General features: G+C 40.6%; 1 long non-coding RNA gene across 1 annotated transcript; it reads left to right on the top strand.

The window, feature by feature from the left end:
• The first annotated feature begins 24,089 nt into the window (after nt 1-24,089).
• Nucleotides 24,090-53,688, top strand: LOC138989904 (uncharacterized). Its single transcript, XR_011466082.1, has 3 exons — nt 24,090-24,214; nt 25,549-26,000; nt 53,384-53,688. It is a non-coding gene; the product is annotated as an uncharacterized lncRNA (long non-coding RNA).
• Nucleotides 53,689-72,089: the final 18,401 nt, after the last annotated feature.

Raw genomic sequence — 72,089 nt, 5'->3', positions numbered from 1 at the left:
CTGGAACTTTTTAATTATCTGCAATATCCAACTATTCTATAATGTGTGATATTGACTATCCTTTTGGGTTAAGAAACATTGCTTTTGACCTTTTAGCTCATTGATTTGGTCTTCAACTGAGTCCAATTCATATTTATCCCACCTTTTGAACTTAATTTCAGAGATACTTGTTATTCATTTATAAGATACAGAATTTTTTTAAAATATAAATTTATTTATTTTAATTGGAGATTAATTACTTTACAATATTGTATTGGTTTTGCTGTATATCAACATGAATCCACCACAGATATACACGTGTTAAGATACAGATTTTGTTTTTAATAAATGAACTTTTTTTAGAGGTATAATGTACTTACCATAAAGTAGTCATATTTTAAGTAAGATGTTTGTTATTGTTTTAGTTGTTGTCGTGTCTGACTCCTCTGTGACTCCATATACTGTAGCGCACCAGGCTCCTCTGTCCATGGGATTTCCTAGGCAAGAATACTGGAAGTGGGTTGCCATTTTCTTCTCCAAGAGGATCTTCCTGACCCAGGGATAGAACCCATGTTTCCTGCATTGTCAGGTGGATTCTCTACTAGTGAGCCACCCTTTACCACTGATGCCCTAAGTAGTTAGATAGATTTTGATAAATGCATATACTCATGTGTATAGAAAAGAAAGTAAAGTCACTCAGTCGTGTCCGACTCTTTGTGACCCCATGGACTGTAGCCTACCAGGATTCTCCGTCCACGGGATTTTCCAGGCAAGAGCACCGGAGTGGGTTGCCATTTCCTTGTATAAGCTAAGTCACTTCAGTCGTGTCCGACTCTGTGCGACCCCATAGACGGCAGCCCACCAGGCTTCCCCATCCCTGGGATTCTCCAGGCAAGAACACTGGAGTGGGTTGCCATTTCCTTCTCCAATGCATGAAAGTGAAAAGTGAAAGTGAAGTCGCTCAGTCGTGTCCGACCTCAGCAACCCCATGGACTGCAGCCCACCAGGCTCGACCATCCCTGGGATTCTCCAGGCAAGAACACTGGAGTGGGTTGCCATTTCCTTCTCCTATTCCAATCAAGATATAGCTCATTTTCATCACCTCCAAATTTTCTTGTGTCTTGGTGCCATCAATAACCCCATTTTCTGCATTGTTTCCACCTTTCTTTTGTACTCTGCTCTGCAGTTTTCAGTCACCTTGGCCTTCCCTCAATTTTACTTCTGTCTAGTCAGCTCATCAACATCATTTGCTCTACTTAGGTTTTCTCTCCTCAAACTGATGTCTGGGAAGTGCCTCTAGGCAGCAAACCAGTGACTGTTGGGGCCACTTCATTTATTTCTCTTTTCTCAGAGATCATATTCTTTTATGCTTTTTATCCAGTGTCTGAAGACAGCTGTTTCATACATTTTCCCAGTTTACTGCAAGAGGATTTTTCCAGTAATAGTTATTCCAATGTGGTCATCGGTGAAAACTATCCATCTCTGGTAGATTCAAGGTGATCAGAATTTTTTTGCTATTCCTCCCATTGAGAAAAGAGAAAGTGTTAGTCACTCAGTCGAGTCTGATTCTTTTTGATCCCATGGAATGTGACCCCAGGCTGCCTCTGTTCATGGAATTCTCCAGGCAGAATTCTGGAGTGAGTTGCCATTTTCTTCTCCAGGGGATCTTCCCAACCCAGGGATCAAACATTAGTCTTCTGCATTGTAGGCAGATTCTTTACCATTTGAGCCACCAGGGAGCCCATTCCTCCCATTGAGAGACAGAATCTAATTCTCTACCTGTGAGTTTGGTTTTGCCTTAGTTTTTCTCGATCATTAAAATGTGGGCAGAAATGATATTTGTCGAATTTCCAAGAATTAGGTCCTGAGATTCCTTGCAGCTTCCATCTGGGTTTATTGGAATGTTTGCTCTGGGGAAGACAGCCACAGTGTAAGAAGTTTGAATACCCTGAGACTGTCGTGTTTACAGGCAACTTACAGGTTCTCTGGCAGTTCCAACTAAGTCCATTCTTCTAGCTTTCCCACCAAGGCAGTGAGCATGTGGATAAACCTGTCTTGCAAACTGTAGATGAGTTGATCTGTCAGCTGTGTATAACCAAGTGACATCAGTCAATGGCATAAGGAATAAAAAGTCACCCAACTGAGACCTACCCGATCCCCTGACCCCCAAATGGTGAAATATGGTAAAAATAGTTCTGTTTAGCTACAAGGTAGGTAGTTCATTATATAGCAATAGATATCTGGAATGTTGGGGGAGACATAATATAAACTACAAGATTGCTTATTTGAACAGTAATTTCCCTTAGATTGATTTTTGCTAGTTATCTTCACAAATGTTTAGTGATTCTCAATATTCTTTCAGGATTGAATAGGATATGTATCTAGGTAGAGTCTGTGAACAGCTTGATTTTGGATGTGGGGGCAGGGTTCCCTATCATTCATTTGGATCTTAAATGATCCAGTATTCTTCATTGCTTTTCTGGTCTCAGATTTTCTTGTGTCAGAAAACTCACCTTAGAGAACAATTATCTTAACAATTTGTCCTGGAGACAAGTACTTGATTCATCTCTTTTTTTCCCCCCTCTCCTATCAATATGGAGGTTTGCAGTTACCTCACTGCTCTTCTTTCTCCAGTTCCAACACTCATCACACTCCTACTCCAGGTGAATTGTTTGCTTTTGGGGGGAAACAGCGTTAGCACCCTTTACTACTTCAAAAGAAGAGGAAAAGTTCTGACTTACGTTGCTTATCTAAGGGCTACTTCTTAATGAATTGCTCTGACAATTGTGCCTAGGCTACTCATCATTTTTGTTGCCTGTAAAGTGGGCTTCCTAGGTGATGCAGTGGTAAAGAGTCTGCCTGCCAATGAAGGAAACAAAGGAGAATTGGGTTGGATTCCTGGGTGGGGAACATGCCTTAGAGAAAGAAATGGCAACCCACTCCAGTATTCTTGCCTGGAGAATCCCCATGGACAGAGGAGCCTGGCAGGCTGCAGTCCAGAGGCTTGCGAAGAGTTGGATATGACTGAGCATGTAGCTCGCACACAAACCTAAAGTATATCTGACAGGACTCTTACTTTTATGGTAGAATTATAGTCATATGTAACTTTCCATAATTAAATTACATTATAAGGAAAACATAACGAAAAACAAGAATTTAAATATGGTGGTTGATTTTTGCCTGTCATTCTATTGAATCACTTTTGTCCCAGAAGGAACAAATCTCAGATGGGAGATGTCAAACTGCTGTTCTTTCCATCACATTTAGCATCCAGGTGCCTCTTGTAGTAAAAGCATTCACCACATTTAGTATGACCGTATGATTAAAGCTATAGATTTGTACCTTCATAGCATGGTTTTTAAATGTAAGCCAAGCCTTTTTTCAGTGTTTAACCAACGAAATATGTCTGTTCCAATGTTGAGGAAAATCACTTGTGCTGGATGCTTAAGAGATACTTTGGTTGCTCTGTGGACTTTTCTCAAGGACTTCTCAAAGATAATTTTTATTTATTCATTTTTTAAAGAAATAGATACTAATACAGTTTTTATAAAGATGCTTGTGTTGACTGGAAGAGAGTAAAGCTTCAGGTATATAATGCAACTTCCTTAAACGGAAATAGAAAAGATATAAGTTGCTACCACCGAACCGCTCTGCAGGGCGCAATCACCATCTCCCTGTGGGAGGGAAGACTTACCTGGCTGTCATCTCCCACTGGGGTGTCTTACCTGGTAGCATCATCTGTTGACAGAGAGAACACTTAAAGGTTTTTAAGGAATCTTTCTTGCCATCGCTCAGAGGTTTTTACTCCCTCTTGATCACTCTTCACTGTTATGGAGACTTTGATTATCTTTCTAACGTTCACCAGATGCAAACTAACTCGTGACCACCCTGGCACATTCCTGAGTACTGACTGTAAGAATGGATGAATCGGAGATCAATTGCCCAGGACTGTTTTTCCAGGTGTCTTACCTACTCTCCTGACAGAGCCTGGCCTCCTGAAACTATTCAACTAATGCGCACACAAGGCACCATATTATAAGTATATTAGAAAACTGCAGTGAAAATAAAACCCTCATTAATGGGACTTTTCACTATAAACAATTATTATAAAATACACATTCACTCAAGTACTTTTGTCTTATTTGTGTTTTAGGCTGGGTGGGGTTTTTGTTTGTTTGTTCTTGTTTTATTGGTTCTTATTTCCCTTCAGTTTCCCATCCACTTTGTCCCTTCCTCAAACTTCTGGTCAGGTGATGGTACATTTTTTTTTTTCAGCACAATTATCCTTTATAACTAAAAACCGGGGAAAAAAATGTAAGCTATGAAATTTGGGAGAGAAACGATAGGTGAATGTCTGCGTTCCATCTGACTTCTTTCTTTACATGTCCTCTTTGATGTTGATAAACTGGTGTCTGGACTCCTAATTATTGGCTTTCCCATAGAATTTTGGTTTGGGTTCCTCTCTTCACACCTCCATGCTTTTTTTTTTTTTTTTTTACAGTTACAGGTAGACTTCCTGCACTAGCTATCCTCTCAGACCCTAATTTTTGTCCTTGGTATTTTGTTGCTAGTTGTCACTGACCTGCCCATTTCCCGAGAGGACTGGGCAAAGCCCTCTTCCTGTGTGCATTCTCAGGGCCCTGGGGTGATGGCAGCCGCCTCTAGAGTTGACTGTGGTCTCACTCTTTTTGCTAACAGCTCCAGCTGCACAGGTCTCCTTCCTGTGCTTTGAAGTGAAATTCATGCCCAGTTTTGCTTCATAGATTTTCACATGCTTTTCTCTACCTCTAGGGCAGCCTCTTCTCCTACACTAACTCCCACACTTAGTTATCATTTTGTCAATTTCAGGTGTCCATCCAAATAACCACTTCCTCCGATAGATCTCCCCTGCATAACCCCTCTGCATAGCCCATGTCCCAGAACACTTTATGCATTTTCTGCATAGCACTCACTATGGTTTGTAACCATATATTCATTTCTATTATTGTTTGATGACTGCACTTCCTTTTTGAGACTAGTAGGCTCTTGTCCCCAATATCATGACTTTTATGGGTTTTTTTGCTCATCACTGTATTCTCAGCTACCAGCCTAGCGCCTATGTGAATTGCTGAGTGAATAAACAAAGTATAGGTATCAATAACTCTTCACTAACAACCAAGCTGTTTGAATGAAGACATTGGAATGATGAATGAGACTGATATTTGTTTATTCTTAGGTTTCTGGCATTAATAGTATTATAGTACAAACATTTATAGCATAGAACAATATGAATACAGCTATATATCTATAGCATTAGATTACCAACTTATAGAGAAATTACACGATGGTAATTTTAACATGGACACTAACTTAAAGATTTCTTAAAGTATATGTTCTGTCATAGTAATGCTGCATTTAGCAACCTTGACTTGCCTGTGTCAATGAATCACTGTTTATAAAAGAATCATGACAAGATATAGGTGGCCATTTGTATTTCTTCATATCCTTGAATTCCGCATCTGGGGATCCAACCAACTGTGGATTGAAAATATTTGGAAAAAAAATTCTGGAAATTTCCAAAAAGCAAAAGTTGAATTAGCCATGTGCTATTAACTATTTCCATAGTACTTACATTGTATTAAGTATTATAAGAAGCAATCCAGCCATGATTTAAAGTATTACTATATGGGAGGATTTGCTGTTGAGTATATGCAAACACTATGCCATTTTATATGAGGGTTGTAAGCATCTGTGGATTTGGTACTCTTGGGAGTTCCTGGAACCAGTCCCTTGCAGACACCAAGGGATGACTGTACTTTGTTTCCATTCCCTAGGCTTCATTAACTACACATAACATCAGTATAACTACATATAACATCAGTTTCCATTCCCGAGGCTTCATTAACTACATATAACATCATATAACTACATATAACATTAGGCAACAAGCATATGGCTACATTGTCAACTAGTATTGATATAATAGATTCTATGAATTTGAATTAGTCAGAATTTGCTTTATAATAGAATTGTAGAAAAGACTATTCTTCTCTGTATTATAGGCACAATATAGTACACAGGGTCTACTTAAAGTGTTGACTACTTCTATAATCCTAAAAACTTAATGGTATTTTGGCTAGGGTTCTTAGTAAAGAACAAGCAAGTCTATTGTAATTTAAGCAGCAAAATGTATTAAGCTAAATTACAGTGTTAGTGTTACTATGTGTTAGAGTTACTAACTGTTCCATTCAGTTCTAGTTTATCCTTGACATTATCAATAGCATCCCCTTCTATTCCCAAATGTGTCCTAGTTCAAATGGCAAACTGTATGATCCCCTATACAGGGCAATTGGGAGAGTTGGAGAAATGGATAAAGCTTTCAGGAACAAGACCTAGACCTCTAGGTCTAATCCACAAAACTGGATTAATGAGGGAGCTGTCATTTGTCACTACCACTGACTCTAGAACCACTCCACAGATCTGCCACTCCAAAATCATATCTCATGGATGAGAGAGGAATCCTCCATCACTCCCTGTACCTCTGGGGCTATTCACACCATCAAAATATGAACTCCTCATTCAGACCCTAGTTTCCCATAAGACAGAAATCAGAAAACTGCTTGCACCAGTTGTACAAGAGTCTGCGAAGATGTAGTTTGGGGGATTCCACCTGGGGAAAACAAGGTTGAGAAAATAGAAAACAATTAAAAACAAGAAGTGTATTTAAAATATTTTGAGCAGCTGCAAAAGACAGATGTTACCCTTTATCTGGACATACATCCATTTTCCAAACTTAAAATACTAGCAATAAAAACTGTAGTCCCACTTAATGAGGTAACAATCTCTCACACAAATAAACAAACTCATTCTTTCCCTAGATGAGGAGACTATTTAGCATAATCTTTTTAATTTAGTACAATGTTTTAATTTAATACAGTCTTTTGTAGGTCTAATATATGTAGTCATCACTACATGTTTCCTTAATCCTGTCTTGGTGTTTGTAATTTTGTTGTTGTTCAGTCGCTCAGCCCTGTCCAACTCTTTGCGACCCTGTGGACTGTAGACCTCTAGGCTCCTTTGTCCATGGTATTCTCCATGCAAGAATACTGGAGTGTGTTGCCATGCCCTCCTCCAGGAGTTCTTTCCAACTAAGGGATAGAACCCACATCTCTTATATCTCCTGCATCGGCAGGTGGGTTCTTTACCACTAGCGCTACCTGGGAAGCCTCCAATATTATAAAGTAAATGGTCTTTATTTGATGTGAATAACTTTCCTCATCAACAAATAACTAGTCCATATTACTTTTATCTTTAGGTTAGTGGTGACTCAGTTAGCTGGATTTCTTACCTATTGAGTAGACCCAAATTCCATTCATTGGGAATAGAGCCCCTGATGGCTCTTGTATGAGGTTACTCTAATTTTCCATTAATTTTTACTAGTAGACATGGAAATGTTAAGGAACATCCTATTGAAATTCTTGAGTTAAAGGAACTCTTTTGTGTTTCCATTGCATAACGGTAATTATTCCTTTCTAATCTTGCTTAACCCCACAGCCAACATGGTAATCCCCCGTGTCTGCTCTGTCAAATGACTTGAGACACTGTTGTGCCCTTGGTGGAAGTATTCCTCCCTTGAGCATCAAGAGCCTTAAACCAAAGCAGTTGAAAGTGGCAAGGACGTGAACTTAAATTCATGTTAGTGAGCCATTAAGGGAAAAGTGAGAAGTACCACTCCCATTTTGTTTCCTGCTTCCTAAGCTCATATTTCTGGCCATGGCTGAAGAAACACTATGTATTGGATGCTACTTTATGGCATATGTTGTATCCTACAAGATGTCATCCTAATTTTGTGCCATATCTTCTAATACAGGAACCAAAACTAAATCTTTAATAAGTCATTTCACTTTTGTATAAAGCCATCTGCTTATAGTTGGAAATAGTAATGTCTCCTAAATACATCAATCTGAGGTTCTAATCATTCTGCTGTAAAATAAGGTCTATGGTCAGAACCAATGTTACATAAATTATAGTGACAGAGAGTGAAGCATTTGGTCAGTTCACAGATGATATTGCTGGCAGAAACTTGGTAGACAAGATGGACAAATCCATGTCTAGAATGTATCAATTTCAGACAGCAGTGATTCCACCCTCATAATGTTGGAAGAAGCCTTATATAATTAATCTGCCATCAGGTGGCTGGTTATTCCTTTTGGGGTATGGTATCATATGGCAGGACTCATGTTTGTTCACCATTGCTTTCAAACTGGGCATTCAGCAGAAGTAATATCCAGATATCTGGGGGAAAAGAAGTCTAAGTTGTTAAGCCCATACATCAACTCTCTCTGAAACCATGACCACATTTTTTCATGAGACCGCTTAATAATTACTGGGTCACTGTGGAAAGAGGTTCACAAACCCACATGGCAGGACACCTTGTTCAGTCATCCACTGAAAGCTCCGTATAGAGTCAGTCATTTTGCATATTCACATAATGTTCTCAAACTCTAGAAGAGTTTAAAAGTCTAGATTGGTCTTTGCGGTAATCTTCCTTATCACCACCTCTCCAATCTTATTCCTCCAAGTCCTTGACTATCCAGTTGAATTATTAGGTATTGCCTATAAATTAATATAGATCTGTAGCTTATCCTGCTTTCCAGATAAATGGATCATGAGATGCCCTGTTTGAAGTTCTGCCATTGGGAATATTTACTTTTCTATATGAGCAATCAGGTCACCCCAGAGTGGGGTTGACATGATGAAGTGCTCCACTTCTATAGGTGGGGTGATTGAGCTGCATTAAAGGGGACAAATAAATACTGCTGTGTGATGTGGACAAAATGAATACTTCTACACAATAGAGGTTCCTATAGGGTGCTTTTTAGTATTTTCATTTCCAGTGGAGACAACAGTAAATTGGAATTTTTTTTTTTTTTTCTCAGTCACCTGCTTAGAGTTCTCTTAACGAGGATAGTGGTGTGGTTTAAAAGAACAAAGGCACCATGGCAGGAGTAAATGTACTCAGAAAATGAGTCATCTGCCTTTAAAACTTCTGTTTTTAGGACCTACTTGAATCAGTTCAAATAGAAATTATTTCCTGGGGATGATGGATGCTGCAAGGAATATCTGGTTTTATAGCTCAGTAGTTGAGATAAAATATAGTTCATGGTGGGTTGCTCAATTTCCATAGCCACATGTGTACTGCTCTCAAACATTCAGTCTCTACCAGGATCCAACAGCAAAGTGAGACTTACCCAGAAGGAGAATGCCATAGTTATTCACTTAAAAAGATACTGTACTTTGAAATGTGAGGGTATGCACTATAGTCTGGATCTTCCAGGGAGTCGTCTATTGCTTTGTGCCACATTGAAGGCTAGAAGACTTTCTGTGACCTGTTAATTATTTGCGGAAGCAGAGCTAAACATCATATATAATTTTTACAAAATACAAAAATTGAGCAAGCATCATTCCCCTTTCCTATGACAGTGGATGCATATTGGAATTCTTTTCTTTCCTGTTGGAGGAGACATTTTGAGACACTGATCTCCAGAAATTTCAGTCAACTGACAGGCCTCTGTATTTTTCATATCTTTTATCTTTTGATGGGGCTTGCCAGTTGGCATTAGTGGCAAAGAATCCATCTGCCAATGCAGGAGATGCAAGAGACCCAAGTTCGATTCCTGGGTTGGGAAGATCCCTGGAAAAGGAAATGGCAAGCCACTCCAGTATTCTTGCCTGGGAAATTCCATGGACAGAGGAGTCTAGTGGGCTTCAGTCTGTTGGGCTACAGAGAGCCAGACACGATTGAGCAATTAAGCACACATCTTTTGATATGTATATATTTTATGAATGTATACGGGTACGGATGTGAGAGTTGAACCATAAAGAAGGCTGAGTGTCGAAGAATTGTTGCCTTCAAATTGTGCTGGAGAAGACTCTTGAGAGTCCCTTGCACTGCAAGGAGATCAGACTAGTTAATCCTAAAGGAAATTAACTCTGAATATTCATTGGAAGGACTAATGCTGAAGCTGAAGCTCCAATGCTTTGGCCATCTGATGCAAAGAGCCAACTCATTGCAAAAGACCCTTATGCTGACAAAGATTGAAGGCAAAAGGAGAAGGGGGCAGCAGAAGATGAGATGGTTAGATAGCATCATTGACTCAATGTACATGAACCTGAGCAAACTCCAGGAGTTAGTGAAGGACAGGGAAGCCTGGCATGCTATATCCATGGGGTCACGAAGAGTCAAACACAACTTAGCAAATGAACAGCAATGGTACATACTCTTTCTGTGCACTGCATTGCATTAGCATAAAATAGTTGGTTTACAGACCACTCTGATGTTCTGTGGGCTGGATTATGGCAGTCAGCGAGTTCCTGTTGTTCTTTGGCAGTGAAGCCAGTCATGGTGTGTGTCTGTCCCTGCCAGGTGGAAACCATCTGCATCCAGTGTTCTCTGTTTACTGGGACAGAGGAAGAGACATTGGTCAGACTGAAAGGTCCGTTCTAGCTACAATGAAGGGTCTGGACTGATTTTCTCTCCTGAGTGATAGCATCCTTCAGACATGACAATCCAATTAAGTGGGAAATAACCCTTGTTGTTCTGTGAGACCTCTCTTCTGCAACGGCCAAATAGGTAAATTAGATGTGAAGTGACAGTAATCACCAGTTGTGCATCTTTTGTGTGTGTGTGTGTGTGCGCGCGTGCATCTTTTAAGTCTCCATGATTACTACAGGAATATGGTTCTGCTTTTCTTTTCTTTTTTTTGTCCACACCACATGGCATGGCCCCTTGCACTAGAAGCTCGGAATCTTAACCACTGGACCACCAGGGAAATCCCAGGACATATACAGTTCCGTCACCATAACTTTATCCAGGTTGTGGTAAACTTAAACCCTATCTGTATTAGAGTTCTCCAGAGAAACAGAGCACAATAGGATGTGTATGTGCATATTTGTGTTGTATGTATACATATAATGTGTATGTATTACATTGACCAAATGTCTGGGTATCATGGCCTAGCCTAGTGAAGTCGCTCAGTCGTGTCTGACTCTTTGCTACCCCGTGGACTGTAGCCTACCAGGCTCCTCTGTCCATGGGATTTTCCAGGCAAGAATACTGGAGTGGGTTGCCATTTCCTTCTCCTAGCTGACACATAAAATTAACCATCACGTTTTCTTTTCGTTCCCATAATACTCAGAAGCATCCTGATGGACCGTCAGTCTTCTTCCACATACCTTCCTTCTCTTCCAGAACTGCAGGGACCCTGGCAGTCCTGTGTTGTTAGGCTTCTTATTCTATAGGTTGTTGTTTAGTCTCCAAGTCGTTTCTGACTCTTTTATGATCCCATGGACTGTAGCTCACCAGGCTCCTCTGTCCATAGGACTTTCCAGGCAAGAATACTGGAGTGGGTTGCCATTTCCCGCTTCAGGGGATCTTCCCGACCCAGGCATTGAACCCGAGTCTCCTGCATTGCAGGCAGATTCTTTACCGCCGAGTTACCAGGGAAGCCCCCTTATTCTATATAACCAAGTGATAATTTAAGTAGCTGTCACCACTGCTGCCATGGGCTGGATTCTCCTTGCCTTGTAACCTAACAACATTGAATAAGCAGCTACACATTCTCATTTCCTGAAAGGTTGGTTGTCCACCATCACATCTGTCATTAATTACTCTACTGGTCAGTGTTCTTGTTTGCAAATAACAACTCACTCAAGCTAGTCTTCACTGAAATAGATTAATAAAGGATCTTAGGTAGCCTGGGGGATAACTGGGAAGGCAGAAGAAAACGTCTAAGTTTCCACAATTCAAGTCCCGAGGAACACTGAAGAACTCGTCCGATGAGGGACATGCTGTAACTGCTGCAGCTCCAGAAACAGCAGCAGCACTGGCCCGAGGAGAGTGCCCCTGGTGCCAAACCCAGTGGGTGGAGGTCTGAGAGTACAGTGCTTATGGTGTAGACACAAAAGAATGGACTAGGAACACAGCCTCCTTTCATTCTAGTTTGAAGGAACATTCATCCTAACCTGTTGAATACCTAATTTCAAAACAGTGCAGTGCTGACAATGACATTTCCAGATAATTAGGTAAGAATATAAGCATTACCATCCTCTTTAGAAGAAGGAATTCCTCAGAGTTCAAGAAAGCATTGGGTCCTCCCCAGGTGGTGCTAGTGGTAAAGAATCCACTTGCCAAATCAGGAAACACAGGAGATATGGGTTCAATCCCTGGGTTGGGAAGATCCCCTGGAGTAGGAAATGGCAACCCACTCCAGTATTTTTGCCAGGAAAATGCCATGAACAGAGAGGCCTGGCAGGCTACAGTCCATGGGGTCGCAAAGAGTCAGACACAGCTGAGCGACGAAGCACAAGTAAGCGTTATAACGACTGTAACCACACCTCTAAGCAACAACATGCTCTAGGTCATTGTGATAAAAAGGATTCTGAGATGGCCCTGAGATTCTGCCTCTGCTGTCCATACCTTCTAGAGTCCCCTCCCCTGGTGTATGGGTGGAAACAGTGAGTATGCCGGGCTATCACTCCTGTGATTACGTTACTGACCTTGAGTTAACCACAAGGGAGATTATCCTGAGTGGGCCTGACTTCCTCAAACAAGCCCCTCATAAGAAGTTAAGCATTAGTAAACTGTTTTCCTGCTGATTTGAAGACAAGCAAACTGCCAAGTTGTGAGAGATGGAGGCACATGGCTAGAACCTGGAGACCTTGGCTGACAGCCAGCAAGTCATGGGGACCTACGCTGCAGAGAGCTATATCTTTCAGACAGTCCCAGCGAGCTCAGAAGAGGGTCCCAAGCTCCAGGTGAAAACCCGGCTTGACCGACACTTTGAATTTAACCTTGTGGGAGCCTGTGCTGATAACCTAGCGTGCCTTCCTGGACTTCTGACCTACTGAACATGTGAGGGGACAATGGGTATTGTGTAAGTCACTAGCGTGTACGAACTCATTGCACAGCTATAGAAAACAAAGACAGTTGTGGTTAGGAGGAGCAACCACTGAGAGAATTTTTAATCACATAAAATGCCTCTCCAAATCTCTCCTTTGTATTTGCTTTGGGAATGGAGGCTTTCTCAGAGATACGGGGCAAGAGAAAAACAAACTTAGCAGTACATCAAGGAATCCACTGACTGCCTCTCTTCTTCAGGCATAGAATCCTTATGCTCTAATGACTTAGAGAAATAAAACCTAGATTTTGAGGTTAGTCAAAAGGCCTGCCTCCAAGTCCCAAGATCTACTACAGAACTCAGCCCATTATTGGCCCATTTAAAATAGTACCTGTACGTCAACTATACTTCAATAAAATGAAAAAAAAGATAGTAGCTATGATCACTACTGTCACATATACATACGTACAGGAAAAACTCATTATTAGTAGTACTTTTCATACTTTTTTCAGTTCTATAATTTATAGGCTCCTATTGCTTCTGCTATACATATATGTATCTTCCTGAGCACAGAAATTCTTCATGTTAAAACTCCCCAAATGTTATGTACTTCTTGTCAATTTCCAAATGAAAAAAATCATTTTGCACATCTTCTTTTTATGTCCAAATTTATTTTATTGAAATAAAATAAGACTGGATGGTAGCATAAGTATTTTTGTCTTAGTAACTGGATCTTATTTTCAATGATTGATCTGATTCACCAACAGATGACTTGATTTCAAATATTGTTTGAAAATGCCTAGTGGCTGTATAACAGAATGTTTAACCATGCTTGGTAGACCTATCCCAATTTTTCAGTTTCAAGATGTTGAAAACCTTCATATCCTCTGCTACTGTTTTCTGATCACTTAGACGTTAGAAACTGTACTTGGCTGTGAGTATTGGGAACCAGAAAAATAGAAGCTTAAATAAATGAAGGCTTTTAATCTCTTCACATTACATGAGTTGGACAGTACAGGGCTGGTATTGTCGTTTCCTGCTACCAGCATAATCTAGGTTCCTTCTGTGCTTCCACTCAGCTATGCTTAATGGATGCTTGTTATCTGATGAGCCCAAACTCACAGTGTGCCTTCGGGCATCACATCTACTCTCCGGGAAGGAAAAAGGAAAGGGCATGGAAAAATATTTTTATTTGAGTCTATACTGCTTTTAAAGAGGATTTTTAAAAGTCCCAACCAATGGCATCCACTAATATCTCATTGATCAGGACACATGGCCACTTCTATGTTTAAGAAGTTTGGTTAGTTTTGCTTTTATTGGTTAGTCACTTTGTTGTCCACCCCAAAAAAGGTGAGAATGGAGAAAATTATGAATTTTTGCCACATATAGCCTAGAGGAAAATTAGTATTATTCAAGAAGAAAAGTAATTTGAACTGTCCAACTTTGAATTGGCAAGCAACAAAACTATTTCCGCATTTGCGTGGCAGAGTTGATACTGTAAAACAATGTGATGGTACAACATGATAGTATTGTCTTGAGGCTAAAAGCTTATAAAACTCTTTAATTATTCAAAGAAAACAGCGAGTTATAAATAAATTCCACTGGAAGATCTGGCTCATAACTAAAATGGTCAAAATACAATGTACTTTGTGTGGGTTCTTTGTTAACTATTGATTCTCATTAAGTACAGATTTTTTATAGATAAGCATTTTTTTTTCTAGAGCAAGCATCAATATTAGTATTCCACTTCTTATGAACATTTATATTGCAATACACATTTACACACTGTCAAGAGATAGTACACAGATGATCAACATGATGAAAATTTTCAGTATACAGATGTGTTCCTTAAATATGAAGATACCATGTTCTTGAACTTGATTCAACTGAGAATAATCTGACTTTTAGGAACAAGCCCAGAAGAATTGGATAATTTGTTTTCCCTGCTGAGGAAGCAGGTTAGTTTCTTTGGAGTGCAATTTCAGATGGGAGGGAAATGGTGAGTGAAATGTGAGTGCTCACACTTCAGCAACAACTATCATCAGTACATCACTAGTAAAAAGATTTCTAGAAGGTAGCGTTTTTTATACCTGCTAAAGTATACTTAGTTTACTAACAAGCATGTAAAATATATTTGTGTCTTTGGTTTCCTTGCCTGTAACATGGAAAAAAACAATTGTATCTACTTCATACAATTGAAATAATTAGAAATCAACATGTAAATACATAGAATGAGATTGGAACATAATAAATGCTTAATGAGTTTGCTACTATTCGTTATTAAAGCAAATCCAAAAATAGGATTAATAACATCCGTTCTTTGTATGGAGTTAGTGTAGGTTGTCAAATGATGATTTATTCTTCCTGGTGAAGATGAGGAATGGTGAGTTAAAATTAAATTTCTGCCACCCAGCTCTTCTTGTTGTTATTGTTGGCAGTGATGAGGTCATTTCACTTTTATTCACCTGTGGGGCTTAGCAGGACTGTTGGAGAAGGACTGAGCAAGGGAGTTACAATCACTGAGTCAACAGGAATCAGCTCTCATTATCTGGACCCTCCAATTCCTCTACTTATTTGTAAAGTGTATTTTATCCTTGTTGGTTCTAAGATTTCTGCCTTTAAGTCCCAAGATTGTATATTTCCTTCTGAACCTACTACAGAGAAAGAAATCACTGCTTCCAGAAAATGTATTATGCTCTTAAGATCCCAGGCAAGGTGAAGGCTGCTGTTGTGATAGAGGTTGATGACCATTGGCAGATAGCATTATCTTAACAGAGAGATAAAATTAGTAACTACTATATTCTAAACAAGGAAACCACAGAAAGACATGCAATAAAATGTCACATTTCATTCTATGACATCTCTGTTATCAAGTGTTCAAGTTTTCATAAAGACATCTTGAAGATGGACGAGGAAAGCTGCATGATTAGAGCACGAGGCCTGAGGCTCAGCTCCACTTCTCACTGATTATGTTTCCTTCAAGAAACTTGGCATCTGTGAGGATGGCCACTGTACTCAACTAAGCAATACGGAAAATACCTTGGCTTAAAGTAGATGCTTATCTCTTTCTCTGCAGAAGCCCAGAGATAGGTAGTCCCTCTCTGGATTCAAGGTGTTACTTTGTTTCCAGCCATGTTATAGCCAGCATGAAGGAAGTAAAGGGTCAGAAGCACACACTCAATCTTTTTTAGGGCAAACTCAGGAAAATGGCACAAAGCACATCTCACATTCCATTGGCCAGAACCAGAGGTCACATGGCTGCTTCTAGCTTCAGGAGTGGCTGGGTGAGGTAGTGGTCTTTAGCTAAGTGACCATGTGTCCAGCTAAAGCTCTACTACTATGGAAGGAAAGAATGGATATTGAAAGATAACAAGCAATATGCCTTATCTGTTCCTTCCACCTCTCAGTGTTTGGGAGAGGATAAAATCATAGCCAAATAGAAAAAGCACAGGACTGGTTTTATCCCATTTTTGTGGTGTCACTGATAGGCTATGTGAATAATCCACATAGCCTGACTGTTGTGGGGAAGAAGGTGTGGACTGCAACAAGGAGGATGGGCTAAAGCGGTCTATAATTCCTGTGTATAATTGTATAAAAGGGTAATATTTTTCTCTTGGGGTTGGGAAAAATTTGCAGCTTAGGTGGGAAAGAGACTTTTCGGAAAGTGACTTTGTGTTTCTTCTTGAGAATGTGTGCATATTTTAAAAGTGACCCAGAGATTCAAAAAGTTATGAATCACTGTTATACACGTGAAACCTGTGTAATATTGCTCACCAACTATACACCTCGATAAAAATAAATAAACAAGTGACGCATATAGAAACGGAAGCAGAGATGGAGAATAAAGAGGTATAGCTTCACCTTATACTTGCAGAGTAACCCTGAAATAGACAGGATATGGAACCCTGGAACCCGTCCCAAACTGTCCTCGTGTCCCCTGCTCCCCAGTGTGGGTGATACTCTCAGAGTGCTGCTACAGCCCATCTGCCCCGTGTAGGCTGTGCATGTAGGCTGTGTGAATGTGTGTGCATGTGTGTGTTTTGGGGAATAGTGTGGGTGTGATTGGGACACATTCTAGGATAAATACAATTAATCTATGGAGTGGAGGGTCCTTATTCATATGGGGAAGGATCACGGAAGGCTCTCTCTTTGAAGACCTCAATGGACAGAAGGCAGGCTAGGGATTGGAGTTTATCCACAAGGAAACTAGTATCATGTGTTTAAAATCCGCTTTCCCTTCAGTTCTTATATTTGGCATCCAGTTGTAAATCTATTCTCTCTAATTACCCCCTGATATTCACTACAGTCTGTTCATGTAGTAGCCTATGCTAATAATAATGTAGGAAATTAAGGGATGATGAGGTGCTGAGAAGCCCGATGTTCTTGCTGACCCCATCCCTTGAGGCCAGCATCACCAATGGCAGCATTATTCCAAAGGAAAAGAGTGGTCCTCCAGTTCTAAGATCAACAGAAAAGCCATCAGAGACCAAGGCAGAGGGGTTTGGAGTCAGGTCAGTGGAGAGATAGGTGACAGCCACATGGTTTCTGGAAAGAAATGAGACAAGCCCCAGATTTTGAAGGATACACATGTAAATATTTTTTCCTGAGACAAAATGGAAGTGGGGAAAATCTCAAATATAAGTGGGGAGGATAGGGTCATAAGTAAGGGTGGTACCAACTGAGTAGAGGGCTAGGATACTTCCAGGGGGAGACACCTATGTTCCACACATGTTACACAGGACATGACAGCCAGTCTAGAGTGGATGAGTGAGGGCACTGAAGGGCCAGCAGACCCTGGAGTCCAGGCCACGCTGGGAGGAACAGCATGTTGGATAAAGCACATGCTAGGGAAGGAAACAAGGACTTGCAGGAGGCCCTGTGGGCAAAGCACGAGTCACATGGGAGTGCCTGGGCAAAAGCAGACGGTCAGGAGGCAGTGGTCAGTGGGGGAGCAGAGGTCACAACCTGAGGTCTGCCTTCCTACCCAGCCAGCAAACGTGACATTACAGTGTGATGCACCTTCAAAACCTCGAAGGCCTCAAAAGTGAATGGAAAAAAAATTTTTTTTGGTTGAAGTTTTTCTTTAATGCCAGAGAACTGACATTCCTTGATTATGATGGAAAGAGAAAACTTTTCTGACAACACTGAGACTTTCTTTGGCTTTTTATGTGATGAACGGCCCACTTAAGCTTACTCTTTATTGTCTCTATGAGAGGACATCCTTGGCCCATTCTATCCAGCAAGTATTTCCCAAACTTCCCTGACAAAGAGAATTACTTTGGTTTTACCCCAAACCAACGGAATCAGAATCGCAAAGAAGGGACTCCAAGGATCTGCATTTTTTAAAACAAGGGCTTCTGTGAATTCAGGTACACTTGGGAAATATCATGTTCTCTAAGCAGTGATTAGAATGCTATGGTGGTTCTGGAGGCAGTAAGCAGGTGTAAGTCAATGGATTTATGATGGGACACAAGAGGAGGCTGGAATTCAGGTAGAAAAGAAAGTTAAACTGAGATAAGGGACATAGACATTCTAAGAGTAGCAGAACCACAAAAACAGATTTCCAAGTTCTTTGTCTTAGTTTTGCTTTCCAGGCCTCATCTCCTCACATGCAAAATGAGAGATTACCCTACTTTCAGAGCCCTGTTGGGAAGGCCCCCTCAGGCCATTCACAATCTCCTCCTCAACCTAAGCAAACCTGCATGGATTTGCTTTGCTCATCAGGGCTTCTATATTAGTGAGTGCGTGCGTGCTCAGTTGTATCTGACTCTTTGGAACCCTATGGACTCTATCCCACCAGGCTTCTCTGTCCCATGGGATTTTCCCAACAAGAATACTGGAGTGGGTTGCCCTTTCCTTCTCTAGGAGATCTTCCTGACCCAGGGATCGAACCTGCGTCTCTTTTGTCTCCTGCATTGTCAGGTGGATTCTTTACCACTGAGCTACCTGGGAAGTCCCTTCTATATTAGGGTTTATTTGAATTAAGTGTTCACTTTTCCAAAGTTTGAAAACTGCTGCACTAAGTGATTTCTAAGGTCCTTTCAGCTCTAGGATATAAAGTGTGTCTGCCGCCACAATGCCAACAACACAGATCATTAGCACAGAAAAGAGCACCAGGGGCCTTAGGAAGCAGGTCACATTTTGAGGTCCGGATTTTTTTTTTTTAATATTGACTCCTGCTGTTCAAGCCTGCTGGCTTCCTTGTGTGGGCTGACATTTAACTGGAGAGGAAATAATTGTGGTATCTCCATGAATTTAGCAGCTCAACTCAAAGACAAAAATTTACCCCAGAGGTTGTTTGTCATTGTGTGGACAAAATAATAACTGGTTAGTTGTCTGAATTTTCCCTCTTTTCACTAGTTATTTTAGTATCAAGTAGCTATAATTAAACGTAAGTTCCATCGGGTGACCTGGCATAAGAACAGCTATGCATTCAGAAGCAGATGTAGCCAGCGGCAAGCCAGGTGACTGGTGGGAGAGCTTGTCAGCAGTTTAGAGATGCCACTTCCTTTATCTGGGCACTACACACCAGGACTTCTTCAGAAACAAGCATCTGTTTAAAATGCTTATAACCTTTGCTTTCCTGCTCACCCTTTAACCCAGGAAAGACTGCTAAGTGTATGTGGTGAAACTTGGGTGCAAGTCCAGCTCTATTTACTGTCTACTTCGGACAAATCACCTCTTATCTAACGTGGGGGATAATAATATCTACTCTGCAGCACTGCTGTGAGAATTAAAGAAGATAATGCATGTGAAAGCATTTTGTAAATAGCACAAAGTCTTATGAATATAAAGCAGCATTTATCATAATGAATAATGGCACCATATTCGAGCAAACAACATTAGGAAAAAAACACTATTGCATTCACAAGCTCTACAAATGCTTTTATATATAACCAGACAGTGTGCATCTATTAACACATCCATTTATTCACTCATTCACTCAGTTTCTGCCTGTATAGCACCAGTCCCTGTGGGAGACTAGAAGCAACCGAAGGGGAATAGTTAGATGAAAAATACATTTAGGGTTTGATGATTTGTTAGATGTTTGATGACAGTTCAGTGTGTGGGGGACCACTATCACATTCCAGGTACTGGGCTTCTCCCTGTGGGGATCTAAATTGTTAAGACTCTCTTTCCCCAGTGGAGAGGCTCATAGTCACAGAATGGAGACAGAGGCTCAGGCAGTCTGAAAAATCCAGTGATTATCCAGAGCTGGCCCCTAGCTTGGCAAATAAATGCTGACTGAACACAGATTTTATCTTAAGAGATTTTAATCTTAGGGTCACGTTTCAGAATGTTCATTGCTCTCCCCATTCCCCCTGTAACCACACTCAGCCATGTCTTGCCTGGATGCCCAAGAGTCCCCCAAATGCCTCGAATAAATTTCACAGTGTCTCTTCAGGGATGAGCCCAGTTTGACCTTTCAGAGTAAAATGACTAGACTCATGGACAGTGGTGTGAGGTTTTCAGAGGCTCTTTAACTGAGTGCTAAAGGGAAAATAACCTTTTTAATAAAAAAGAAAAATTGGTGTGCCTCCCATTGAACATGTTCTTTTAAATTATAGTAGAAAACACTTAAGTGATTTATTACCTACACGTATTATTCTGCTGAGGAAATAAGCAAGATGAAATAGAAATAAATGGATCTAGGTGGTTTTTGGCGAGTTAACTGGGCCAGCATGTCCTTTGGTTTACCTGTATCACATTACACTAAGCTCATGTGGGCGTTAGTCACCCACATACTGATCACAGAGATCAGAGCTTTGCCTTACACACGGTCAATTCCAAACTTGCTTTACTTGCTGTTCATGAATGTAAATAAAAACAAATGTAAGCGTGACCATATAATCTCTGATAGGAAGGTTGAAACTGGATGGTAACTACTAGAGTTTTTCACTGGAGTGGAACTTTGTCCCTTGATCTATCTCACTTCTCCCAGAAAATGATGACAATGAATATGGAAGTTTTCCCCCTATGAAGTACGCCTCTCCTGCCCCATTTCTCTCTTTCTTAAGAGCTCTTAGGCCAGAGAGCATGGCATGTATTTCGCAATCCAAGGAGGTCAAACAAGGATAAAAGGCGGGGTTTCCTGCTGGGGGAGCCCTCCAAAGCCAGCAGCCTTTTCTCTGAGCCTCTGTAAGATGCTTCTCCATGTCCCCTGATGTTCTCTGTGCCCTTGACTTGAATTAGGTCTAGTGTTTCCTGCTGGGGAGCACCTGTGTGTATTTGTCCTCTTCACGTTAGAAAGACTCCACGCACTACGTGGTGTTGAAGTGGGTGCCTTCTGGTGTGTTATCAAATAATTCCTCTGAGAAAGGCCAGTTCCTCTTCCGCAGCCTCGGGGGCCGAGAGTCCTTTAGCTCTGGACACGATTTTGCTGTGCCTGCCTTAGTGCCGTGGTGCTTTGTAGTCTCCATTTGTTTATCTAACTTTTTTTTTACAGCTGTTGGATATAGACAAAATTTATACGTCCTTTCCTGCTCGTTAACACTGTACCATTAGTATAAATGGGGAAACAGTGGAAACAGTGTCAGACTTTATTTTTCTGGGCTCCAAAATCACTGCAGATGGTGACCGCAGCCATGAAATTAAAAGACGCTTACTCCTTGGAAGGAAAGTTATGACCAACCCAGATAGCACATTCAAAAGCAGAGACATTACTTTGCCAACAAAGGTCCGGCTAATCAAGGCTATGGTTTTTCCTGTGGTCATGTATGGATGTGAGAGTTGGACTATGAAGAAAGCTGAGCGCCGCAAGAATTGATGCTTTTGAACTGTGGTATTGGAGAAGACTCTTCAGAGTCCCTTGGACTGCAAGGAGATCCAACCAGTCCATTCTGAAGGAGATCAGCCCTGGGATTTCTTTGGAAGGAATGATGCTAAAGCTGAAACTCCAGTACTTTGGCCACCTCACGCGAAGAGTTGACTCATTGGAAAAGACTCTGATGCTGGGAGGGATTGAGGGCAGGAGGAGAAGGGGACAACAGAGGATGAGATGGCTGGATGGCATCACTGACTCGATGGACGTGAGTCTGAGTGAACTCCGGGAGTTGGTGATGGACAGGGAGGCCTGGTGTGCTGCGATTCATGGGGTCGCAAAGAGTCGGACACGACTGAGCAACTGATTTGATCTGATCTGATCTGTACCACTTTCTTTAAAGTATTTTTACTTCTAATAGGCTTGGTAATAGCCTTATAGCTACAAAAGGTTATGTGAAAAATATTGGAACTTGTTTAGGTCATGCATTTCTTATGATCAAATGTCATTACACGTTGTTGTTTTAGTTGCTAAGTCATGTCCGACTCTTTTGTGACCCCATGGACTGTAGCTCAACAGTCTCTTCTGTCTATGGGATTTCCTAGGCAAGAATACTGAAGTGGGTTGCCATTTCCTTCTCCAGGGAATCTTCTCCACCCAGGGATCGAGCCCACGTCTCTGGCATCGGCAGGCAGATTCTGAGCCACCAGGGAAGCTCCCCACTACACATTAGTGATCTTATAAGAAACCTCATAATAATTCTAAGACTGAGGTTATCCTGAACACACCGTCATCACCCTTTCTTCCATATCGTTATAATAAAGGCAGTTAACATTTGCCCAAGGTATAGCAGTTCGGGGGGCTTCCTGGGTGACTCAGCGGTTAAAAGTTCGCCTGTGCTGCAGAAGATGCAGGAGATGCCACGGGTTCAAACCCTGGGTCGGGAAGATCTCCTGGAGGAGGGCATGGCAACCCATTCCAGTACTTTTGCCTAGAGAATCCCACAGACAGAGGAGGCCGGCACACCACAGTCATAGGGTCACCAGAGTTGGCCACAACTGAAGCGACTGAGCACACACGCGTAGCAGTTTGGAAAGCACTTTCCTGTTAAGCACCCATTATGTTCTTTCCACCATCATCAATGTCATTTTACAGATAGAAACGTGAGGCGTAGAGGACAAGAGATTTGCCCCGGGTTCACTCAGTGGGGTGCACAGGGAGCCAGGATTTGAGGCCAGGCTTCTGAGCATAGGGCCACAGAGGCTGCCCAACCCATGCACGTTTTCTGTTTCTCGAGATTTGGAGGTGCTGGCCAAGACCACATAATGATAAACTTATCTGAGTAGGTGGAAGGATGAAGATTTGGTTCTCATTTTTCTGCCCCTACTTGTGTGATCCTGAGCAAATCTCTTAACTCTTGAAGGCCTCAGCTTCCTTCTTTCTAATAGGAAGGGTGGAAACAGCCCAGTGTTTGTCAGTGGGGATGGCTTCATGCATGCGTTTCTAAGGTTCTGCAAATGCCTATGTGGCTTCATGGAGGTGGAGGCTGAACTCAGACCATTCTTAACTCTTGTTTTCAAATTTTGGAATTCTTTTTTTTTGGTTGCACTGGGTCTTTGCTGCTATACACAGGCTTTCTCCAGTTGCAGCGAACAGGGACTTCTCTCTTGTGGTGGTGCAGGGGCTTCTCTTGCTGCAGAGCACAGGTTCTCAGTAGTTGCATGGGTTCAGGAGATGTGGTGCATAGGCTTAGCTGCTTACGGCATGTGGAATCTTCCTGGATCAGAAATTGAACTCGTGTTCCCAGCATTGGCAGGAGGATTCCTACCCACTGTACCACCAGGAAAGTCCTATTTAAATACTATCTTAGTTCAAATGTTATCAATGTGAACTTTAATTGTATTGTAGGAGAAATCAGTCACCATGCATGAAACCAACAGAGATGTTCAAACTTGTTTTGCAAACTTAACCCCTCCCCCAACCCACTTTGGAATACCAAAGGATTAAATGTGAAGAGATCAGGAATGAATGGAAATTGGAAAGTTTCTTTAGAGAGAGTGTCAGTATGCTGCTAATACCCTCAGCCCACGGAGACGGGGAAGGAGGTGCTTTTCCCTCACTCCATGATCCATGACCAGGGCTTCTGGGAGACTGCCTGATTTGTGCTCCTGCAGTCTGAAGTGACCCTGTGGACCTGGATCTGACTCCACCTTGAGAAATCTAGATCCAGTAGCTGGCTTCCACATTGAGTGGAAGACTGTGGCTTAGGAAGTAACTGCACTCCCTTTGAAGTGTGTGCTTTTTGTGAACTACATGCAAGAAACAGATAGAGCTAGCTTGGGGCTGCCTTAGATTCTACCTAAGAGAGCTCCCTGGGGTAGCAAGGAGACCTCAGTAGAAAAGGCAGGAGGTAGGGACTGATGACAGATGTATTAGAAACCAATTCTAAAGACATTCATACCTTTATCACAGGAACAGCAAGTATAAGTCCACAGAAGAGAGAGAATCTTCCAAGGACCTAAAATATCACCCTATGAGAGAGTCAACTTGAAACACTTACTAGGCCCAGGGAGCAGCTGTATCACCCATGACACGAGTAAGATATTTTCTGCTTCTTTGTCCTTCCTTTTTCTCCTCTGACCCTTTAATTCTGGAGGTGTCACAAACTCTATCAATTAGTTGGGGCAAAGCAGGTGGAAGAAGGAGGTGGGAAGTTAAAGAAATAGCCAGCCCAAAGCCCTTCCCCACTGCCAGGCCCAGCCTAAAGCTGTCTTCACTGGGGAGTAGAGAAGCATAAACTTTGAAAGGAGCTCAGAGTTTTGGTTAAACTGGACTCATCAGATTAATAACTGAAGCGAACTTGTTTGGAGGAGTACAGTGAGCAAAGGACTTTCTCATTTTTCTGGCTAAGTCTGAGAATGACCAGCAAAGTCTGGCACTGAATACCATCCAAAGGACAAGGAGCACCAGTATGAAAGAACGAGCTTGCAGAGGTAGTGAGGAGAAAGGCATAAGGTTATTTTCTGTTACCCTTCATGGATTCTGAACACTGGTAACAATGGCAAATACACTAAAAATAACACCATTTTTCTTTGTTCCTGATAAATTGATTTGAAAAAGAGTTCTCAATTTAAAAAGCTGGAAAGTGGCAAAAACTCAATGATAGAGAAAGACACATCCAACACAGGCATCGATGTCAGTTGGCACAGAGTGGGAAAACACTGTGGACTGTTATTTTCCCTTCCTCATTGTGTTCACATCCATTTAGATCTTATGGATGAGATTAAAGGAACTGAAATTGTTCCCTTCTCTACAAGAGGAGACGACACAACTTTGATCCTGGTCCCTCCCAGCTTCCCCCACCCCCAAACACAGAGACATTAATAAACCTTACATCTAAATTAGGGGGAGAGTGGAAGAGGAAATCAAGAAGGGGCAACAAAACTGAGGTTAAGGAACAGAAAGAGAAAGAGGAAGTTGAGGGAAAGGTTACTGTGGGCAAAGAGTCGCCTTCCAGATCAGAAAGGAGAGTTAGAGCCTCTGGAGCAAGAACAGGGGCCGCCTCTCCACTGACCAGCTCCCCCAGCACTGCTTTCCCCCTCTGCCCTTTGCTCCCACTCTCTGGGGGATGGTGGGAACACCCCACTTGAACGATCCTGCCCACAATTCCAAACACATCCTTGGCCTCTGTACAACTGCTTAGGTTCTCACCTACCTCCCCTTCCAGTGTCTCTCCTCTCTTATTTACTCCCTGAGGGTCTTACCAAAGTCCCGCCCCCAAGGCTTGTTTCTCATCTAGACGGACAATGACACAGGGTCCCCAATAGCTGCTATAACACAGTGCATCTTATAATACCAATTATATTTGCTGCCAAGCAATAAACATTTCCTTTGCTTTTCCACACAAAACGCTTTATTGTCTCCATGTAGTCCACAGCTTGGAAGAGAGCTCGAGAGCGGTTAAAACGCTGCCCACGGGCTGCAAGGAGAGGCTCAGGCCGAAGCCCTGACTCCGGATGGGTACAGAGGGCCCCCTCAGGGGCCTCTGGGCTGCCAAGGATCTAGTCCTCATCTTCTTGATGAGTTTCACGTGCTCGCGGGCGTGCGTGGAGAGCTCCAGGAAGAAGGAGCGGGCGGTCTGCACGGCAGGACGGAGGGCATGCAGGTCCAAAAGCACTCGGCTTGGTTCTTCTCCCGGGCCACGGAGGTTTCCACAGCACCCAGGGTCTTGCCTCACTCATCATGGGACAGCACCTGCGCCACACTGGTTTGGCATCTTCCGGAAATGCCGGGCGCCCTGGCACTTGTCCTCGGCCGGTTGGTGGACATCCCCACTCCTTCCAAGGCGCCGAGTCACGGTGGAAATAGAGGCACTGGGAAAGGTAAGTGTAGCAGCCCCCGCAGATGCGGGCCGACCTGGGGGTTACCGTGGCCTTGCGCTTGGTGGAATAACTCTGACGAACCTGGGAGTTCCTGGTTGATGTAAGGAGCTCAGCTCAAACAGACTAACAAACAAAACAAAAAGCCAGTGTTGGCTGGTCCCGGAGGCCGAGGATGACTAAGTGCTTTGTTCCAAAGGTTGAGGCTGGAAAGTAGGCTGGAAGTTGGAGGGTGCCGGGAGGCTGGAGCAAGGGGCGGCCTTGGGCCTGTGGGATCCAAACACTGTTGAAGCAAGAGACAGATTAGCGGGCGCAGGGCGCTTTGCCGAAAGCAGTTTTATATTAAAGCAAACTTGGGTGTATTATGGTGTAGAATATAAAATGAGCATGAATGTCGAATCCAACAGGAGACTTGATTGATCAGTGTCGAGCCTTTAGCTGTTTCGAGGTCCATTCACTCAGATCCTCAGGGCTCTCTGTTCACCCTGCTCTGCTGCTGGAGGTGTTTTCCTGGAAGTTCTTCAGGAAATCTGGCCTCCTTTGTTTCCCTTCTTAGGAGCATCTGAATTGGGAACAACAAAGAGTATTCAAGAACCAAAGAAATGGAGCTTTACAGATAAAAATTAAGGTAGTTTGATGGGAGGTGGAAGAGATCTATTGGTGGTTGTGTGAAGCAACTCTCATTTCATATATTCTGCCAACTGATGGGGCCAGCTCTGTTTAGAAATCTCTGTGTGGGCCAGGTAATACAAATAGGAAAGATTTTATGAGAGTTTATTAGATCGGCTTTCTCCAAGATACGTTTCATGAGATTCTAGTCTGGTAAAATGTCTCAAAAGGGAGATGCCATCTTGGAAATGCAACAAGTATAAAGATGTTAATGGTTACTAGAAAGCAGGTAGCAAAACAGACAAGTTTGTTTGACCCAGCATTGCCCAAATATAGTGTATATATATATATATATATATACACACACACACACACACACACATATATATATGTAACTTTTTTATAACTCCGTTGTAATACTTTAGAATTATACTGGGGGAAACATGCTTAGGGAAACACCATGCAGTCTAGAAGTTACCAATCTTTTCCTCACCCAGGACCCCTTTTTTAGTTTTCCCTATTTATTTCATGTTTTAAACATTTTTCCTAGTAAATAAACCCATACTTATCTCCTTCAAATGACGTTTGTGTAAGCAGAGGAATGTGTAAGCAATGTTCCCTGCTGCAGATTCCTTCGTTTTGGCTCTCAACCTGTCTCTGTCCCTAGGTCCACTCTGCTGTGGGTACTCAGTTTGCATATTATAACCTGGTAACAGTCTGAGCCCTCGGTTTCATCAGAGAAATGCATATGATATCATCAACAGCCAATCAGAACTTTTGAGCAACGTGATGTAGACAGTTGTCAGACTGAAATGATATAATTCTAGCCCCAAAGAAAAAAGATGTTATAGTTAACTTGTGTAAATAAATGTGCAGTGCTTATATAGTTGTCTTTAGAAGTTTAAAAATATTTAAAATAGCTCCAGGATGTCTTGCTAACTTCACAGATCCCTCATCATCCAGGTATTATATGTTTAGATGTACAATGGGCCATTTTACAGATGTTATTATTGCACTTCTATGATGTGTTACATTTGTATTCAGAGTTCTATTGCTGTAAAGATAACTTCTTATTAGATAAATCTCAGATCATAAAAAGTGATAATGTATTACAAAAAGTATGAGAAAGTAAGGAAATTGTGGAGCATGACAAACCCTTTGGTCTTAAAGCAGAAATTTTTATTCCCAGTTAGTTGAATATGAAGACTTTAGAAGAATCATATCTTTGTATTGTATATTACATGTGACAAAGTGCTTCTCCCATCAATCATCTCAATTCTCCCAGCAGTCAGGTGATGTTATCAGTAGACAATGTGGCGTTGGCCACATTATATGATTTTTAGAAGTTTTTGGTTACAGATGTTAGAAACATGAATTACCTTCTGCAAGAAAGAAAGGTTACTGGTGGGTTTTTTGTTTTTTTTTTTTAATATAGACTTCTAGGAAGCATTGAATAATCAAAACACAGGACTAACAGAGGTGCGACTGAGTTATAAATACTTCGAGCCAGGGACTAGAAAGTTGTCAAGATTTTTCTCAATCTCACATGCCTCTCTGGGCATTTACTCTCTGGGCTTTACTCTCTCTCATTTTAGACTGCCTTTCTCTACTTGGTGGAAGACTTGTTTACCAGAAGTACCTGAGTTTTATATCTTAAGTATAGAGCCACTGGAGAGAGATTAGTTCAACTCATAGCTCATTCCAAGGCTACAAGCCACAAAAAGGACTGTGGATCAGCTTAAGTCCAGTGCTTAGCTGAAAAGGAATGAACAGTAACCAAGGAGCTGGGGCCTGATGTACCCTTACAGTGGCTCCTGTGGTAAAAAAATGTAGATGGGGAGGAGTTGTGAGAGTGGAGGTGGAGAGGGAATTGATTCTTAGACAAGATGTGCTAGGCAAATAATTCTGTAGGTGTGTATCCCGTATCATGCACTAGAGGCCTGTCAGCAAAACCCCTAAGCCCACATTAACTGAATTTATGCTCAACTACATCAGGGGAAAGATCAGATAATAATAGAAATTGCACGGGTTGTTACCCTCAAGGAGGCCAAATCTTCCCCATCTCATACCAAAAGAAATTAAGCCATGTTCTGTTCGGGCCTGGGGTAAACATGGCAGAGGTTTGTTCTTGAGCTCCCATTTTAAGGGAAGGCTAGTTAGGAAAACTATGAGAAAATAACTCATGACCCAAGGAAGGGAGGACATCTCTGTGCCTGAACTATTTCCTTATATGACAACTGACAGTGAGATAAGGATGAAGGTTTTGGCTGGACTTTGAACTGTAGTTACCTAACCCATTACCTTCTCAGGAAGGTCTGTCTGTCCCCAGATAGCTCAACCTCTTTTCCAGGAGGGAGGAGGAGCAGAAAAAGATATAGGAAGAAGAGCAACCATTCTAGGAATTAAAAAGAGGAATTGTTTGGGTAGGAATTGGTTCTCAGGCAGGTGTCGGATGTATACAACTTTAACGCTGTATGTAGTTGTAGAACCAGAAATCTATTCTTTAGGAACTTGCAACTTATTTGAATTATCTATAATCATTTCCTTTTATTTACCTTGAAAGTGACTGCAAATTTCAGCTGTGCTAAGGGGAACTTACCGCCTCCCCACCCCTCCCCCTAAACTCTCTGCCTTTCTGTGCCCATATTCTGAGTAGAGTGCAATATCCTTGGAGCTGGTTTTTGTGATGACATAAAGAGGCCAAGGGCCAAGAGAAACTCCCCCTTTTGTGATTGGAAGTGGTGGTATGAAGAGGAGGCTGTGTAGAAAGGTGTGATAGTTAATTCTGTGTGACAACTTGGCTAGGCTGTGGTGCTCAGATAGTTGGTCAAACATTATTCTGGATGTTTTTGTGAAGGTTTTTTTTTTTTCTTTTGAGGAGATGAATATTTAAATTGGTGGACTTTGAGGAAAGCAGATTGGCCTCCCTGATGTGTGTAGACCTCATCCAAATAGTTGAAGGCTTGAGTATAATAAAGGCTGACCTCCCTGAGCAGGAAGGAATTCTACCAGCTTACTGTCTTGTATTCTTTCCTGGGTCTTTGGCCTGCCCTGTAGATTTTGGACTTACCAGTCCTCTGCAGTCGCATAAACACACACACACACACACACACACACACACCCTGTTGGATCTGTTTCTGTGGATAACTCTGACTAATACAAAAGTTTTTCTTACAACTAAACTTTACACAGAGATTGCCCAGTCAGAGCTCTTAAATCACAGAGGCTAATTTTGAACAATGTGGGTGGACCTGGAGAGTATTATGCTTAGTGAAATAAATCAGAGAAAGACAAATATTCTGTTATCATTTACAGGTGGACTCTAAAAAATAAAACAAATGTATGTACATAACAAAGCAGACTCGCAGATTAGATAACAAACTAGTGGTTACCAGTGGGGAGAAGGAAGGGGAGAGGGGGCAAGATAGGGGTAGAGGATGAAGAGACACAAACTACAATGTATAAAATAAGCAACAAGGATATATTATACAGCACAGGGAAATATAGCCATTATTTTGTAATAACTTTAAATGGATTGTAATCTATAAACATTGAATCATTGTGTCATATGCCTGAAAACAATATAATATTGTAAACCAACTTCAATAAAAAAAAAATTGCGGAGGCTGTACTTAGCCCTGTTCTTAAAAAATGTAATGAGAGAGAAGAAATTAATTACCAAAGTATCAGTGACTATTTATCATTTATTGAGGGCGTCTTTCTACTAGATCTTAAAGTCCAGCAAGGTGGAATTTAGCTGTGTAGGGAAAGGGGGTTCCAGATTAATAGAAAAACTTGTATGCGAGCATGTAGGTATGTGAGGAGGGAGTGGGCAAGTTTGGTAGGTACCCAGGAAATATGAAAAGATTTTAGAAATATTATACTGGAAAACATTTGTATGGCCTTAATGGCCAGGCTAAAGAAGCCTTTTCTGTATAGGCAAATAGAAGTCAATGAGGCTTTTTGAGTGAGGGAGTGAAATATTTGGAGGAGAGGAAACTGGCAGTGTGACAGTGATTTGAAAGATAAAGATTGAGAGTAAGAAGTCCATTTGGAAAATTGTTGTAATTTACTCTATATTAATACCTTTAGTCTTTTATTCACCAGACACTTAGGGAACCCCTGTTAGTGCCAGATGTGCACCTTACAGAGAAATAGGATGGTAACTGTGCCTCTGAAGACTCCACCCTTCTGGAAGGACATACGTGTGATGGAAGAAATGTGAGCCATGCTCATGGAAGCATTTCCCAGCCTCAGCCCCTAGTACCTAGGTCAGAGCCCTGACCCACAGCAGTTTTGGACATAGAACTGAGAGGTCAGAATTTTTTAGGATGCCTCATAAAGTAGTACAAAGTATTTTTGTACCTTTTGTGTTAACTGCTCAGTTGTGTCCAACTCTTTGTGATCCCATGGACTGTAGCTCAGTAGGCTCCTCTGTTCATGAAATTCTCCAGGCAAGAATACTGGAGTGGGTTGCCACTTCCTTCTGCAGAGGATCTTGCCGACCCAGGGATCAAACCCAGGTCTCCCGCATTGCAGACAGAGCCACCAGTGACTCAGCGGTATAAAGAATTCGCCTGCCAATACAGGAGATGTGGGTTCCATCCCTGGGTTGGGAAGACCCCAGAGAAAGAAATGGAAACCCACTCTAGTATTCTTGCCTGGAAAATCCCATGGACAGAGGAGTCTGGTGGGCTACAGTTGACGGGGTTGCAAAGAGTTGGACAGGACCTAGATACTAAACAACAAATACATATATTGGTAAACTTGGCGCTCCTGACTCAGATGATGGGCTCCATGAACATAAGAGATTGGACTTGGACCTGCAAGCCAGAACAGTCTTTACTTATCTTTCATCTCCACAAAGCATGTGTTTATTCTTTTTGCACAAAAGCCCAGCCTAACGTGCCCTGCCCGTTTTCTGAAGGACTGACCACTTTTGCACAGCTGTGTGTCCTGTAAGCGCCCTCCTCTGAAGGGGCAGGCGTGCAGAGCAGGGCACATGCTCCCTAAGCTGGCCCACAGAGCATCTCTGAGGCCCAGTGATAAGAGCAGAGTCACGGCCCGTGGTGCCAGGGCTCAGCGCAGGGCTGGGAGGGGTGTTCATTTCGGTCACTCATTCACCCGGAAAGACTCAGCACTATCTTACAAGCCTGGTTTCTGAGAAGTCAGGCAATCTGATTGCACTTTATGACTTGGGCAATGATATGTTCTGAGGGCTCATAAAAATTAATCCAGAAACATGCTACAAAGCTGACACCTTTGAAATGAAAGAATGAGCAGAGGCTTTCTTTCTATTTGAGGCCAGGATCGGCCGTGCTGCTTGTAGGGTCACAAGGTGCCGAGGAGGGCAAGAGGCTGCTGCTGCTGCTTTTCCTTGTGACAACTGGAGTGCCTGACTCCTCCAAAAAGGTTCCCTTCTGCCACCATAGACACAGATAACTGAATAGTTGTCGTGGGAGTGGCAAAAACTGCCTTTTGAGAGCTTTCTAGAGTGTCTCCCAATATGGTTCTTCCTCCAGTCCCTACTTTCAATGAAATAAAAATAATTGTTTTGAAAGTACTAATAGCTGTCTTTTACTTAGGACCTATTATGTACCAACTTATTTACACACGTTGTCTTTTTAGTTACTACTATCTCATATTGTGGAGAAGGCAATGGCACCCCACTCCAGTACTCTTGCCTGGAAAATCCCATGGACGGAGGAGCCTGGTGGGCTGCAGTCCATGGGGTCGCCAAGAGTCAGACACGACTGAGCGACTTCACTTTCACTTTTCACTTTCATACATTGGAGAAGGAAATGGCAACCCACTCCAGTGTTCTTGCCTGGAGAATCCCAGGGACGGGGGAGCCTGGTGGGCTGCTGTCTATGGGGTCGCACAGAGTCAGACACGACTGAAGCGACTTAGCAGCAGCAGCATCTCATATTGTGTTCAGTATTATTATCCCCTAAGAATCAGATAGAAGAACTCGTCAAGGTCCACAGCCAGAAAATGAGGGAGTCTGTGTACAAACTTAGATCTACCTACTGCCACTGCCCACACTTATGAATTCTGTCTTTCTTAGGACAGTATCTGTGTCATTTTAATTTATTTACTGTGGCGGTAAAACGCAAATCCTGCAATCATATATGTTCAGTGGAAGGTCTAATTTTCTTCCTTCTAAACATTCTCTAGCTCTCTCTGTTGAGAAAGAGTACAGGGGAAGATACAGAAAGAAGTTTGAGTCATCCTTTTAAAATACTGTGTTAGATTTTTAATAGCAAGACAATAACTATGGAGCAACTTGATAGTTTTAGAAATTGAAATTTTATATGAAAAACAAGTGAAGAATGACTGGATATATTCCCATTGTTGTCAAGATCTTTGTATATTAGTTCCTAGTATTTTTTAAAGAAAAATTGCTTTATCGTTTTAAAAATAATTCAAACTATTCAGAAAAGTAAAAATAAAAAGTAAGAGTGAGTCAACTGGAATGCCACCACCCATAAATGGCCACAGTTAGACAATGGATGGACCTGGATTTTTCTATGTGTAGTCAAGTAGATTAACTATAAAAATGGTATCATGATATAAGTGCTATTTCTCTAAGAAAATGTTTCTACTCCATTAGGAGTATTTCCTAACTATCCTTCTGAGGTTGTAAAGGGGTTGTGAAGAAGGTTTAAAGATATTTCCCCCCAGTTTTAGGTGTGTAGAATAAAGACACCAACATTATCACTTTTCCATCTCCCCTTTGCCCATCTCTCAAATGCTCTTATAGTATTATTTTTAAATTATCCAGATTGATAGTGTTTATATTCTGTAATTATAATTTCATTGTTTTAACTGTATTTAAATGGAAGTATTGTTTCCCACCTGTCTTTGTACTATAATTTCTTTGATCTTTAATTCATCTCTTATTTGTTTGGATTTCATTGTCAGATAATTTTTTCGAAAGGGGCACATTAGCATCATATTCCTGGTTCTTTCATTTTTAAAAATATGTTTTTTAAAAATCTTTATTTGTTTATTTGGCTGCAGCCGGTCTTGGTTGTGGCATGCAGGGTCTTCAGTTGCTCCAGGCGAACGCTTAGTTGCATCACGTGGGATCCAGTTCCCTGCTGCTGCTGCTAAGTCACTTCAGTCGTGTTCGATTCTGTGTGACCCCATAGATGTCAGCCCACGAGGCTCCCCCATCCCTGGGATTCTCCAGGCAAGAACACTGGAGTGGATCCAGAGATCAAACCCCAGGCCCCCCTGCATTGGGAGCATGGAGTCTAGCCACTGGACCAAACCACCAGGGAGGTCCCAAAATGTCTGTTGTTTTTACACTAGAAAGATCTGACTGAATGAATGATGCTGATTAGCTTCTTTTCACTAGAATTTTGTGGCTTCTTTTCACTAGAATATTTCTCTTGTCTTCTGCTGTTGTATGTTATTGGAAGACATATGAGATGAGGCTGGCCTGATTTTTTTTTTTCTTCCTTGTAGGTGTATTAGAGGTTTTCAGAGAAACAGAACCAAAAAGACATATAGATGGATAGATAACCTATATGTAAAATATTTATATAGAGATTTATTATAAAGAATTGACTCTGTGATTACGGAGTCTGAGAAGTTCCAAGTGGGAGACCCAGGAGAACTGAAGTGTGGTCCATTCTGAGTCCACAGGCCTGAGAAGTAGGAGAGCTGATGGTGTGGGGTCATCTGAAAGTCAGCAGGCTCAAACCCAAGAAGAGCCATTGTTTCAGTCCAAGTCCAAATGCTGGAAATGATGAATGTTCTAGCTCAAGCAGTCCGGCAGGCAGAGTTCCTTCTTACTCGGCATTTTTGTTCTATTTAGGTCTTCAGTTGACTGCACTGGAGGCACCCATCTTGGAGAAGGCAGTCTGTTTTACTCCGTCTACCTATTCAAAGGTTGATCTCATCTAGAAACAACACGCTTTTAGACATACCCAGAATAATGTTTAACCAAATGTCTGGGCAACCATGGTGTTGTTGAGTGGATACATAAATTAACCATTGTAGTAGCAATATGCTAAAACTAAAGGATTCTTCTTTCTTCTTGATGCTCAGTAGCCACCCCAGGTAGTTCTATATTGAGCCTTCTGTATCAGATTTTCTTGGAACTGATTTGCATATTCAGTTTTTTTTTTTTTTTCACTTGGGATGAGGGTATGAGGGATTTTTTTTTTTTTTGGCTATTATATCTTTCACTACAGCTTCTGCTTCATTTGTGTTGATAGTTTCTATAGCACAGAGACATCAATTACCATTATTTGGGGTTTTTATCTTTTATCTTCTCTATTAATGCTGTTTTAATTGAACTTTTATTTTGTTTTAAAATTTCATATTCAGCGGTGTCTATTCTTCCTTGTTATCTCTGGTTTATCAATTAGTTCTGTGATAATATTATTTCAGCTGAATCTTCTTTTTACATTTGTGCTGTAATCATCTTATCTTTGAGCTCATGCTTTATTGAAGGCTTATTCTTCTTAAGTTATGCTATGAAAGAAAGTGGAAGTGTGTCCGCTCAGTTGTGTCCGACTCTGCAACCACGTGGGCTGCTAGCCTGCCAGGCTCCTCTGTCCGTGAATTTCTCTAGGCAAGAATACTGGAGTGGATTGCCATTTCTTTTTTCAAGGGATTTTCCTGACCCAGGGATCAAACCTGGGTCTCCTGCATCACAGGCAGATTCTTTACCATCTGAGCCACTTATGGAGATGATGTTATGCTATAGCATGAAGCAAATGTTAATGATGTTAATGATTTCCTTCTAGATATTTTCTGTTCTTTCTTCCTCCCTTCCTTTCTTCTTCCTCTGTATTATGTTTTCAGGGTTTCCATTACATTTATTTTCAGTCTGTCTACACTTGCCTCCGTTACAGTGTGGGAGTCTTCTTTACCTGATTCCCATGTGACTTCCTCTCTGAGCAAGGATTCCTAGTGGAGTACATTTTTCTTCTATTTATTTTATGAAGCTGATGTGACTTTGAGGGTCTCATCTTTGGGTCCATAGCTGAGTTAGATCAGCTCTCTCTTGTTTCAGAATCTTCTCTTTGTTTCTCTGGCCATGAATTTTTGATATATGGCATCAGCTCACACCCCTTTCTTTGCTCAGTTGTCCTTGGTAAACGTATGCCTAGGAATGGTTTTAAATATGTATTTGCCAAAATATAATGTGTTGGGGGTGGGAAATTCTTCCATTTGTTCCCTTTTATATCTTTTTTAGAAGTCTTAACCCAGAAGTTGGAATAACATAAGAAGGAACTAAATGAAGTAATTGACTTACATTTAAGTCAGAGCAACCTTTAAATAAAAAATATTATTAAATTCAGGGAACACCATCTTAGTATGACACAGGAGACGTGTTGTACGGGAGAAAGAACTAAACTGAGTGTCAGGTAACCTTAAATTCTAGCCCTTAGCTCAAGCACATACAGTGGAAACTGGGGAAAGCCCTTGATTTCTTTGACCATATAAAATGGGATGATACCATGACTGCTTCATAGAATTACTTGAGGCTCAAAAAAGACAAAAGGGCTTTGTAAATAGTAAAGTGACACTTAATAAGACAAAGTGAAAGTGTTAGTCACTCAGTCGTGTCTGACTCTTTGCAACCCCATGGACTGTATGTAGCCTGCCAGGCTCCTTCTCTGTCCATGAAATTCTTCAGGCAAGAATACTGGGAGTGGGTAGCCATTCCCTTATCCAGAGGATCTTCCTGACCCTGGGATAGAACCCAGGTCTCCTGCATTGCAGACAGATTCTTTACCATCTGAGCCACCAGGGAAGCCCAATATAAGAATTTGTCATTATTTTATTATTATTATTATTATTGAGTCTTTATTTGTAGAGATTATCCTGAAGATAGTTAGATGAGAGTTCTTAGGAAGGTGGGTGGGGAGGGTTGGCTAAAGGTTAAGCTTGGCAGTTTGCATTTTCCTTGATAGGGAGAGGGAATGTGCATAGTTGGAAGGATATTTTCAACTTATTCCATATTCCATCTCTCATTTCCATTGAGAAGTAATAGGTTTAGACATTTACCCAACTGAAGACAGATAACTAAGTCTCTCTTGTAGCTCTGTTTTTGTGAATAGGTATAAAATGTCCTAGCAATCCTTGAATTAAAGAATTAATAGTATTAGACCTATATTAATACATTTTTATGGTTCCTTTTGGATTTTAAGAGATTTGCGCTATCATTTTTAATTTTGAATAAGATTCTTTTCAAAATATAGGCACAAAAATATATTCTCTACTGATTCAAAGGAGAACTGTGAAAGCTTTGATCACAAGTCAGACTGAGTAATAAACCTTATTTATAATAATGCTAAACCTGAGTCATATATGTCAAATAATTAATTTGCCTATGAGTGTAATTTTGAAAACTAAAATTTTATTTATTCAACTTCAACATTATTGATTTTTTAAAAAATTCATGTTTAAAAATGCACATTTAAAAAAAGCAGTTGATACACAGGACTAGGTTTCATATCCTCACACATGCTAGAAGGTAAAATAAGCTCATTGACATCACTGATCTTGCCTTCCGCTCTATTCATGCTTTCAAAATAACCTTGCTTTGGGTAGAAGCAAGATTGGATTGAAGAGTTTTAAGAGAAACCATTTATATAGTGATCACAATTTTTAATTTTATTTTGAAAAGTTGATAATATTGCTTTAACCCTCATTTAGACTGCTCTAACAAAAAAACCTATAATATAAAATATGGAGCTCAGTCGCAGCCACAGAAAGGGAGTAATAAGATACCAAGTAGGGGACCAAACATTTGTAGCTACTGGCGTGAGATGGAATGATGAAGCTGGTCAGACCTAAGCATGCTCTCATACTTGAACGGCAGCTGCACTGTTCACAGGTTTGGTGCTGCTGCCATCGTAAGTCTTACCTGTGTTAATGAATCCTCTCAACACTTGAATGTTTACCCCAGAAACAGTATTCCTACTGCTATAGTTCAGGGAACCATACACTGAAATTTATAGCTAAGTTCTGCCGTATATTTTAGCTGTGTTTGTTTTTAGGACACACATTATATCGAAATAAAAAATCACATTATTTGGAATTATCCCTTATATGTCTGTTTTCTTTACTACATATCAGCATAATCATTTCAAATCTGAGACAGAGATTGAAAATGGAGTATTTGATTTCAATTTACAGTAATGAAGGCCATTATCACAGAATTTATTTTACTATCTTTCCACTATTAAAATGAAAAGGAAAAAGGGAGAAAGAGGCCTTTTCAGAAGAATAAGATATTTCTTCAGCCTTCAGCTTATTTGGCAGGATATGCAGGGTGTGGCATTTTTAATTCACTGAAACTAATAAGTTGTTTTTATTTCAAATTCAGCACGTCCGAAGTGCATTGGGTTGTCTTCATGTATCAGAAACCCCCAAATGGCTAATACAGTTTAAGGAAAACAAATGCTAATGAATATTAATGGAAATATCAGCTCAAATACCTAATATTTACTTTCATCCTGGGTAAAAAAAAATAGATTTGTGGTTAGGTTTGTCAAGACACGCTCACTATGCTTTTTTGCCTTTCTTCACTCTTTTTTCCTGGTCGTTTTCATAAGCTTCCCATATTTTTCTATTCTCAGCAGCTTGCTGAAATTAATTGTGAGTGAAAAATCTAGAGTTCAATCACGGGTCAGTAGCTTGGTGTTATTCTCCTCCTCAGTTCTCCGTCTGGGCAGGAGGAATTCTGGGCGGGAGTGGGTTACCCAAAGTGCTGTGAGCCACTCATGCCTCAGGACCCACTGCGGGATGGCAGCGGGGGATCTAGGCTCTCCCACCCCCACTTCAACCAGAGCACTGTTACTGTTCTGTTTATTATACTCAGCTTAACCAATAAGGCTCTGGATTTAAAAGAGGTTTTGCTGAGAAAAAAATCAACAAAACCCGAAACCCATTGTTATCTGTTTTGGGTTCACTTTTTTACTATTTGTTTTTGAATTGAGTATTTTATGACAATTTCATCTTTTTTACTACCTTATTAGCCATATCTCTGTTTTATGGTATTTAAGTGGTTTCTTTATGGCTTATAATATATGTCTTTAAATTATCACCGTCTACCTTTAGGGGACACAATTCTACTTTGCATGTAGTGTACCAACCTTATTACACTATATTTTCATTTCTTTGTTCCCAGGCTTTTTAAAATGTCATACATTTAAAGTGTCAATATATTGTACTCCCACAATACATGGTTATTTTTGCTTTAAACAATCAATTGTCTATTAATGATACTTTCACAAAGCTGATGAAGAATTTTCATATTTACCAGTGTATTTTCCACTTCTGATGCTCTTCATTCCTTTGTGTAGACATAGATTTCCATATAGTATCATTTCCCTTCTTGTTAAAATGCTTTTTTTAAAAAACACTTATTGTAATGCATGTCTGTCTGCTGATGATAAAGCTGTTTTGTGTTTGAAAACCTTTGTATTTTGCCTTCATTTTTGAAAGATACTTTCAGTGGTAAAGTATTCCAGGCTGACACTTTCTTCTTCAGTGCTTTAAAGCTGATGCCCTAGTATCTTTTAGATTGTGTTGTTTCCAATGAGAAATCTTTCATATACACATACACATATATGAAAATATATATTTGTTCTGCATTTTGTCTCTGTGTTTTCTAATAATCACTGGTCTTAAGTAATTTGATTATAATGTGCTTTGGTGTAGTTTTTTCTTGCACTTGAGTTTTTTTTTTTTTTCTCAGTTTCTGAATCTGTGAGTTAATAGTTTTTATCAAATTTGGAAAGATTTTAACCATTATTTTTTGCTGCCCCACCTTTGGGGATTCGCATATTAGTCCTGTTCAAGTTATCCCACAGCTCAGTGAAAGTCTATTTATTTTTCAGACTTTTTATCTAACTGTGTTTGATTTTGGAGAGTTTCTATTGTTATGTATTCAATTCCACTAATGTTCTCTTCTGCAAAGTCTAATCTGTCATTATTTCTTTCTTGTATGTTTTTCATCTTAGATACTGCAATTTTCATCTCCAGAAACTCATTTTGAGTCTTTGTATATTCCATGTCTCTAGTTAGCATGTTTAATTGTTCCTATAGCTTCTTGAACACATAGAATACAATTATAATATTAATAACTATTATAATATCCTTATCTAGTAAATATATCATCTGTATGACTTGCTGGTCAGTTTTGATTGATTGATATTTCCAGTCTTCATGGTTCAAAGTTTTTGTTTCTTTTCTTGCTTTGTAACTTCTGGTTTGATGCCTGACATGTGATTTTTACCATGTTGGATGTTTTAATATTCCTATATTCTTAAGCTTTCTTCATGTTGTGCCTAAATTCTTTTGAGACAACAGCTGCTTTTGTGGCTGGCTTGAAAAACTTTGTTAAGCAGGACCAAAGCAATGTTTAATTTAGGACTAGTTAGTCCCCTTTTGAGTATTCTCACTGACACCCCCATGAATTACGAGGCTTTTTAATTTGGCTAATGGAAACAGGCAATTATCTCAGCCCACCTGGAATAGTACCCTATTTTATTCCCTTTCATACTTTCAGTTTCATTTTATGCTTTTATTTTATCCTCACCTGATGCAGTAATCAGTACTCAGCTGAACGTCAAGAGTTACAGCTCTGCCCATGTCCAGCTCTTTTCCCTCTGGAAATCTGTCTTGTCAGCCCTAGATGCTTTGGCTAGATTCTGTGTGTGTGTGTCACACTCACAATTCTGTCTCCTCAACTTAGGGAGACAGTCAGGCTCCACTTGGTTTCCCCTCGCTCTGCCAAGCCTGGAAATTTTTCTAGGCACAAAGCTAAGGCAATCATATAATCATAGTGCCAGTCTTATTTATTTCCCATCTTTCAAGGATCACTGTTCTTTGTTCCTGATGACCAGAGTTTTTTGAACCATTGTTCCATATGAAGAAATGTTTGTTTGTTTCAGGATAAATTCACTTATAGTCATTCCAAGGAGTGGGGAGGTGGGATTGGTTCCAAGTCCCATCCCCCCTTCCTGTGGATACCAAAGTCTGTAGATTCTCAGGTCTTATATAAAATGGTACGTCCTTCTATATATTTTAAAGCATCTGTAGATTACTTGTAATACTTAACGAAATGTAAATGTTATATAAATAGTTGACTGTGGGCAGCAAAATCAAGTTTTGAGTTTGGAATTTTCTGGAACTGTTTTCCTGAATATTTTCAACGTGCAATTGATTAAATCTTTGGATGTGGAGCTCAGAAACACTGCACCAACTATATTGTTATATCACATTGTTCAGAGTTCTTTGAGGTATTATTCTTGAGAGGAAAAGATGACCTGAATAAGACAAAGCCATTGATAATACAATACAATATATACATTTTAAAAATGTTTCATGGGCTCTCTGGAGCTTGTTACCTAATTAAGGAATAAGAGACATTATCCAGCCCTCACAATCATATGATTATTGGGTGGCAGTTGCATCTTCTGAGTTTAGGAGCCCAAAAGAAAGAAGTGGGTTGGATGTAGAGTGAGGGAAAAGAGTTTCTGTGGGTCATCGGGATGAAGATGAGCAGGAGGCTAGTAGAAATATGGATCTGAAGCTCAGGAAGGAGAGAGAATGGCTAAAACGATAGATGCTGGAGAAATCCTCATAAAGGCCAGTGCCCAACAGAAGAGAACTATTTTAAGTTTTGTGAATAGAAATTAAACGTGAACAACTTGGTAATAGATAAAATCCTTCCAGTCTAAAAGGATTTATGTATATTAACAGTGGGCTCTATTTGCTACAGTGTGTTGTGTGTGTGGGTGCATGCACTGGTGGTCATGTTTTCTTTTCCCCTATTAGACAGAAAGGAAACAAAAACTTCAACCCTAAAGAATATTTTGTAACATCCTATCATATAGACTAGCATCTCCAACTCTTCTTTAGAATTTGTAACAATAAGTAAAAAGAGTAGACTAAATGATCTGCTTTTCTCCCAGTTTCTAAAATCACCTGTTTGCAGGCCAATATAACATATATCAAGCTTCCTGTATCGTACCCGTGGCAGATGCATGTTGATGTATGGCAAAACCAATACAATATTGTAAAGTAAAAAAAAAGAAAAGAATGGAAATAACAGAGGAAAAATTCAATAAACTAAACTCAATAACTGGAGCTAAATGAATAAAAGATATACAATTAAAATAAGAGGAAAAAAAGGTTTTAAGAAATAATCAGACCTTCAAAGACTTGTGAGATAATATTCAAAGGTCTAACAATATGTTAATTGAATGTGAAAGAGAATATACTTTAAAAAGTAATGACTAAAAATTTCCTCACTTTGATGAAGACATTAGCTTACTGACTCAAGAAGGTCAGCAAACCCTACATAGGATAAATACAAAGAAAATGATCTCTAAAAACCAAAGATACAGAAAAAACTTGAATGCAACCAAAGACACATGACACATAATTGACAGAGTAACAATAATTCCAGTCAACTAACTTCTCATAGAAAACATGAAAGCCAGAAATCAACAGACCAACATCTTCAAATTACTAGGGAAATTTTCAACTCAGAATTCTCAGTATATGCTACAAAACAAACACAAAAATATTTTTCAGATAAAATAAAATCAAGAAAATGTATCACCAGCAGACCTTTACTATCAGAAATGCTAAAGGAGTTTCTTAAAGTAGCAAAAAAATAATACCAGACAGAAGGTCTTTAGGAAGGAATGAAGAGTGTTGGAAATAATAAATATGTGGGTAAATACAAAAATAAAATAATAACACGTATCAAAAATTTGTATAAGAATACTGAAAAAAAATGACAGGTACTTTGATATATCATGTAGCTTTTGAATTCGCTGGAATTAAATGAATAAACGATACTATTATTAATATAAGTCTCATGGTACTTCAAGACTTGGCTCAAGTTGAAACTTTCAGTATTATAAATTTTTGCTTTCAGTATTACAGATTTCTCCAGTCAGTGGTTTGGAACCTGTGTCAAAAGGATGAGAAAATATAGGGTAAAACCTATTCATCTAAAATAGCAGTTCAACAATTTATGTAGAAATGAGATACATTTAATTTAGATTATATGAGAACTTGGATCAGTGTATTTCTATCATTAGGAGAAAAATTCAGGACTTGGTATTGTATCATACAGCTGTCAGGCCACACTAGTCACACTTGATCATCTTATTATCAACTCTACGCCAGTCAATTGGAAAAATCAGCATTTTAAAGATAGTTTTATATTTTCAGGGACACAAAAAAACTAAATATCGGAGGAAGGTCAGTCAGTAGTCCAGTGCCACCTAATTTTTTTTTTGGTCAGCTTATGAAAATGTCTCTATGTTTCTCATATTTTGGGGGAGGAAATCAATAGCAGCTATAAATCTTCTGCTTTTACTTTAAATCATTTTTCCAGCTTCATTGAGGTATAATTGACAAATAAAATTGTATATATTTAAAGTTTGCAATGCAATGATTTGACATATGTATGCATTGTGAAATGATTACCACAATCAAGTTGATTAACACATCTGTCATATGGTTACCTTTGTGTGGGTGTGTGGTGAGAATGCTTAACATGTATTCTCTTTATGCTACCTAATATCCTTGCACTATATTTAGCAGGAAGTCCAGCTGACCTTCATTAGGCCCCAGCGCCTCTGAAATCGCAATAGTCTTGGTGCTAATTGGGCAAGTCAGTTATTTGAATGGGGACAGTAGTCTGTGTAGTGTTCCTTCAGCTCCAGGGTATCTCTGGAGCTAATTTTTAAAGGTTAATCTTGAAGCTTTAACTTTTCTTAGGGAATGCCTTCTTGTAAGCAAGTTTATATCTACCATGCAAATTTAATAATTTGGCTGAAAAGGAACCAAATCTACTCAGAGAGAGAAGCTCAACCTGATTTACAAATGGAACTGAAGTGTCAGGCTTGATGACAGAATTCTGGAGAACGTGCAATTTAGAGCATGACGTTTGATTTAGTTTACTTCATTTTTGTCTTTTTAGTACTTTAGAACCAGCAGTACATGGTACCCAGAACAATTAGATACTTAGCAACACAGTTCATAATGAAGCTTAATTGTTTCCTAATTTCATTTATTATTGTCTCTCATACTGTTGCAGTAAAGTAGTATCTCATGAAATACTACATTGTGTGTGTGTGTGTGTGCGCGCGCGCACGTTCATGCGTGCATGTTTTAGGAGAAAGGAAGAAAACTGAAGCTTCTTACTGAAAATTTAACAATTTAATTCACTTTGGATACAAATCATTCTAAAACATTCTACATAATTTCTTGTTCTTTGTAACATGATGAGAAAGAAAAAATTCCTGAATTTTTTCAGGAAAGATAAATTCCTGTATCTCCTGCCATATAAAAACGGATCCATTTTTGCATTTTCTCAAACTTTGTGCCATTTGCATGCAGAGTTGTACAGTAGGAATTATTTAAAACACATTCGATGTAAACTAATAATCTCAGGCTTGTTCAAGATGTTTAATATGAACACTATTTTCCAATAGGGCCTCTGACTTTTATTTCAATAACGTTATTACAGAGGAAACACTGTAAACACTGAATTTTAATTCCAACAAGGCATTTGATAAGTCTCTTAAGATATCATTTTGAGCAAAATGGAAAAATATTAGTAAGACCAGGGTTAATTTAGGTGTATTTTAACTGAAGAAATGACCACAAGAGTTTCTAAAAAATTAAAATAATACTGTGTGCTTTTCCCTTATTAAAAAAACTGTATGTGTTATCTGTAGACACTTTGGAAAATATAGCCAACTACAAGAAAGAAAATGAAAACCACAAACAATAGCAAATCCAAACCCACATTTAGCCACTCTCCACATTTTGGTATATATGTTAATGTAAAATGAAATGATGCCTTTCATTTCTTCTGGGAATCTTTTTTTTTTCTACTTAGTACATCATGAACATGTTTCCATGTCCCTGTTTTCTTCCAACATCATTTATAGAAATGCATGGCATTTTATCAGGTGGAGATACTTTAGTACATTTACCAAATCCTCTGTTGGTGCTTACAGTGTTTTTGTTGTTAAGGTCAGGACATTATATTGAACTTTTTAAAGACCTTTTTAACATCTATTAAGTCGATTAAATGATTTTTCTCCATTAACTTTTTGTCATGGTGAAGTATTTTAAATTTCAAATCACTTTTGCATTTCTGGAAACTCCCTTATTTGGTTATGGTGTTTATTTTTCTTTCATTTTAATTATGAAAATTTTCAAACAGACTTCAAAATGTAGGGAATAACGTAATGAACCCTTATATAATCTGTACCCAAATCCCATAATTATTAGCATTCTCGATTCAGCTCTTCTCTCCTACCCTTTTTGGTGGAATGTTTTAAAGCAAACTCTAGGACCATTTTCTGTTTTACCCCTTAATACTATGATGTGGCTTTCTAACAGATAAGGACTTTAAAAATGCAAGCACAATGGCATTATGATATCTAACAAAAAGTACCAGTTAACACTATTTTCTTAGAGACATCTAATAATTTATCCAAGCTGTTTCTCTAATTGCCACCAATATTGGGCTTTTTTGAACTGTTGGTTTAAGAAGTCTCTTAATCAGCAAGAGTCTCTTAATCAACAAGAGCACATTTCATGCTTTGTTGAAGAAATGGGGTCATTTCTTGACTCTCCTGCATTCAAGATTCAGCTGACTGCATCCTGTGGTTGTAAACAGTCTCCTTTCCCCTGCATTTCCTACAACTGGTAGTTAGACCTAGAGGCTTGATTAGATGAAAGTTCAAGTTTTAAGCAAGAATATGTCAAGAGTGAGCTGTAGCCTTGATTTTATACCACATGAGGAGGCACATGCAATTTGGTTCTTCTGTTTTTTAATGATTGATCAGTGGTTTCTGGCACTGCAGCCTGATTCCTCCATTTACGGGGTCCTCATCATTTGTGGATCCTTTCTGTCCAGTGCTAGATTTGATTGGCCACTATTTTATTTAGGTTTTTTTTTTATCTGCAGTTCATAAGTGAGCTAGTTCTCTTGATTTCTTTCTGTGCATTATCTTTGACAGGTACAGGCAACAGGATTAAAGAGTAGAGAGTCCAAAGAGGATGGTGCTTTGATGTCAGGCAACCTGGTTTCTATCTCAGAAGGCTCTAATCACCTGTCTGAGATAGGCACAGAACTCGAATGCCTGAGGGAGAAACTGGCAAGAATATGATCAGAACCAAATCAGATTCCTGTCCTGAGAAAAGGGAACATAATTTAGAGTGTTCTCCAATGTTCAGGCAACTTCAGTCTCTTGCTAGTCACTGGGGTCTTGATTTCCAGGTCTATTTAGTGTTAAGAGACTCTGAGGTAGGGGGAACCATGCAGAAGAGCCCCCTCCAGTCTGGCTAGGATACACTTTCTCATATCCGGAAATATAAAAGGGCATTTCATTCTTTTTAAAAAAATTTACTTATTTTAATTGGAAGATAATTACTTTACAATACTGTGATGGTTTTTGCCATACGTCAACGTGAATCAGCCATAGATATACATGTATCCCCACATCCTGAGCCCCCCTCCCACCTCAGGATAGGACACCCTATCCCTCCAGGTTGTCCCAGAGCATCAGCTTTGAGTGCCCTGCTTCATGCATCAAACTTGCGCTGGTCATCTATTTCATTCTTTCTAGATAACAAACAAGCCTTTTGAATGGGTGTTGTTTTAGGATTTCAACTATTCACTATTTTTTTCCTCACTGTTTACTGCCTGGAGGTTTTATTTCCTTTGCTGGTTATAATCTAAGAAATATTTCTCTCTGTCAAAAGTCTGACTTCTTGAGAGAAAAGATATTACATTTTACATACACATGTGCACGCGCATATGATTGTGTACTTGGGGTGGTTTTAGCAGTTGACATCCTGAGGCTTAAAGGGAGGGAGTTAAAAGATGACTTTCAGAGGTAAGGTCTTTGGGGCTACAGGACACATCCAGTCAGTAGGGAGACCTTTGCTCTACGTTTCCCTTCCTTCATTGTGATCTTGACCTGGGGCCTCTGGTTGCTTCTTTTTAAAATATTCTTTATTTATTTATTGTTTTGGCCAAGCCGTGTAGCATGTGGGATCTTAGTTCCCCAATCAGGGATCGAACCTGTGCCCCCAGCAGTGGAAGAGAGAAGTCCCTACCACTGGACCATCAGGAAAGCACCCCTCCAGCTTCTTTATCTAGTTTCCCTGGTGGCTCAGATGGTAAAGAATCTGCCTGCAATGCAGAAGATCTGGGTTTGATCCCTGGGTTGGGAAGATCCCCTGGAGGAGGGCATGGCAACCCACTCCAGTATTCTTGCCTGGAGAATCCCCATGGACAGAGGAGCCTGGCAGGCTATAGTCCATGGGGTTGCACAGAGTCGGACACGACTGAGCGACTCAGCACAGCACAGCTTCTTTATCATTCCTTATTGCTAAAATACTGAAACTTTAGTTAATGTGCTTTAACAATGTTCTGGACCAACCTCAGCCAATAATTTCATTCTGATATCCAGGCAGGTTCATTACTGAGGTTAATTTAAGACATAGTTTCCAAGCATGCCTCCTTTGTTCAGTCATTACTTGATCAACAGTCACTGAACCTTCTTGGACCAAGCACTGGTTTATGCTGAGCATATACCAAGTTGAATAGATGTGTTTCCTGCTTTCCAGCAAAGAGATAGATCTAAGCAAATAATTACAACATATTACAAGATATGAACGTGGAAGTATGGAGAAGGAGAAACTAATTCTCTCTGGGGAAGGTGATATTTCTCTTGAGTTCTAATGATTTTTCTGCTCTTCCCAAACCTCAAATGTCTACTTTCAGTGGGGCAACTTAATCTGTTCCTCTTGTTTGGAGCAAGAAGAAAATCTAGATAAAGTACCTCTAGAAAGATTAACCATCTAGGAAAGCAGTATCCTTTCTCAGTATTCCTGTATTCTGTCCTAATGCAAAAAAACTTCCTCTTCTACCTCATGTGTAGAGCAATGGCCCAAAAGACTGTTATAATGAGCAACAGTTCACATTCAGAGTGGTGCTATTGTCCCTTTTTTTGCACATCAGTATGTTCACTGGACTTTTTTTCTCTCTTCAGTCTTTTTCCTGTTGCCTGACAGTTACTAAAGCTATGTGACTAGTTACTTGACTGAAGTTAGAGAGGGGTCAGAGCACCCTTCAAAATAAGAGCCTGTTGGAAATATATTAGGAGGAGGCCTGTGATGGTACTGTGAATAACCATATTATCTTGATCTTGCCCATCTTATTATTTTGCTTGTTCCCTATCTGCAGAAGCAAGGATGACACTAAACTCAAGTCCCTGTCTCCCAGTGTAATGGAAAGTTGCCATCTCCACCTCTGTGGGATGAACACAATAAGCAATGGAAAAAAAAATGTATTTCTGAGAAGTTTTCCATTGTGTGTTTATCCACAATAGGAATTGCAGTATCCATGGTGGTGGGAGCTCCCTTTCACCTCACCTTTCAGTGAAGCCTGCAGATGGGAACTCTGTCATGCGTCAAGTACAAGTCCTACTTGGGGGTAGGTCACAGAAGTAAAATGGCAAACAAAAGAAGAACACATTATTGGTATGCTCACTGTTCTATTTTGAAAATACCTCAGTTGTACAGAACATTTAGGATGCTTGTAAATGTCACATTCCCAAGGAAGCCCAGTGTTCTAACATTTTTTTCAAAATAATGTTGCCACACGTCTGTCTGCCCAAATCGCACTTCTCATCATGATATTCGACAGAACCAGGAAGTTCACACTTCAGTCTAAAGGTTGACCTACATGACCCCTCCACCAAAAGACAGGAAGTGGCTCACTGTGTTTTTATAGCACATGATCTGAGAAGAGGAAAGCATTTTCTGTAATGGGCACATGCTGAGACTGCAGGTTTTGAAAAAAGTCATTGTTTTGACTTCCTGACACTCACATGTAAACAGTGCTTTTAGTCTCTGCTCTCAGCACTCTAGGACGGGATATGTATCCTGTTTCTGTGTTTGAGGAGGAAGATGAGACGCTGGGTAAATTGCTGCTTGGTAGACTGACATACAGTTATGTGACCCCCAAGGGAAATCGAGGTTTCACACTATCTAGGGATAGAAAGATGTCAAATTCTGCAGGAAGTTTAATTCTTTAAAATTCTGAATAATAAAATGTTTTCAAATATTAAATATTTTCATTTTAGCTCATGTTTCAAAGATTTTTACTATCAACCTTTAATTTATATGCTGGCATCTGTCATGGTCTAGTAAGGAAAAAGAAACCACAGTAGGTATTTCAAACAGAGGGTATTCAATACAAGGGATTAATAGCCTGAAAGCAAGGAAAAGGATGGTAAGCTAACCCAGAGATCAGTAAACCAGAAGTAGCTACCATCCCTAGGCTGGGAGGACAAAAAAAGACAAAGGCGGGGACAGCAGAAGTGGCGAGCAGGGGCCGGGGCTGCTGTCTCCGTGGGAGTGTGTGGGAGAGGCCACAGCTGAGATGTGCTGAGACGAGAGGGTGGGGTGCCTCACGGCTGGCTGGGGCAGCTGGGGCTTCTGAGAGTTGCGTGGCTGTGTCCAGGCCCCACGGGGGTTCCGAACCGTGCCAAAAGACTAGTACTGGAGTCTTTGCTGCCTGTTTGTGCTGGAGAGATGCTGAAGCAGTTGGAAGCAGGGGAAATCTCTTCTCCTCCCTTCCAGTCTCCCCCCACAGTGCCTGTCTCTGGCAGAATCTAACTGGAACACTGGCAAGAGAATCTTAGAAGTATGGTCCTCATATCCCCAGCCCCAGAGTCATGGGGCCCTGTGCAGAAAGTTGAGAGACAATACATGAATAAATGATCACAAATATACCTCCCTTGGCTACCAGTTCTGCACACCCTCTCTTCTACCCATTTTAAAACTTCTACTGGACAATAAGAACAATACCAGACTTCTGTCTAGCGAGTTATAACTTCTTTTATAAAAATATACTTTCATCTCCTTACCCTCAAAATGGAGTCACAAATCTCCAGTGCTCTTCATACCTATCTTCGGTGATTTTAATTATCTTTTTTTTTTTCATTAAAGACTATTATAAATTTAATTGTCACTAACACTATTTGTATAAAATAATAAGGAATTAGGATAAAGAAAATGAATGGAAACAAGTGAGGAAGAAACAGTTCATATCTGCTACTTTATTTCTGGAACTGGTCACAAATCCTCAAATGATATTTATAAATTCTCTTTCCTACCATCCATTCTATAGTCCTTTTGCCTTTAACCAGCTGGTCAGTGTTTTTTACCTGGTGAGGTGACCCAAACCTTTATTCTTGGGTCTAAATTATTTTTCAGTCCTGTCTGTTTTGCACATGATAAATGACTAAGAGATGGTTTTGAGAGTCCTTTCAGTTCTAGACCTAGTTTCTCCTGCCAGCACTGTGTAGCAACCAGTACAGATCAACAGAATCAATCACCCCAACCAAATATAGTAACTCCTTCCTTTGGTTCAGTGATATGAGGAACCCAGGTTGCCAGATGGCAGTCTCAGTTTCCAATTCAATAGAAACACTGTCTTCTCATAGGATGTAAACTCTCTAACAAGAGCACATTACATAAAGTTGTGAGAGTAGGAAGCAAAAATTCAGTAAGTGGATTATTAAGGGTAATAGAGGAACTACTGTTATTTTCATCTTTTTACTCCAGATCCATGGATTCTTACTCTGGAAGAAAAAAGCACCATTTATTGGTCACTGGTTTGCCATTTAAACCATTGTTTAGGGTTTTATTTATTTGGCTGCATCAGGTCTCAGTTATGGCACACAGGCTCTGGGGCATGTGGTCTCAGTAGTCATGAAGCACAGGCTTAGTTGCTCTGTGGCATATGGAATCTTAGTTCCCCAACCAGAGATCGAACCCATGTCCCCTGCATTGCCAAGTGGATTTTCAACCACTGGACCACCAGGGAAGTCCCTACTGGTCACTGGTTTAAGGCTACACTGCATCCTGTAGGACTGCGTACCTCACAAGGTGATCTCTCGGTTAGACCCGTAAATGAATATTTTGGAGGCCAGGCCACCTTCCTCTCAGGCCACCTGCTTCAAGGGATGAGTGGCAATACCAGTAAGTCCCATGGGCATGTACCCATTCATTGCTGCACTTTTCTGGCTGTGAAGTGAGCTGTTTAAATCGGAAGCAATTTATGTGGATGCCAAGAAAGAGAATAAAGCAGCCCATAAGCCGGTGGATCCTGTGTTCACAGAAGTCTTGCAAGCAGAGAAAACAAATCAGTGTCCAGAATAAGTGCCTATCCCAGTGAAGACTTGTAGCCCCTCCACTATGGAAGGGGTGCAGCAGAGCTGGTGGCTAAATTGCCCCCTTCCTCACCACACGGCGCTACAACAGGAACCAGGATTTCTTCTGCTATTGTCAGCTTGAGCACTTGGTAGTGCCCCCCAGATTGCTGGTAACCTGGTCATGACTGGGGATGGGAACTCCCTGTTGATGGGCCTGCATGCAACATCCATTCCTGATGTCATTCACGTCTTGTGTACACAGACCTATTGACTAAGTCCCTGGGTGTTTGGAGAAAGAACCTGACAGGCATCCACTGGATAGGTTTTCTTTTCTACCTGATTATTGAGTGTGTGTGTGTGTTAGTCGCTCAGTCATGTCTGACTCTTTGTGACCCCCAATCTCCATCCATGGGATTTTCCAAGCAAGAACACTGGAGTGGGTTGCCATTCCCTTCTCCAGAGGACCTTCCTGACCTAGGGATCGAACATGGGTCTCTCACATTGCAGGCAGGCTCTTCACTGTCTGAGCCACTAGGGAAGACTTTGATTATTGAGAGCTCCATCTAAAGCATGTGCTTTTGTGAGCATTCTCACAACATGTAAAGCATCCATGTGAATATCCTCACGCTCGTGCCAGTTTAAGAGGTCTGTCAACAGACTGCTTTGCTGTCTTTCCATCCTTTCTTTCCAAACCTGCGATGATCCAGCCTAACCGTTAGTCGTTATCCCTGAAGCAGTGTAGGCCTGTCTGTATCTTGGCCCATCTCTCAGTCCAGTCCAGGCAGACACTGTGATATATTACATCAAGATTTTCTCACTGAGAGGATTTCCCTTTGTCAGTGTTTTTGTTTTTGTTTTTTAAGCACACTCCTGAGCTATAGTGTTCTATTCCTCCTTTGTCAGTATATCGAGAAAAAACATCTGTAAGCCAGATCCTTCCTTGGTCATTTGTTCACAGGCAGAGCTCCATGAAAACCTAGTGTTAGTTGAAGGAAAGATGGCAGCGCAGCAGAAGAGTGTGCCACAAAAGCCTGAGTTGTCAGCACTTCTGACATTATTGTTGCTTTGGGATGTGTTTCAGCCTAATTTTACATATACCATTTCCACTGGGTGATGAAGTGTTGCTGTACATGCTTAATTTTGTAACCTAATGAATCAGGTAACACCCAGTCAGTTACAGGCAGCTCAAGTCACAGGGCTGGGGGTTCATTCCCTGTAAGGTCCAGTAGTGAGGCAGGAGCACTTTTGCCAAAGAACAGTTATCTGGGAAAGAGGACCCCTCTGAACTTTAAATTCTCAGGGTGTGCGCCTTGGTTATCCTTTGGAGGTTTGCATGCGTTCCGTACAGGATCCCTGTTTCCCAAGGAAGCATCCGGTGCTACTGGATCTGCTGGCTCATAAGGCCTGTGAAGCAGTATAGCTTGTGTGGGGTTAGTCTATGGCCTACCTCCTGGGCCAGTTGCAGAGCCTTCTTTTACCTGGTCACCACCCAATTCTGGCTACATTAACTAGTTTGTTCAGAGCAGCACAGTCAGAGGTGCCATACATTGCCTCCAAAATACAGAGGGCCATCATATGGTCAAAATTATTCTTGGTTACAACTTTCCTTTCATTCCGAGAGAATATGATCCAGAATACTGGGTTCCTAGGAACTTCATCTAGGTGGCTGAGTCCTAGCTTTCAAGAGTTGGTATTTAATACTTGTCCCTTTTGGTAAGTGTGTGTCTTAGGCACCTAATGCAAGGCATGCTACTATTGCTCATCTGTTTCAAACATCATGATGTCCCCTATGCAGTGAACCAGTTTGATCTCTTGGGATCAAGGTCCCTGCAGACGGGATTATGCCCAGAGACTTGACATAGCCCTAAGACAAGATGATGAGGGTGTTCTCTGGTAGCCCTTTCATTTTTAAATTGATGCCAAGTAAAAAGCATTTGTTAGATTAACAGCTGCCCAACTATAGTACCATCATACAGAAGTTTGCATTTGAGCTTAAGAGGTAATGGGAGAATAATTGGAATAAAGTTCTTCACAATTGGTACAATGTGGGAATATGTGGTATGCAATGTAGTAGTTGGTCCAAACATGGAAGAAATTTTAAAAAGTATATCAAGATATGATTACTGGGTCTTTGTTTGAAAAGGACAACATTATATAACTTTTGTGCCATTCTTTGCTCATTATAAAACACTATTACATCTTTTGAGGATAACATAGAAGATATATAAAATCAAAATGGAAAACAGACTAAAAACATAATGAAAAGTGTTCTTAATAGACTTGTACATAAAACAGTCAGGCTAAAGTGTATTCCTATTGAGTAGATGAGGAAAGTGAGACTTTCTATTTTTAGGTGCTTATTTGAGTACTCACAACTGATCAGTAATAGACTTTCAAATCAAAACCAGAGCTTGATATGTTGATATAGGTGATCGTGTTAGGCTATGTACATATGTTTGCATAATTAAAAGGTCAATTTTCATATTCTTGTTTTATTTTCTCTTTTATTTTCCTACTCCCTAAACTCTATCCTAGGAACAGAAGCAGAGAGAAGGAGGAACTCTTTTAAGACTGTGAAAGAATTGGTGGCCTTTGATTTGTTCTTCAAGTAGCAGAGATCTGTCCCCAGCTCTCTTGAAGCATCCTGAGGAAGAACTTGGAGAGCAGTGACTGTGTGGCCCCCCCAGAGAGACTGGATCTTAGAGGCTGGGCTTTTCAGCCCTGGCAAAGAATTCAGAGCAAGCTTGGCAGGAGTCAGCAGAGCTGAACTTAAGAGAGTGTCAGCGCTTGGACAGTGAGCACAGGTGTGGTGACTGGTGTGGACTGAAGACAAAGGGGCTTCATCCAAGTGATGTCATCTAGGTAAGTTCCCAGAGGCCTTCTCACAATACCTAGAGGCCCAGTGAGCTGATGACTTATCTTCAAATCTGTTTTGATTTTGGAGCAAAATGAAATATTGTGACATTTTGCATAAACCCTTGTGTGTGGACTCAAAGTCCTGCCTCCTCTGCATATATTTGTTTTGGGGGCACAGAGGCGAACGTAGGGCAGCAGTAAGGCTGGAACTGTGATTCTGGGTATCAGAGAGCTTGAAAATTTGCTTCATATCACCAAGGGCTTAAAGGGAGCAGAGTGGCCTTGCGTGCACCTTAATATCACTCTCCAGCCAACGTGCTTTCAGTTTATTATTGGTATGTGCCAGTGGCTGATTCACTTAGCTGTTTGGAAGAGAGTGCTAATGAGGCCAAGGTCAGGGTTCTCATTTCCATACAGGCAAATACTCTTAGTGAGAGAGAGCTTCAACTTCAGTCACCACAGATTAAATCCCTCATCGGCACGACTGCCTTACAGATACATGAGCTGGGTGATGAGAGGTCAGGCGAGAGGGTGTGAACGAGTCGGCATAAAGCCTCACCACCTCCCATGGCAAGAACTCAAAACAGATGTCTTGTAGAGACCCCTGAAATCTGTGTGAGTGCTCACAAAGGAGCCACCTGAACTAATTCACCAAAAGAGGAATATGTCGAACCAAGTGCCTCTGGTTTCTGAATAGAGTCTGAGGTGGCAAAAGGCTCTATCATCCGCTGGTTTAGTGCCATATCTGATCGGCACTAAATATTTCACTTGTGCACATGGTGTGGTATAACTTATAAAAATAACACAGCTTTTAAGAAGCATGTTAAAAATTCTGCAAAATGAAGCTGAGGATCTTAAGATTACATTTTAAATAAAAATTCTGTAAAGGAATCCATATTTAGAAGATACACAGTATTCATAAGATTTTTTTTCCCGTTATTGTGGTATAACTTATGTATGATACAGTAGTCTTTAGGGCTTAGTGCAGTGAATTTGGGCAATTGTATAAACCCATGTAATCACCACTCAGAACACGATATAGAACATGTTGTCATTCCAGAAGGTTCCTTTTGGCTCTTTCCCAGTCAGTTCCTCCTCTCCTTTCCCAGGTGACCACTGTTCTGTCACCGTAGGTTATTTTTGCCTTTTCTTGAACTTCATTTGGAGAAGAAAATGGCAACCCACTCCAGTAATCTTGCCTGGAGAATTCCATGGACAGAGGAGCCTGACAGGCTACAGTCCATGGGTTGCAAAGAGTCAGGCATGACTGAGCACCTATCACTCAACTATCACTCACTGAATTTCATTTAGATGTAATCAATCAGTGTGATAATAATAATAATCAAACACTTTTTTGGTGTCTAGCATTTTTCACTCAACATAACATTTTTGAGGTTCATATGTGTTATTACGTTGCACCAGAAGGTTATTTCTTTTTATTTTTGGTGTAAAGTTATTACAATTTGTCCATCATCCTGTTGATGAATATTTGGGTTATTTCTTGTTTTCAACTATTAGGATTAAGGCTTCTATAAACATCTTTGTAAAGTTATTAAAATTCATTTTTAAATTCCCATTTTTCCATGGTAAACCTCTGAGAACAGAAGTTCTTATGATAACTCCACAATCTCGTTCATGATTCTTTCACTTTGCTTTGATTTTCTTTAATTGTTATTGAGATCCAGGAGTTTAAAAAAGCAAAATTTCCCCAAGTGGTGGGTAAGTTATAGGTATAGGACTGAGAAGTACAAACAAAACGGCAGGTTCCATGCACCCAGGTGGGCATCAACTTCAACTTCCTGAGTGGCGCCTGGTTAAATCAAACATGCTTGCTTTTCCATCCTGCTTTCCAAAGCTTTTCCTGTTTGCCAATATGAGTTCATTCAGTTTGTTTGTTTGTTCAACCAAAATTTGTCAGACTCTTATTATATATTTGTTGGGCTTGAGCTGACTTTGCATTCATGACAGCAAGGGTTACATTTGAATCAGAACTCAGACAATAATGTTTGGTCTGCCCAGCACAATGCCAAGCACATAATGGAATTGAAATGTGTGTTTTTGAGTGAATGAAGGAACTCCCAGTTTAGTGTGGAGATTGCCCCGAATACAAATAAACTGGTATAGTGAAAATATGGAGAGAGTACTGTAGAAATATCTGGAGCATAAATATATGTTCTTGTTTTTACCCGAGCCCATTTGGTCTTATTGCTCTAAAGACACTTTCTCTGTTGGACTGTAATTTGTCTATGTATGGCTTTCTCCCCCATTTTGGGGCAGAACAGAGAATGTTTCCTATTAGTCTTGGTATCTCTAGCCCTCGGCCTATGGCCTGACACTCAGAACAGAGTCACTAATTCTGTATAATTTCCCCCACACACCCCTGCAAAAAAAAAAAAAAAATTAATCAGGAAAAGGGACATTTGAGATGGGCTTGGAGAGGAGACCCTGGTGGTAGAGGGTGGTGAGGGATGGTTCCAAACAGCGAGAAATCATGGTCCTTTGGGTACCAATCGTTTTCTCTCTTGGAAGATGGTCCCATTTAATTTCCTGAATCACTGTCATGATTTTGGATCTCTTTTAGCAATTCAGTTTTAATTAACTTTTTAAAAGCCCTTACTACATACACATCTACATAGCAAAATGGTCCTGAGCCAAGATTTTTTTCTTATATAATGTTATGTTCTTCTCATTTCTTTGAACAATTATTCTGTTGAATTCCTTGAATACAAAAGAAGAATATAACAAAAACAAAATAGTTGCCTAACATTTCAACAGAGGTTTTTATCCTGCATAGAATGAATAAAGAGAATTGTTATTATTATGACTTTTAGCCATTCCAGGTGGAAGGATGATCTATTTTTCAAATAATTTTTTAAAATTAAATGATTTCTTCTTCATAATTGGTGATCAAATTCAGCTAACATAATTTATCATTGAGCTGTATGCATTGCATTGGTTTAAAGAGAATATTAACAAAAAAATTAGAATCTCTTTATTTCATTTATTATACCAGTGGAAACCCACATAAGGATTCAGGAAGAGTATTTTATCCTTTTTCCTTTAGACTTACAGACTTTGAGTAAATTGCATAGGAAACTTTTCTCATTGAATGTTGGAGGTCATCTTTTAGTAAGCATGGCACAGAATGATTCTGGGCATTACGAATTCTAGGATATAAATTACAAGAGCTTGAAGATAGGAATGACTTTTGTAGGCAATGCATTGCACAAGGAGCAGAGTGGAAATGTCATCACTTATGTTTTATTTTGGAGAAGATCATCTTCTCAATTCTTTCAGTTCCTACTTTGCTTTCATAGATTTTGACATAAAATCTCATATTCTTTGTAGATACAACATAGAAGTCTAATGTTTCAGAATTTAGAATAAAACTTTCATTCTATGCTTTTAATAAGATCTTAAAGCATTTAGGAAGCATTAATTAAGCTTTACAAAGCAACTCTAAGATGATTTGATCAATTCAAAAACAGTTATAAAGTTTGTACTCAGCTTTCAATTACTGTATGTCCTAGTGGAGAAAAAGCACAGATAATACCCCCAAAACATTTCTATTGATTGAACAGTGGTACAGATATTTTTAAAAATGTGGCTAGTCCAAAATCCTTTATATTTTATCAGAATGTGTTACATGATTTTTAATGAAATCATATGAAATATACTATCATATTTATGCTTTAATTAAATGAAATTTATGGTAAAGTCATCTCCTTGTATATATTCTGATTACTGAAAGGAAGAAATAGCTGTGTGTCAGGCTGATTGTCAGAAGTGGTCCAGAGATGTGTGTTTTTGTCTGCAAAGTGAAATCACCTATAGAAGGTTGCATTTCATATTACTTTAGAGATCAGAGAGCTCTCGTCCTAGATAAACCACATCAGCATGAGACCAGCTCATTTGGTAGGTAAAAATGAGGTCTACTATAGTGACAGATAATTTGCTGGCAATGGTTAATAATGTTACTATTTACAATTGAGAGGAAAGAGAGGGGCAATGAAATTTTTTTTACAATGAAAGAATGTTTGAGTAAGTTATGTCCCATCTACCTCATGTCATGCAACGACCACTAAAAAATTGTAACTAGGTGACAACAATCTCAACCGAGAGAGACAGCGCTTCTTCTAGGCTATGTCTTTCTCTAGTTCTTGTTTCTGGGTTGGATGCCCCTTCTGCCTGAGATTGAATGCGACCTATTGTCTGTATATTCTTCATTATAGTTCCTCTGAGAGATCCTGTGCTGTTTGACAGTTGGGACCATGGCAATATTATTAATCATTTTATTTCCAAATCCTAGCCAAGTATTTGGCCCATGGTTGAGTGTGTGTTAATTGCTCAGTTGTGTCCAACTCATTGTGACCCCACGAACTGTAACCTGTCAGGCTCCTCTGTTCATGGCATTTCCCAGGCAAGAATACTGGAGTGGGTTGCTATTTTCCTTCTCCAGGGGATCTTCCTGACCCAGGGATTGAACCTGGGTCTCCTGCATTGCAGGCAGATTCTTTACTGTCTGATCCATCAGGGAAGCCCATGATTATCACTCACTAAATACTAATTTCAGTCAAAAAGGATGTTACGATTAATAATACCAAAAAAAGGGGCTTCCCAGGTGGCTTCAGTGGTAAAGAATCTGGTTGCCAGTGCAGGAGATGCAGGATACACAGGTTCCCTGGGTTTGAAAGATCCCCTGGAGGAGGGCATGGCAATCCACTCCAGTATTCTTGCCTGGAGAATCCCATGGACAGAGGAGCCTGGAGGGCTACAGGCCATAGGGTCACAAAGAATCAGACATGACTGAACAACTAACACTTTCACTTTTACAATTATGTATCTATTTGTGTGATCTTATTTTTTTTTGCTGCTGCCTCCATGTAGGCAAACACTATGCATTTTTGTCTTGTTTTGTCATTGCTACTCTATCCTCAAGCTTAGCACAGGATCTGTTACATAATATGCATGTGTATATATTTCTTGCCTGGATAAATGAATTCATTTGTGTTCATGCATGCATTCCCAGTAGGACTGGGTTAGCAGGTAGAATGATCACACAGAGCTTCACCAATGGGGAAGAAAGCAGGAGCACAGTTATCAAATGAATATGAGTTGGGGGCCAGAAAAGGACGCCATAGATGTTGAGACTCAGAATCAGGGGTCAGGGTTACCTGTCTCTCTTGCCTAAGGGGACAGTGGGTCCAGGGCCTTTTGGTTTAGGGCTGAGCAAAGATGTGTTCACAGGTGGGCTTTCAGCAGTGTGCAGAGGTCTTGGGACCCTGTGGTCTGGAAGCCACAGAGGGCTGACGTAGTGTGTTTTGAACATGTTTGGTTCAGTTCATCACTAAGCTCAGAAGGAGTGCATGCAAGGTTCTTTTTCTCCCCTTCCCTACCTCAGCCTGTAATAAGATATCTGAAGTCAAGGAAACCCCAACAATCATCCAAAAACTTCACCACCACCCCAGCCCTGCTTCTCCAAACAGCATTAGTGTTCTTTTTGCCTGATACACACACACACACTCATGAGGTGGAAATTTGTAGGTTTGTGCACAGAAAGCATGTTGGGAAAGCAATACTCGGAGTCCTTCCCCTTCCTTGAGCAGGCCTTCACAAAAGAAAGCTTTCTGTTACTTCTGCAGGAAGTTGCGGAGGGAGGCCTAATAGGATTCTTTTGCACACAGCTCGCCCTGTGCCGAGGTGAATCATACATTTCTCTGATCAAGGCTTGCTGTCAGTGACTCAGGCCTCTCACGGTGTCCCCTGTACCCTTACCCTGGGCTGCCTCTCAGCTGTGGCGCGCAGCCGCTCTCATTCACAGGAGGGCAGATGCCGTCTTCCAGTCAAGTTCTCTCTCCAATAAACCACTCTGCTTAGGGCTCACCCTGGTGTGATAAAACTGTGGCGGGCCTAATAATAGAAACCACAAATCCTGCCTGCCAATCCTGCATTCTAACCTCTAATCCACTTGTAGCAAGGACAAATGTTTTCAGGAAAATAAAATGACTCTGCGTAGAGCACAGTGACACAACGGCCCCCGTTGTCAAAATTTCCACCCAAAAGCCTAGAAACAAGGGGCTGGCTTCTACACTCCTCTCCTCAGTCGCCATATACCTGGTTTCAGCCTTCCTCTAATTTCTAATACAGCCTGAGTGACAAAAGCAATGAAAAAGAAAATGAAAAGAGGACACGGGCAGGAGGAGGAAAGATACATACAATTTCATCATTGTTACAACTTATTTAACGATGGGAATTTGTCTTCTGTCATTCAGTACAAGGCAGAGAGCCCAATGGAAGTTCGGTGTTAGATGAATAGGACTCTCACGTTAATCAAACGGAAAGTTGGCTACGTGGGTGGATTCCTTAACTGAGTGATTGGATTTGAGGACCTGCGGCAGCCAGCACAGTGGAAAGTATCCTCAGAAAACCCAAGAGTGAGTCCCAGCTCACCACCCACCAATCAGATCTGGTTCCGAGAGACAATTTATTTCATCCCTCCAGCCTCGGAACTCTCATCTCTAAAACAGTGTTGAAAGTAACAGACCTATTGGCTGCACAGAGCTGATGTTGAACCGTGGTGAGAGAGAATGTCTAGGAAATGCTGTGTAAACTGTAAATCTGTCTGTAACTAGGAGGAATGATTATCACTGGACACAGATCCATCGATTGTTTCTGATTGGCTGTACACAGAATTAAAGGCCCCCAGAAAATAGCTCAGCCTTCCTCTCTAGCTTCGGGACAGAGCTTCAACACTATTCTACTCAAACCTTGCCTCTCACCCTTCAGTCCTGAGGGTCTCCAAAGACCTCTGGCTCTCAGTTAACTGTTACACCCCCAGCCAGCGGTAGGGCAGGAGTTCCTGGTTTGATTTGTGTTTTAACCAGCTCGGCCCTGCTGCGGCTTGGTCACCAGTGTGCTGTCACAAAGACACAAACCAGAGTGGAATTAAACACAAACTATGGTGAGAGAGGAGTTCTGAGAAGAATGTGATTTAACAAATGAGCTATGTGAACAGGACTCGGAAAACTGTGACTGCAGACTTCTCTCAGGAGCTCGAACTTTCTCAGTTTTGAAACACCACATTTACTTAGCCTGGTGGTGAGTGTCAGTGAATTAACAATGTGCACTGAAGTCTCTCAGCTGGCAGTGTGATAAAATTTAAAATATTTTTCTTGTTCAGTATCATGTTAGAATTTTCATGGCATTAATGAAAGGACGTGATGCAATGGAAAAGGATCTGCTTGCTGATACAGGAGATACAAGAGTCTCAGATTCGACCCCTGGGTCAGGAAGATCCCCTGGAGAAGAAATTGGCAACCAACTCCAGTATTCTTGCCTGGAGAATTCCGTGGACGGAGAAGCCTGACGTTCTACAGTCCATAGGGTCGCAAAGAGTCAGATATGACTGGGAATACACACACACAGAATGAAATGAATAGTAACGCTGTTAGGAAGAGAAAAGTGTTAGTAGCACCCAGGTCTCCTGCATTGCAGGCGGATTCTTTACCATCTGAGCCACCAGGGGTTGAATGTATTTTCAGGGAGTTTTGGGGCGGTTCATTCTTCTCTTTTGAAATGCATGACAATAGATTTATAATTGAAGAAATAAAGAAAGAGGTCAGGAACAATCAGCACCTGATCATTGGAAGACAGCCACTTACTTTTTTTTTCTTTATAGATAACATTTTAGTAGTTTCTTGTATATCTTTCTGATATTTTTATACATATCCAAGCAAATACAAATACATAATCATATGTATATGAATACATCTCCCCTTCCCCCCACTTCTCAAAAGGTGAGTCATCCAGTATTTTATGTCAGAACACTTACAGCCCTGTTCAAGTAATAATAATAAAACAGCTATAAGAGAGTAGATGTTTTTGGCCTAGACTTTGGCTGGTTATAACTTCTGAATGTGAGAGTCTTGGTGGTTACAGATACATATCTTGCTGTAGTACTTGCTAATCAGAACCAATCATTTCCCTTGGTTCCCAGAGGCTACCAAATAATATACATTTGCCTTTACCCTGCTCTGCAGTGAAAATAAAATCAGAAGAGAAAGAAGAAGATATGAAGTGGAACAGTGTGGTTGGGAAATTCCCACACCTTTACCCTAGAAAAAAAAAAAAGAAAGAAACTTGCTTATAAGTAAGGCCAAAGGGAATATTAAATGCATACAGTATGAGTCAAAGTACATCCTCTTAACATTTATTCATCAAAGTGGATCGTTGATCTTGGCTGCATATGTGAAATTTAAGGGTAGCAGCCTGGGCTCTCTGTCAGTGCCTTTGTATCAAAAACCACAAGTGTCTGAGTTCTTACTGCTTAAGTGCCTAGATTCTAGGATGTTTTGGTTCTGTTTTTTTTTTTTTTTTTAATCTTGTTTTTGGCTCTTGAGAATCCAAAGAATGATTTCTTAACAAAAAATAAGACTAGCCAATAAAGGAAGAAAAATCAGAAAATTCCTCCATGATTTAAGACAAGATTTAAATATTTTTTCAGTCTTTTCTTTCTCCAAGCAGATTTAATTTAGAAGTATGAACCAAGAAAAATTACAACATTGTGCTCTGGCCAGCTTGCTTCAGATAATAGCTTGTGTGACCAGTGGAAGTCTTGGGGGAAGGGAAATTCAGAGAGTAACGAGGAACTTCTCTGTCATCTCAGGGTTTCACAATACACACAGGACACATTTGTAGCTGGCCCTCCGTTAGCCCAAAAGATTAGCTAATCCCTTGTTTCACCATAAAATGCATTTTCAGTGGAAGGTCCTGAACTGTATGCAAAGAGTCAGTGTGGCAGGCTCACATTTCTCCTGAATCACAGTTGAAACATGCTGTGTACTGTTGATGCAGAGTTGGGCGGTCAGGGACCTGGGGTGGCTCCTAGGGGTGTGCTGGGTGGACCTGAGCCTCTCCTAGCCCACCAGTGGAGCAAGCCGAGTCCCATGTCTAGGGCGCCCTGTGAATCCTGCAACACTGTTCTTAGAGGAGTATCAGATTCCTGAAGCCCAGAGTTGGATTAACTGTCCAGGTACTTCAGCCAAATTCTGACCCAAATAAATACATCCTGTTGATATAACCTTTCACTTCTGTATAGTGGAACCGTGACCTCCTGTTGCTCCTAGAGACAAGATAAGCAGTTACATCCTACCCTAGTGCTTTTGAAATGCCTTTACCAATAGCCTGAAGCCTGCTTCATCATTTGTGGGTTGCCCACTGGCTCTTTTTTCTCTAGACATAGTCATTTATTTCAAAAGTGCTGGATGGAGTTTTTGAAATTATAATTATTTAAATTTTATTTTAATTTAAAGAATTTATCACAGATTTATTATGCTAGAAGACACTTTAGAGATCATCTAGTCCAATGGTCCAGTGCCTTATATTTTAAATATAAAGACATGGAGAGTCCAGAGAAGTTAAGTGCCTTGCTCAAGGTCACTCAGCTAGTTAGCTCTAGTAAATTTGCCGTGAGTGCACAGGCTGAATTCCTAGACTGTACCTTCAGGTTCCATGTTTCCATAGCACCTCAGTAAACAAAGGCCCTAACTAAGAGAGCAGTTTTGTCACATGTATGACGCCTAGCACTTTTCGCTTCTAAGATGTGGTGGGGATCCTACCAAGAATGCCCGTGGCCTGAGATCAGCTCAGACGGTCAGCTGCTCACAGAGTTTCCTGTGTGCTGAGGCACCATAACAGCTGGGGCCTATCAGTCACATTTGTCTTTCTGAAAAAACCCCATAACGAAGCTGTAATTTAGCATAGATTCCAAATCACACAAATGACCAAAGTCATATGCTTTGCCCATCTTGCACCAGAAAGTTCTCTCTCTATATATAAAATACAAAAATATTAAATAAATTCTAGGAGTAATTAGGGTGAAGGGAAAATTGTTTTAGTTTTGATAGGAAAATAATAAATCAGATGTGTACATAGATATATTGGGCTTCCCTTGTGACTCAGCTGGTAAAGAATTCACCTGCAATGTGGGAGACCTGGGTTCAATCCCTGGGTTGGGAAGATCCCTTGGAGAAGGGAAAGGCTACCCACTCCAGTATTCTGACCTGGAGAATTCCATGGACTGTATAGGCCATGGGGTCACAAAGAGTCAGACACGACTGAGTGACTTTCATACACATCACATAAGTATCACAGAGTCCTTGTTCAGTGTTACCCTTGTTAACCTTCTGGCAAGGGGTATCAGCTTTGGTTTTAAGTTGCTTAGTGGCCTTAGCAAAGTGGGACAGATGATTTATTGTAAGATTCGGAATATTCATAAGATTAAAAAAATCAAGTCTTTTATTCATAAAGACTGGGGAGAGGTTCTTCCCTTAATACTATCCTCTCAGTAGATATAACAGTGAATTTCTTACAGATGTGTCTCATTATATTCCTCAGTGTAAGCCAAAGGCACAACTCACGCAAAGTAGAAAACGTGTTTCCAGGATATTGAATGTGGGTGCAAAACAGTGGATCTAAGTACACACCGAGATGTTTAGAAATCTGTGGATTATACATCCTTCAGCAAAGCTTCTGTAGCTACTATCCCTTAAGATTATTTTAGAATAATTACTGGGCAGCAAAGAAAGAATTAAATAGTCCAGTAAAGACAATGGTTCCTGAGGCCAAGGCTACTCATGATCCCTGTATGGTCATGCCATTCAAGATGGCTGTCCTCTTGCTCTCTGTCCATCGCCTGCTTGACCAGCCCTGCTTCACCAACACAACTACCTAGTCCTTTTAATTAGAGGGATTAACCAAAACTGCCTGCTTGGCCCTGCTCCAGACCCTGGTTTCCCAGGTAAATGATGAGCCCACCTCACATCAGTTCCCCCTATGAATAGTAGCCTCCTTCTTTCCTAGGTAGTGACGATTGCTGCCATGTTGTGCCTGCTACAGGCTGTACACTGTGGGGCTGTCACTCCAGGACCTGTTGATACAGGTCCTGTATCCTGGACACATAAGATCCCCTGACCAATAAATTGTTGATGGCCCTGTTGCTGTATCCAGGTTCTTTCTTTGGTCTCAAGGCATCTGCAAGGCTTGCCGGCCTGCAGAGTATAGCCCAACAGTCCCCAGTATCTTTGTCCACTGCTTCTTTTTGTACCGCAGCTAGACAACGTTTCTCAGTTGCATAGGCAGTAGGTGTAATCATGTGAATGAACTTGCCTGGCCCATCTTTGTTCCATTCTTTCTCCTTTCCCATATATCCAAGGAGTTCCAGAGGACTTCAAATATCTTGAGGAGGCCAGAGCTATAAGATGGAAGGAGCCTGGGTCCCTGAATGACTGAAGAGTCTGTCATGAATACACAGTGGATTCTGACATAAGGAAGAGACAAACTTTTACTTACTGAGATTGGGGTTCCTTTGTTTCAGCAGCTAGCATTATATTAAACAATGTAATCTTCATATTTCAAACTATAAGTTACACTGATGAGGCAGATGCCTTCCTAATCAATCACACCTCTTTATGTTGAAAACAACCAATCACCCAAACAAATTACTGGTTTTTTCAAGACCGTGTCATTTGACTTCCATTAGTCTCTAGGAAGAGTTCCAGGAAAACATCTGCTTCATTGACTATGCTAAAGCCTTTGATTATGTGAAAAGCTATGACAAACCTAGACAGCGTATTAAAAAGGAGAGACATCATTTTGCCAACAAAGGTTCACATAGTGAGTGCTATGGTTTTTCTGGTAGTCATGTATGATTGTGAGAATTGGACCATAAAGAAGGCTGAGTACTGAAGAACTGATGCTTTTGAATTGTGGTGCTAGAGAAGACTGTTAGAGTCCCTTAGACAGCAAGGAGATCAAGCCAGTCAATCCTAAAGGAAATCAACCTGAATATTCATTGGAAGGGACTAATGCTGAAGCTCCAATACTTCAGCCACCTGATGGGAAGAGCTGACTCATTGGAAAAGATGCTGATGCTGGGAAAGATTGAAGGCAGGAGGAGAAGGGGGCAGCAGAGGATGAGATGGTTAGGTAGCATCACTGAATGGACATGAGTTTGAGCAAACTCCAGGAGATAGTGGAGGACAGGGAAGCCCGTCATGCTGCAGTCCATGGGGTTTCAAAGAGTCTGACCGATCTTAGTGACTAAACAATAAGCAAGTCTCTAGGAAATGGATTAGTTTGGGAATCAGACTGCCTGGGCTTGAAACTTAACTTTGCCATCTTGTGTGCCTTGGACAAGGTACCTGACTTTCCTAAGTGTCAGATTCCCCCATCTGTAAAAAGGGGATAATATTGGCCCTGGAGAAGGGAATAGCAACCCACCTCCAGTATTCTTCCCTGGAAAATTCCATGGATAGAGGAGTCTGGTGGGCTAAGTCCATGGGGTCACAAAGAGTTGGACATGAATGAGTGGCTAACATTCTCAGGGTTGTTGGAGAAAGTGTTTAGCTGGAATTTGGCATCTAGCAAGCACATGATTGATGCTAGCTCACAATGTTGCTGTTCTTCAGAAGTGTGTACTCATTTATTGGCTTACACAAGGAAGGCCCAAGGCAGGACAAGCTGAGTCTGTGCAAAGCTGTCTAAGTTTCTAGCAGAAAAGCTGTTCAGAGCATCCATGCTCTCCATCCCACCCCACCTTCTTCTATGTTGCCTGCCCCTGCTTTGTGAAGCAGAGCTATAGCCCATTCAAAATTCAGACTTGAAAGCAAGCTGTCACAATCTGCTGAGACCTACTCAATCCATCTAAAAATTTTTGAACAACTTTCATATGATCCTTCTGGACAAAGAAGATGAAATAACAGTAATAATCTCTCTCAACAAGTAGAGGCTTTTGAGTGTATATTCTTTTTTAAAAAATTTTTAACTCAAAAAGCCTAAGATGATTCTATCAGAGAATTTTTTGATGTTGGAAAAGTCTTATAGTATTCCTTGATAAGGCATGGAAAAATTGTTTCTGGATCTTCTGGGAAGATCATTTTGCCAAAATAGACATTTTTGTGTTGAAACAGGAAATAACTCCATTTTTGCGCTAGGTAAATCTTTCTTGAGGTATTTAGTGTCTTTTTTCCCTTGCCCCTGACTGGAAATACAAACATAGCTAGAGTCTTGGCTAATAATAACATCACGATGTGCACAGACCTGGCCTTCCTCAACAGCTTGCAGAGTTATTTGTGTCAGAAAGGATTTTATCATAAGTACATTTCTTCTATTGCCGTCACATGATGCACCATTGAATTTCCCATCACACAGACGTTCTAATCTCATTTACAGTCACAGAGGTTGAAAATAGATAATTAATCAGCATCTAAGTACCTTACAATCTGTAAAGTAAACCAGATATGGCCAGCCTGAAAGCACTTTGGAGCATTGTGGGAGCTCTGGACTGGGGGCTAGTCAGCTGTTAATGAGTCCCATGACTTTCCAGCACTCCTGGGTTTCTCTGTGATCCAGAGAAACTGAGTTTGTTTCCCTCAGTATCTCTCCAGTCCTCTGGTAGGAGGAGAAGCATCATAGCTATAAGTATTTCAGTGTCATTGACAATATTGCCTTCTTTATTTATGACGCAAAACAGACTAGGGTCACATACAGGATTGATATGGCTTTTTCTGAACCTAGGAAGAATGTCTGGGGAGAGCTGCCAGTCTCCTTGTTCTTAATTCTCTTTGATTCCACCAAATGCTCCCAGAGCAACAAGTTATACTGGAACTGAACTGGGTTACTTTACTCTTGTTTTTTCTTCCCCCTGCATTCCTCCCTTCCTCTCTCTCTTCATTCATGCATTTTTACATTTAATTCCCATGGCAGTAAATGAAACTTCTTTGAGAATATCTGCTAGGCAAGTAGTGAAATAAGTGACTGAATATAACTTTATGACCTGACTTTGTTTGAGCCCCTCACCAGTTCCTTAAATCTGTTTAGAATCGAGCTATTTAGTTCATCTGACTAGTTGACAACTAACTCATTAGTAGTTATTCTTTATCGCAGGATTCCCCTTCACTCATCAAGTGTTCTGTGAATATAACTGGGAACAGAGGGGCACTTGAGGATGGATTTAGAGAACTGCAGGCACCTTTACATTTGTAGGATGCTGACAAACAGAAAAATGCAAATTGAAAACAAATGGGGTAATTTATAAAACTGAAGTTCTTTGACTCAAAGATGAGGCTTTACCAAGGAAAGTGGAAGGGCGGAGTTGTGTTTCCTGTTCAAGAACTGGCTGGGTCGTGTCGTCTACGTGCCATCTGAGAGAATGTTTCATAACAGGAGGAGCCCTGCAATGCAGGCAAGACCCAGCCTGACCATACAAGATGTAACACCTCCAGCTCGAACCCAGGTCAACACAAACCTCAGTTGTAACTCGGCTCCCAGCCTGTCTGATTTCCGTCATAGCGCTCAGTGTGATGTGCCATTTTCTAGTTTTATTATTTTGGAGAACTGGAAGTGAACTGATAGCTGAGAGCTACGTCCAGCTGCACTCTCCCATTCAGTACCATGTGCAGTGGGGTGCTCGGTGTGCTGGGATCTGAAGGTCCCTGTACTCTAGGTTTCAGTTCTGTTGCTGTTATTGTTGTTGTCCTTACTGTTTTGCTGTCAATGGTGGCAGAGGTTATTGGATAGGCCTTGGCCAGCTCCCGAGGGTTGCTGCTTTGCCCAGTGACCGTATCTTTCCTGTTAACATGCTGATCATACTTGGAAATTATGAGTCAGTGAAATGTAGCTGTGAGCCTTGGGGGTGGGTAGATTACCAGAGAAAGTGCAGCCAAAACTTCCTGTACCAACTCAGGGTCATTATCTTTGGGGGAAGATAGGGACTCACTCTGGCAATAGGAACAACTATACTCAGCTGGCATGTGTTGTGTTCAAAATGGATTTAAGGAGAGGACAGGGGCACACACAAAAAAGGAAACCCATGAAAGTTCCTTTTGTGGACATTGGGGTGGAGTTTTGCGAGCCTGTTGTAATATCACTGTTATTGACACCTTCCACTTGCTATTAGTTGGTGAGACTCATTAACTATTCACATTGGTCTGCCCTCATTCAACTCCTAGCAACCGCAGTTACAGTCCTATTTAAAATAATAGAGTGAGATTGGTAACATTACTGATTTAACAGGAAATTAGAAGACTTACATTCACAGAGCTTAGGTAATTGACACCAACAGCACTTTTCTTGTAATTTATGCACTCTGATTGATTTCATTCCCTAGCTAGTCCTAAAAGAATCTCTGAAGCATATTCAGCCATCAGATTACTGTGCAAAAGAATTAAATGAGTATTACCCTGCTTGCTATCTATTCCAGAGCTGGTGAAAAGTTTCCAAGTGGTTTGGAGCTCAGGAATCAGTCTAAAATTATAACGCTAATACAAAAGAGTTCAGCCTCAGAGCATTTCTTTGTGACAGCTGTGAATTTATATGAAGAAATCTTACTGATAAAAAGAGCACAATTACAAATGGGTCATTTGTTTGTGCTCTCAAGAGTATTTTTATAAACTTATGTTGATACGTATTCCCTGGAATATCCTAAAAAAACATTTGCTTACCTCTAATAATGTTGTTTATAAATGACCCATTTCCAGATGTTCCTTCAGGGTGGTATTTGCATAATAATATATGACCATGCTTCATCCCACCCCCACAAATAATTAACAATGCTAAGTACAGGATATGTTTGATAAATGAGGAAGAAACACTAAATCCATGTATTCTACTCTGGAAATTTCATGAAACAATGGCGAAGAGAGGCAATAAACCTACAGTGTTCAAATAAATCATTGTTATTATTTTTTGGCTATTTACTTAGCAGAATAGGCACATTTGGGATCTACCTGCCTATTTCTCTAGCTTCAGATGCCACCATGTTCCCTCGTACTTTTATTCAATCATGTGGGACTGTCCAGAATTCCTCACGTACATTACCTGTCTTCTGTACTGGGACTGCTACACTGGCTCTTTCTTCTTCCTGACATGTCCTTCTGCTTCTTCACCTAATAACAACTGCTCATCCTTCAAAACCGAGTTCAAAGGTCACTGCCTCCAAAATCTCTGTAATTCCAAAATCTCTTTCAAGTCCTCATCCTCCGTGCTCCCTTGGTGGCCCATGACTGAGCCCATCCTAAACTTTGTTTCACAACAGTATTAATGTGATTCTTGTGTTTATCGTTCCATCAGACTGTAAGTTCCTTGAGGGCAGAGATCACAAGTTAGTTAACTTGTGAATTACAGCAGCTGTATTGAAGAAGGAAATGGCAACCCACTCCAGTATTCTTGCCTGAAAAATCCCATGGACAGAGGAGCCTGGTGGGCTACAGTCTATGGAGTGGCAGAGCCAGACATGATTGAGTGCACATTATAGCATGCACAGCAGCTATAATACTTGACACAGAATGGTGGTTGATCAGTGCTTACCAAATGATTTGTGAAAGTAGAAAGCAATCCTTTGAAAGGCCAAGTTTATGTGATGCTACCATTTTTAAGTTAAACCTGAAATTCAGTTCTAACACTTTTTATCATATACACGCACATGCACGAGTGATTACTGATGAGCATGCAGTTTGAATAGTAACTGTGTCTACACTCTCAAACTGGCTAAAATTCCCTAAGAAATTTTAGGGATGCTTAGCCCTTCCCAGGTATAGCTCACAGAGTTCTTAGATTCCCAGTTGTGCAAGGACTCCAGAAATACCCTGGGCTTAAGACTTTTCGTGGTAGACACGGGGGAACAAGGAGGCCCGGAGGTCTAGTAGTGTCTGAAGTTTGGAGTGGGCATCCTCCACCTCAAGAAGGATGGGCTCAGTTCCATCATCCATTCTCATCCTCACCTCTCCCTGCCTGTGGAGACCAGAAAGCTAAGAATAACATTTCTCAGAGTCCTTTGCAGCTAGGGTTCCATCAGATAAACTCAAGATTTAATTTCGAGGTAAGAGATGCAGGTGTGAAGATGTGGTAACGATGGCCTGGTTCTAGAGCTAGTCGCTGAGTTGTGGCCTCATAATCCAGTAGGAGGGCTCTTGATTCAGCAACTTCTGGAAACAGACTTCTCCCCATGGGGTGGAGGCAGTTGGTTCTAGGGTCTGGGAGTTGTGCTTGAAACATCAGCCAGCCTAGAGCAATGTTTTTCAAACTATAAATAATACAGTCTATTTAGTGCTATGGAACAAGCATTAAGAAAGATAGAAATTATATAGAATAAAATAAAATGGAATAGAAAAAAAAGTATATTGTCCCTAGTAAAGGTTAATTTGTTTTATGCAACTAATATTTCAGGGTCATACATGCGTGTACCTACATTTACATATGTGTATTCTGAGTCACAACATAAAATATATTTCTAGCTATGAGTTTTAGTCACAGAAGTTCAAGAACATCTGGCTTAGAGCCTAACCTCTGGCATTTTCAATAATCTTCTTAATCCTTTCCTTTTAAAACTATCCAGAAGGATTTTTTTTTTTTTTAATCAGGAGAACATCTGTTCTACTGCCCATCAGGCAGCATAAAGGTATATAGATTTTCTTTCTTTTTTTTTTAAAGCTGTTGGTTGCACAAAGAGGTGCATGGCATTTTATTTGAACCAAGTTTCCGTCTATGTTTTTTAGGGACTCCCTAATAACTTCTTTAATAAAAACAAGATAAAAGTGTTAGATATGAGTGTATGTTTGGGGATTCCTAAATTTTTCTGGTTTCACAAAATGTTTTAGGTACCACAGGGGGAAATTTATGCTTGAACCATCCTAACAAACTCCTTGAGAAGCCCTCTTTCCTCTCTGGCCTTTCTTGGTGAGAGGGGGCTGGAACCCTGCCTGAAAAGATCAGTCCATACCTACATGCTTCCAGGATCTGGGGTTCCTGATACACAGCTTGGAAGGGAACATCCCTGGAGATGGCCCTGCTCCAAGCTTCTTAGGAGGGACTGACCCAGGGTTACCATCAAGATAGTCATAGGTGTTGGGTTAAGTGGGCCCGCAAAATTGTTTTAATATGATAAAGAATCAAAATAAAGATATGACAGCTGTGGAGAAGGAAAATCCAGTGAAGATCAAGACAGGAACTGGTTTAAATCCTCTCTTAATTGCTGCTCTGGGCAAAAAGTCAGCTGATCACCTAGGATCGAAAGAAATTCAGTAACCCCACAATTCTTCTGACTCTTTGTAATTAACTTAATGCTGCTTTTATGCCAGTCTTTTGCTTAGAGGCCATCCTGACCAGGGGCCTGGGTGTCCCCACGGAGAGGAACTGGATAGCTGGTGGACAATAGGCAGAAGAGGGGTTATTCTCTGTGCTTTCACCCTGTTTGTATTTCATATCATGTATAAGTATTGCCTAGTTAAAAGCAAATTAAATAGCCCCAACACTTGTTCCCCACTCCATATTCTCAGCTGATGACTTGTTTTTTCACTACAGGGAGAAAAGTGGAAAATTCAAAGATATT

Source organism: Bos mutus, chromosome 1 (assembly GCF_027580195.1).
Source record: "Bos mutus isolate GX-2022 chromosome 1, NWIPB_WYAK_1.1, whole genome shotgun sequence".
NCBI classification, from domain to species: domain Eukaryota; kingdom Metazoa; phylum Chordata; class Mammalia; order Artiodactyla; family Bovidae; genus Bos; species Bos mutus.
The sequence above is the reverse complement of the archived record's forward strand: the minus strand, read 5'-3'. Positions and strand labels throughout refer to the sequence as shown.